Source organism: Mastomys coucha, unplaced genomic scaffold (genome assembly GCF_008632895.1).
Source record: "Mastomys coucha isolate ucsf_1 unplaced genomic scaffold, UCSF_Mcou_1 pScaffold23, whole genome shotgun sequence".
In the NCBI taxonomy this organism is placed as follows: domain Eukaryota; kingdom Metazoa; phylum Chordata; class Mammalia; order Rodentia; family Muridae; genus Mastomys; species Mastomys coucha.
Genome location: NW_022196906.1, coordinates 106288334 through 106349754, shown reverse-complemented (window position 1 = coordinate 106349754; position 61421 = coordinate 106288334). Strand labels below are relative to the sequence as shown.

The window sequence follows — 61421 nt, the reverse complement described above, 5'->3', positions numbered from 1 at the left end:
TCCATTGGTCTTTTCTCTAATTCCTTCACTGGGGACCCTGCACTCAGTTCGATGGATGGCTGTGCGCCACTGAAAAAATTGCTTTTAAGGCAGCTCTGTGAACCCCGATACGTCATAGTCCAGATAAGTTGGAGGCATTTTCTGAAAGCATAGCACTTCTGAGTGGTCGCTCAGGAGCTGTGATGCCTTGGGTAGTCATTTAATACTATATAATCTTTGTTAATCCACTCAGTAAGGAATCCAACATACGTGTGTATACTTCCCACTCTCCAGACTTGGGTCTGTACTAGAGACTCAGTTTAAAGTCTTTATGCCCACACAACTCAGAGGTTAGCGAGCAAAAGAGAAAATAAGCGGGCATACAATCAGAGGCTAAAAATTAAATCTGATAGTTCTTTATCAAAATAAGAATGCCTCGAGTCAGCTTAGTTCCAACTAAAGATGAAGAAGATTCATGAGCGCCTGTAGGAAGCCTGCTAAGTTGGCTATAGCCCACCAAGACTCTGCTAGTCTAGTTACAGAGTAGAAGAACACCAAGAGTCAAGCTTTCCTAGCAACCTGCAGAACTCAGAAGGTCATGCAGCTGGTAAGCTTTGAAATAACCAGGATGTAAAATTTAGACATGACCTGTAAGTGGCGGGGGTGGGGGGGATTAGATGCACATGATGTGAAAGATTATACCCCCTGATCACTCAGTGTTAAAAAGAAGTGCGGCCTACCCTGGGGTTGTAAGAACTATTCTTGGGTATGCCATTCTGGGCTGATGCTGCTTTTCATAAAGTTGTGAAAGAAACTGCCCTAGTTTCCTGACTCTGAGAGAGTGGATTAAACCTTGGGAAGAGTTTTTATAATGGGAAAGACCATTCTCACATGGAGTGTGATGGTTAATCTTCGTTGTTATCTTGACTGAATTTATAGTCACCTTGGAAACAAGCCTCTGGTGTGTTTATGAGAGGATTTTGCCAGAAAAGTTTAACTGAGGAAGAAAGAGCCACCCCCAGTGTGGACAGCCACCCCTTACTGGCTGGGATCCCAAGACTTGATTAAATGAGAAGCAGAGCTGTGCACCAGACACTTGTCACTCTCTGTCACTCAAATGCTGATTCATGTGACCAGCTGCCTCTTGTTCCTGCCACGAGGACTCTCCTACTATGTATCTACTACTACAGATAGAACTGAATAGAACTGTGTCAACCCATCCTCTTTAAGTTGCTTTCACAATGCATTTTGTCCCAGCAATGAGAAGAGTAACTAATGTATTGAGTCAAACAGTATTGAGAGAGGGAGATCAACCATGAAAGACTTTCTCGTTTTGAGGTATGGTAAGAGATCTGACACAATGGTTTAGTTGATGGGATAAACAGAACAGATGCATTGGAGGAGAGAGGATAGGAAGATGCAACCCTTCTGAGGTGGGAACCTGCACAATACTCTACAGAGAGCAAATACAGTGGAGGAAGATGGGAAGACCAGACAGATAAATATCAGAGAAGCTATCAGGAAAAAAAAACAGGCTGCAAGGCTGAGACCTCATGGAACAGAAAACCTACAGGAGGAAAGGTCAGAAATCATCTAGACTACAGACAAAGAATAAACTTAGAGTCAGAGCAATCGTGAAGAAATTTGGTTATAGCGCAAAATAGATGTCAGTGGTGACTCTGAGGAGGGCCACATAGGGAAGGTCACACAGAGGTATTGTGGACAAGACTCCTTCAGGAAGCTCAGCTGTGATCTCAGAGAACTACGAGAACAATCTGGCCTTGGAATAGACAAAAGTTGAGTAGATTTTCTCAGAAGTAAGTGAAAGGCCAAGTCTTGGACCTGCTGCAATTTTGAAATCTAACAAGTAATTACAGCTAAGACTAGCCATGGGACATCAGCACAAGGCCTCTTTTTTTCAAGGCCTCAGCACAAGCCATGATGTCTGTATGTCTGTCTTCTAGCCCCTGCAAAAAATTCCTCTCTGAAAAGAAGTGACTCCTTAGCTCCTAAAAGATTCTATTCCATTCTTGAACTGCCTTAGCAGTTCATCTTTCCTTTTTAATTTTTTATGAAGTAGAAATTTGAATGCCTGAAATATTTATTCACTAGTCATTATTCAATCTTAGGAAATCACATCGGAAGTCTACCTGTGAGGTGTTACACAGCCCAGAGACAGCTAGTGTTGCTTAAGGGGGCTTGTCTCTGATGCACATCAGGCTGGGTGCTCAGTTTACATTCAGCTCTCCAAATCTCATCTGCCCTACTCTTCCCTTACACGTCTTCTGATTGTTAGTGCTTGCCAAGCCAAGCCTCTGTCTCTGAATGAGGCAGCCACAGACCTTATTTGAAGGCAATCCACATGAACAAGTATTGTTTACAACTTCACAACACAGCTTTCCCCCGATGAGATCTAAAAGACAATACAAGAATCATGAACAGTATGTCTTAGGATACCATGACATTTTGTTTAACTTAAGATGATCTAGTGGGCAGTGTTTTCCATTCAAGAATGAGGACCTGAGTTTGAATTCCCAGAGCCTACATAAAGCCAGACACAGCAGTATACATCTGTAAAGCTAGTGATCCTATGGAGAGAGAGGGGCAAAGACAAGAAAATATCTGGAAAGCTCATGGACCAACTAGACCAACATAAGCAGTGGCTTAATAACTGTGCATCAAATAAGATGGAAGGTGAAAACTGATGCCCAAGATTGTGCTCTGACTTTTACACTTACGTCATTGCACCTGACACTCCCTCTGTGTGTGTCTCTGCATCTCTCTCTGACCTTATGCATACATACATATACCATGCACACACACATATACATATATACATACCCCTACATATGTCCTTTATTAAGAAGCATATTTTATTTGTAATTAGAAAGTGAATTCCTTGGATTACTGATACTGCGAAATTCCATAACATTCAATCTGTACAAATGCAGCCCATAAGTGAGCTATGTTTTTCTCAATAAGGCAAGCTGCATTTAAATCCCTGCCATGTTTTAAAATAAAGATGACTGCAGTGGAATCTACATGGTGAAAATAAGACAGTTGTGGATGCCTCTTCGTGGATTAAAATTATCTTCTGTGAGAAAGCAACCAAGGAGGACTCAGAGCGACTGTATGTAATTGTCTGAATTAAAAACAAATTGCCATTGTCCCCTTAAAAGCGCTGCTTGTGTGGAGAACAAGGAACATGGCTCACACTCTGCACTTTGGCAGCGGTAAAATGCCTGTTAAAATGTGTCATGAAATATGACCCAGAAAATTGGTTCAAATTGACTTGCAAATGGCACAGTAACATGAATTAAAAACTGGTTAAATCAAAAGAAATATCAGTGATCATCACCTGCAGTGGGCACGTTAAACTCGGGGTCTACAGCTGCAGTCAACCTTTTGATTAGGGATTATTTGCATATTGCCTGCCTGCATAGACAACTTCAGGTTCACTTGGGACCCCAGAGCCACATGCTGGATTAGTGGTGATCACAGATGCCTGGTCTCTTCCCCTTCAGGATGTAGCATCTGTGTCTACTCCTGAGGAACACTGGCAGGCTATGGGACTACTCTGAGTTAGTGGTTACAAAAGTGACCATCTTGTCACTTCCTAACCCAGAGCTAAACTCTTCTACTCCTGCCTCACCTCATGGTCCTGTTTGTTCTTTCTGGACACACAGATCTTTTGCTGTGAGAAACTCAAAAGAAAGCAAGAGGCACACAGGGGCCATGGAAGGCTGAATAGCTGTGTTTCTAGCTATGATCAGTATGACCCACAGACCTCACAATGAAACTGCCCAGTCCAAAGCTGACTTTGAAGTACACAAGGCCAGCCGCAGTCTAATGGCAAGAGCACAAATAAATCATGGGGTGACCCCAGTGTGGCCCTGAAATTCATCAAACTAAGAATTATAATATGTTGGATTGAGTTTGATACTGCACAGCACTAATAGCTCAAAACTAATTATACAACAGTTTTAGTTTCAAGCATTATATAGAACATAAAAAGCAATCCCATGAACAAAAATAAATAGCCACATTTACAGAGGAAAGTATCTGGGGTGTATAGAAGGTGTATTGAATAACTCGACACACAGATTTCATTATGAATCCTTAAAAGTCTTTCATAAGCTTAACTTAAAATGTTTTCGCCTGGATGTGGTGGTGAAAACCTGCTATCTAGGTTAAGAGATTGATCCAGGAAGATTCTGAGTTTGAAAGCAGACTGGGCAGTGTGGGGATTGTCTTGGTTTGAATGTCCAGCACAACAAATAAATGACTTTGTCATTGTTGATTTTTGTCAACTCAACACAAGCATAGGAACACATGGGGAAAAAGGAATCTCAATTGAGGAGTTTCTTCCATCAGACTGGTGTGTGGCCATGTGGGTGAAATATTTTCTTGATTACTGATGGATGACCAAAGGCCTAGTCTTCTGCAGAGGGTACCTTTCTTGGGCACATGGTCTTGGGATGGGTAAGAAATATAGCTGAGCAAGCTAAGAGAACTGAGTCAATAAGCAGACTTCGTCCATGGCCCGTGCTTCAGTTCCTGCCTCTGGGTTCCTGCCATAGCTTATAGAAGAGAACTCATAAGTCAAATATGCCCCCTTTCTCCAAGTTACTTTTGGTCAGTGTTGTATCATTGTAACAAAGAAGCAGGCTAGGACAGTTGCATTGTATATAATATGCATTTGTATATTATATATTTCTATGTGTTATATATTATGTGCTCATATGCATTTTATATAATATAGTTATGATACATATAATAAAACATGTATGTAACACACTTGCATATTACAATTATATGTTGAGGTCACTAGACAGGAAATTTTTAAAAATATATTTCATTGTGTATTTTATTTAAGAAATTTTTTTAAATGCTAGTTGAAATTTCTAAAAGGGCTTATTTTATTTTTATTATTTTTGTAAGGATGTAAGATTATAATTTTGGTTTCACCCTCAGATATATTTAAAGTATAAAAAAAAATCTGAAACAATCCCAAATTTCTTATACATATACCAAATGTCACTATTTTATGTAAAGAAGTCTGAGAAGTCAGCAGAGCATCTGGCCCAAGAATGGATCGCATTCTTAACCCCCAGCAGGAACCCACCACTACCTGCTACTTGATTGACTGGTAAACTAGTCCCTGCAGATGGCCCATGACATGAGGACAGAGCACCCGTGGCGTCTCCTGACACGCAGCACAGCCACAGAGAAGCATATTCATACAAAGCACTACCCAGAAGACCCTTTAAGCTTGCCATCATCACCCTCCAACTGATGGTGACAGCCTCAGACAGAGTTCTAAATGGCCCCATCCAATTTGGATCTGGGTTTTAGATGAGGTAATTGATTCAGGACTGAATCCAGTTCTTTAAAGAAAGAAAACAAAGGTTGAGATTTGAGTTAACTTAATTTTTTTTCTGGTACCCGTGGCGAATATTCCAGGAATGATGCTGACGCTGCAGAACTGCACAGTGCTTTAACAACAAGCTTAGCTTTACTTCTTATAAAAGTGCATGGATAAAAAAAAAGTAATCATGAAGAACAGCTGGACACTTCAAATAGCACAAACTTTGAAATTGCTTCCTCCATTAAAACAAAAAGCAAAGTACAACCAAAGCCCTTCCCCCTTTCTCCTTCATTCTGGACCTGGAACCTGCTAACATTCTTAACCGTGGACATGGGGTAGCTTGCCACCCATCAAGATTACTCAGCTCAAAAAACATTGAAAGAAGAGGAAGAACATTTGGCAATAAAACCAACCAGTAGGATAAAGAGAAAAAGGCAGGGACAAGGTCAATCAGGAATGGTGCTTCTTGGGTTTTCCTAACTCCAAGTCTCATGACATGTGGCAGCCTGCTCATGGCTGTCACCTGGGTAAACTGGACTCAAATAAAACAGAATGGAAGAAAGAATTTTTCTTCCCATGTCTCCTTTGTCCCCAAATATACATGAAATAGAAGAAAAATAAAACAGATAATTCCTGTTCTCTAATTCTCTCACTAGCTGTTATAACCATTGGGTACTCCTGCATGTGTGTGTGTGTATGTGTGTGTGTGTGTGTTTGTGTGTGCATGCGTGTATGAGTGTGTGCCTACATCAGTCTCATTGAAACAGGTATGAACCTGCCAAAATCTCCTCGATGAACCACTCAAAGAAATGTTTCTTGGGATAATTGGCTCAGTTATCGAAGGCTCCTTTGATCACAGGACGTGACAACTTGAGTCCAGTCCTTCTGGAATCCATATGGCATATGGTGAGAGGAGAGAAACCATTCCTAGAAAGTGACCTTCTCACTTCTTGATGTTTCTGGAGACATCTAGCTATAGAAGTAAAATGCCAACTTTTGACCCCCCAAAATGTGAGTGGGGTAGTTCATCAATTCCACAGTAACTAAAAGGAACTCCAGAGCAAAACAAAACAAAACAAAACAAAACAAAAACTAAAGGGGTCAGTTTACTGTCCAGGGCCACCAATTCCCATGACAGACATACTTAGCAGATAATCACAGAAACAGAAAATACAGATCCACATACCCCACTGACAGAGGTAGAATTATTTATTAATTTAAACAAAAATAGAAAATCCAGCCCAGAGATACATAGAGTATGTGGCACAACTCACTGTGGAAAAACTTTTTAATAATATTACTGCACTGAAAATTATGCTCTTCATATGCTTATATGATATTTCTCAGAATTTTAAAATATAAATATTTTCCCAATAGCATTAATAAACTGACTGCAAGTTCAGTTAAAGCACCACGCCCACCTCAGAGGAATAGGACTGATTCATCCCTACACCTACAGAAAAATGACGATGTCTAACTGACCAACAGAACCTGCAAAATAAAATAGGTTAGAGGTAGTGAGCAGAAGTTAATAACACAGTGATTAAACATTCTGCTTTATTAATAATCTTTTACACTAATCTTAATTTTAGGACAATGAATATAGAATTGAGAAATAAAGCTATATGAATTCTCTCTACACTCAATTGATGTTTGATACAGATGAACCCATTGAATAGGTCACTGATCTCTTGGAAAGTTTCTGTGTACTTCACATAATGGAAAAAATAACTTTAATCATGTCCCCTATCATCACACAGAAAGTCAACACTAGAAGGAAATTATAGTTTGAAATATAATAAAATATAAATAAAAGCAACATGCCAAAGATTCCCTAGGAATCTTCTGTTGAATAACCTAAATTTGCTTTTTAATTATCCTTTTAAAAAATCTTCTTAATCTTGAGATGAGACAAGTTCCCCCTCATGATTGTGTATAAATCACTAATATGTTAGATCCCTATTCATCAAAAGAAATAAATGATAAAAACACAAATTGAGATATCTAACATTATATAACTTTTGTCAGCACAACCCTTTTTCAACAAAACTTTTGTCAAGTGTTTTTCTTTTAACTGTATGTGGCTATGACTATGGGCACACATGTGTATGTGGGTTCAGATGCCCATGTGCAAGCATGTGGATGCAAGAAGGGGCTATCAGATGCTTGCCTCTTTCGCTCTCTACCTATCCCTTTGAGACAGGGTCTCTCTCTCTCTCTGAACCTGGAGCTCACAGAGCCACCTATGAAGGAAAAACAGTTTACTTTTATGTTCTGTCCTTGTTGAACATAGTGCCAAGCCTATAAGCCCAGACACAGAGGATGGAAATTGCTTCACATTTTCATTAGATGTGAGAGTACTCACAGCAGCACTGCTTGTGAGGCTTCCTGGGTAAAATGTTCTCCACCAGGTTGAAAGTAGAATGAAAAAATAAATTCTGGTGATGCTGAGTGAAAGTACTGATGACCCACCTACTGCTATGCGACATGGCAGATGGATTGTACGTATATAGTGCTGGGTTAGTACAGCTACATTCCCCACGATGTCCTCCCTTAGGATGGAAATGGAACACAAGTCAAGTAGCTCAGTCTAGGAGTGTCTCTGCCTGGGAGCACAGTGAAGAAAGTCAGCCTCATGGGCATTTTCTTTAGCAAGGGTGCATCTCCCAAGGACATACGAATTAGTCCCTCTTGAAAATACTAACAGCTCTGCATTTATGAGGTTTTTGTGTTTGGGAGGATATACTTCAATACAATTAGGGGAGGGAACATGGGGTAAAGTGTCAACCAAAACATTCCTGGCAGATTTATTTTGGAAGCCTATGATCTGGTCAATAGTTTTAATGGAAATGTAAATTCAAACAGACTCCAAGTTGTTCTCACAGAGCAGCAAGTCAAGAGGGTTTTTGCTTTAAAGTGCAATAGAAATACTTGGAATAGAAAAGTAATAGGTACAAAGGACCACAAGGAAAGGAAAACAGATTCACGAGCTAGAACCAAATGAGGCAGAGGCAGATCTGCGGTTTGTCTGAGCTGACTGAGTGGCCAGGGAGCTCACACTGCACAGCAGTCTTTCCAGTCAAAGCTGCTGGAGAAGCTTGAGGTGTAGGTCAGTGGGTAGCCTCCTGGTCTCGCACGACCAGTCATTGCTCTCCGTTCCTAGCACCTAAAAGCATGTCTGCAGTCCAAACAGACAGGAAGTAGAAGCAGAACAATCATAAAGTCAAGGTCATCCTCTCCTGTATAAGACTTTGAGGCTAGCCTAGGCTACGTACAAACAAACCTGGTTGAACAAATGTCTAACAGCAGCAATGATAGCAAGTGGCAAATGTCTCACATCCAGCATATAGAAGAACTCATAAGCCAAAAATGAAAAGCCAATGAGCTGGTAAAATACAAAATAGACAAGAATAGAAAGCAGAACTTTTTCTCAGAGTATATCTGAATGATGGTTAAATGATGTAAAAGGGCTTCCACTGCAGACAGCAGAGAAGTCAGAGGAAAATCACAAGGCATTATTCCATTCAGACATTGACAATCAGTCCAGCTACCAGCCTGACCTATGAGACCCTGTGGGGCAGCTAGAATGCTAAGCACTGGTCGGGGGAGATGCTTCCTAAGTCTCTTGGTGAGCTGTGTGTCTGTATTTATGAAATTTCAATATATCTGTGCCCAATGACTAGGCCCTTCTACCTCTACATACATTTGACAAACACATACATATGAAGGACATTTACGAAGTGTTTATAGACCAGGGTTTGAGAAATGGCTCAGCAGTTAAATCTTTGCCAGGTAAGCAAGGTGATTAGAGTTTGGATCCCCAGAACCTATGTAAGCTTAGAGTGGGTGTCCTGGCTCACTCAGGAGTCCAGCCTTAGGCGGTGAGGGCAGCTCTGGGTTTGAATGAGACCATGAGTTATAGAAGAAGATACAAGAGTAAGGACTGAAGTTTCTTAGCCTTAACGTTAGGCATGCATATGCACACATATATGCAGAACACATGCATACATAAGGAAAAAAGAATATTTTGAAAATTATCGCAAACAACTTAACATTAAACTAAATGTTATAGAGCTATCTATTGACAGAAAGTAATATAATTTCACTTGTATACTGTATAATAATGACCATAAATGAATGATAATTATTGACATCAATAAAATGCAAACAAAATGCTTTCTGAGAAAAGCCAGATACTAAAAAAAAATATTCTGAACTATTATGTATGCCTCAAGTTTTAAATGGGCAAAATTGAGTTTTGACCTTGAAAGTTAGAACAGGAGTGATCTTTTAGTTGCAGGAAAGAGAAGTTTGGGGCACTGGTCATTTGTACTTTGATCTAGTGTCCACTTCTGATAATTTGCAATTAGTGTCCTTTCCTGTAAATAGTGTCCCTCCTTGTAAGTGAACTTTCACTGTAAGTATGCTACAATAAATGTTTAATTAATGCTTAATGTGTATTTGAATTTAGGCTCTCCTGCTTGTGCAACATGCCTTTACCACCGAGAAGCGCTCTCCTGAGCACCCAGATTCTGGGACAAATAAAATTATCTAAAGTAGTATTCAACTCCAGAAAAAAATTAAAGGTTTAAACTTTTCTAGAAATACTACAAATTCCAAGAAAAAAAGTTCTAAAGACAACAGAAAATTTAAAAAAAAAAAGTATATATGAACCACAGGCACATACACACAACAATAGTACACACAACACACAGTCACAACCACTGATGGCACATGTTAAAATCATGTCAAACTTGTTTAATTTGGATGTTTGTAGTTGATAACTCCTACTAGTTCAAAAAATGATAAACATTGGATATGTGCAAAGGATTGATGCTATTCAATCATATAGGGTAAGACCACTGAACGGATTTTGGACTCACTGCACGTAAATACAAGGAAGTCTCTAATTAAAATCAGAATCTGGGTACAGGGGAGAGGGCTTCTCAGTGTTACACAGCTCATTGAGCAAGCAGGATGACTTGAATTCAAAGTCCCCAGAATCCACACAAATAGCAGTGATGTAGCATTCATCTGTGATCCCAGGGCTCCTGAGGACAGGTGGGAAGCAGAGGCAGGTGAATCCTGGATCCTCGAGGGTCAGCTAGCATAGGGCATATTTAGTGGTAAATGACAAAAAACAAGGAAGGCACCATTAGACCTAACCCTCATGAGGAGAGTCCTGAGGCCTGAACCTTAGACAAAAACCTACACGCAGCTGAGGGAGAAGTAGGCTTCCCTAGAAAAGAGCTCAGCAATTGGTTATCCAATGCCAGATGGTCAGCCCTGAGAACATGCATTCAAGTGGCATAGGTGCCAAACACACTGTATTTGTGTGTTTGGGAATACACACACACACACACACACACACACACACACACACACACACGCACACTAACAACTAAAGAAAAAGGAGTCACAAATTTGGGAAGGAAAAAGGACACCTGGCTGAGGAGGCGTATCTTCACATCTGTCTGTCTGGCATCAGCATTTGTTTGTTTGCATGTTTGTTTTTGTGAGAGGCTGGCTTTTCACTTGTTACTTATTTAGGGATGCCGCTGAATTTCTGATCCTCTTGCCTCTACTTCAGAATGCTGAAATGGCAGTTACATGTCACCATGCCCAGCTTCATCACATTTAGCAATGCTATTTGCATAGACAGATTACAGCTCATAAGTTCGCTTTCCTTCCTAAAGCTGAGAGAACATTTTTAGAACATTTCACCTCTTTGGGTGGAGTCACATATCTTTAAAGTTGGACAATTCCTTCAGTTTCTTTTCTTTCCACAAAGGTCTAAAAGTAAAATTTACACTAATCATTTTAAAGGCTTCAACAATATGATGTAACTCTAATAAACATTTCTATCTCTCCATTTATATATACTTTGAAAGATGACAGAGACTAAATGTTAGTAAAGGTTATTTCTGAGTGATTGAATCTGGAATGGTTTCTGTAACTTTCCTATTTGCCACCTCTGTGTTGCTTAAGTTCTTTATAAATAGCATAGTTCTTTTATACTGAGAAAAATACTGACTCAAAAAATACCTGCATCCAAGCCAAGATTTTTATGTTAACCATATCAGCTCTGTACATCATTCTAATTTCATTTCATTTGTAAGTAGTTTTGACTTTCTTTAACAATAGCTAGGCAACTAGAGACATTCCTCAGCAGTGAGGATTCTGTATTCCTCTTGCAGGTGACTGGAGTTTTGTTCCCAGCACCCATATAGGAATTACAACTGCCAATGACTCCAACTTCAGGGAATCTGAACCTCATGGGCCCTGTCCTCAAGAACACACACACACACACACACACACACACACACACACACACACACACACGAGTTGACAACTAAGATTTGTTCCTGAGAGTGTAGCTGACTGATAGAGTACTTATGTAGAATCTGTGAGAAGCTAGATTGAAAAGAGACTCAACAGAGTTTGTAGAGTTACTGTCTACCAACATGAACTCCTGAGGAGGGCCGTCCTGAGGAGGGCCCTCTCTCCGTGGGTGTTCTCGAACTGGGATAATTGCGTACCTGTGGAAATAAGCGGGTGAGGGAGGAGATAAAGAAACCACACCAAGAAGATTTATCAAGGTGTGTCTTTACTAGAGAAAAATGGGTTTATATGGCACAGGCAGGATCAAAACCGAAACAATTCTTGGTTTTTAGCATAGACGTGATAGCAGGAAAACAGCACCCCAGTCTGTATACACAACACACTTCAAACGGAGTTCTGGCAGGAACAGGCTGAGTTTCATTTAGTTTCAGTTCTTTTGATGTTCCGAGCTGCAAAGTCCGTGTTTGATCTCAGGGGCCGCCACCTGTGTTTCATGCCACAGGCGGGTGGTCTCAGCCCCGGGCCTGTCACTGCTTTCACGGCTTTCTTTCGCTTCCGGAACCCGCAACGGGGCAGAGGGGCAGGATACCACAAACTCCAAGCTGCCATGAGTGCCCAAGCCCACCAAAACTAGAAATAGATTCAAATAAGGAAATGCTGCTTTTGTTCAGTTTTCAGGGGTTGGGGAGAACATATCAGAGCCCTCAGATGGATCGCAGAGAAACTTAGGATAAACTTCCAATTAACTTAGCTCAACCATGGCTGACACTCCCTACCCTGAGCACATAGGCAGAATAACAAGCTTTCATACATACCATGGCCATAAACTTTGACTGCACACATATTTAGACCAAATTCTTGAAGTTAAAATTCGAAAACAGAACCAACAGGTCATGGAGATTTGATATGTGCTCAAGACTTAATTGTAAGGGGATATATCATCTTGCTATATCTCATCAATCTGAGGATTTTTCTCAAATGAGAAAAGTACTCAAATATCAGCCCACAGAGCCCCAGGCTGGAAGAGAACATGCCAGTTAGTCAGGATTCTTTCAGATTTATAGGACTTACTTGGCAGTCCTGTAATCATAATGCACACTTTAGTTTAGAAAGACACTGATGGAAATAGTGACTATGTGTCTCTCCATCTTTTAAGTTATATTTCTGATAATGGTCTACGTCTTGAGCATTTTGCCCTCCACAGATCTGCCTGCCTCATAGGAGACAACACACTCTAATTTTGCTTTCAATCTCTTTCTTAAAGAATAATGTGCTATGTTGGGTCCTCAAGTAATCACAAGAATGTTCTCAAATGCTAGATGAACAGCTGGCTGAGTAAGGGACTGACCAAGGAAGTCTCTGAATCCTTACTCATCTTACACATTAAATTTGATTTTCTCTCTAAAATATACTCTGGTATGTGTAGGAATTTTCTGAGTGGCAACACCTTTATGGACTGGTTGTTATATTATTGACTTCTTGTCTATCCAGACAACAAAGGACTCTTATTTTACTTAAAAAAACATACACGATTCTGTAGCTATACAGCAGAAGCTCAAAGTATTACTTCTACTGCATTGAGTTCTACATGGCAGTTACATCCATAATCTTCAGTCTCCAATAGAGTTCTGATTAAAGCATTTAATCTTTAAGTCAAGTAGAGCAGGAAGAAATGAGACCAACTCATGATTAAATATTTTAGTAGAGATTGAACCCTTAATACAATTAATCATTTTCACATAGTTCAAGTAAATTATACAGGTGGCGTCTTTGTATCTTTCAATTCCATTTGCACTGACACCCTTGCCTTTCCTGACAAGCTGTAAGAACCAGTTCATCTGTTGATATATGAAAATAGCCTAAAAGTAAAATAAAGACAGCAATCCTTAAACCTTTCCAGCATGGTAGTCATTAGCATCTTACTTTAGTAGCATCTTACTTTAGTAGCATCTTACTTTAGTAGTATATTCAGGTTTACTGAAAAGCATAATGTTGTACCAAAAACCTCATGTGATGGTAGAGATAGAATTATATTGGTTAACAAGGAAAAGGTAAATTTTAAGTAGTATTATTGTCTATTGAATATTTGAAGGCTTATTTTTGCTCATTGGTAGACCTGTTGCCTGAATGCTCAAAGCCTTGAATTTGGTCCATTGTAGTCCCTTTAGATAAATTGCATTAATGTGAGTAACCTTAATTGATGTAACTATTTCTAGTTTTCTTCACTCCTCAAATGATATTTTTAAATTGTTTCCAATTCCTTTTAATGCTCAGACTCTCTTTGTTCTTCCAAACCTTTAGCTACACTAAGACTGAAAGTTGGGTTTTCCATGAATTTCCTATTGTGTATTTTCTCACGAACTGCTTTATCTGATCAACAAGGTATTTAAGTGACTGAATACATAACTTCGATTCTGGGAGAGACTACAGACTTGAAAACTGACAGCAGTAACTTATCTACATAGGGAGGAAATAAAACACTGTTGGGACATAACTATCTATGAACAAGGAGTTGGTACATTTTGTTGGTTTCCTACAGATTCCCAGATCTTTAAAACTCATAAGTTTGAACAAATTCCCAGAAAATGGCAAGGTGAACATACCAGGAGCCTTTCAGATTGTTTCACAAATGCAAGTACACTTACATAGTTTTAAATCTCCCCTGCTATTCCAACAGTTCATTCTAAATGCTTTTTGAAATCTTCTTGGATCAAAGTACCAAAATGACAGGATCAAACTGTAGGTATATAGACTGGTAGACAAAAGATAGAGCATTAAAAAATGTTTAAAGGTTAGGTTAATTTTCATCTTATCAGAGGCCAGCTTTCAGGAGTCAATTCTCTTTCCACCATGTAGAATCCAAGGGTAAAGTCAAGCTCTCGTTCTTGGGGGCAGGTGCCATCCCTACTGATCCATCTTGCAGGCCACATTCTTAGACCTGATGCTAGTCACTCTTAGGACATGATATGCTTCTTACATCTGTGCATAAAAATGCCCAGAACATTAAAAAAAAAACCTGCCAGGATTTGAATGTCTGTGAGATTGCTTTTCTGTTTACGTAGGTCTCATTTCTACGAACGCCATTCTTGATTGTTTTTTTCTCTCTCTTTTCTACTTCAGCCTCTCTCATCATGCTGTGTATAACTTCTTAGTTTGACCCTATATCCCTGACCATATCCCCCCCACACATTTGTTTCTTCCTCTTTGTGCTATGTTTGTTCTTGTATTAGTTTTATTTCCTGATTTTGTTTAGTTTTTTAAAAATTCAAATTTAATATGTATAATGTTATTTTAATTGCCAACCTCTTCAATTTTCTCTTTTCTTTCAGTAAAGAGAACTAATCTCATTCCTTATGTTGACCCTAAAGAGGACTTTTTGAATTGTTCTATTACTTTGCAATAATTATTTAAATAATTCAAATAATATATGCTTTCTCATATCTCATTCCTCATGATTTTCATAATTGTTATGTATGGCATATGCATAAGTGTATCACACTGGTATCATTTTGATGACTATAGTAATTTAACTCAGGACATTTTTCTACATGCTGGAAAATGTTGTAGCAAATGGGTGGGGGCATAGGGACTGTGTCATCTGTCATAGAGGTTACTTCACCAATACTTTCTTACTAAATTATTTTCTTCTATCTTTCTACAGTTGATGAGACATCTGGAAGTGTCCCAGAGCCCCACTGGGCTTGGGGGTTTTATTTCTGTTCCCATCATTCACTAGAGAGCCTGTCAGTCAGTGTCCCACAGCATTCAGCTGAATTATAAATAACATGACAATGCACCTTCAGCCAGTTTCCTTCCTGCTCAATTGCCTGCCATTCTCTGTTCTCCCATCTACCCTGTCCTGAGGGGCCAGTAGGATGAATCACAAACTCAGAGAAACAAGAAAAGCCAGAGTCCAGGGAATTTGGGAGTCAGAAGAGGACAGTGAGAACTTTCAGAAACCTTCAAATTTGGGGCTTTGAGTGATATTTTGATTCCCCCAGAATGGTGTTTGTGATTTATACTGATCTCATATTATGTTAGAAATGTGGGTAGGGACTGAAATCTACAGCAAAGATGACAGGTGCACACCGAGATGGCAGATTTAAAAACCTGTACACCAGATACTAGCCAGACATTGAGAGTCAATATTATCCTGGAAGAAGGTGGACACTGGCCCTATTCCAAGTGTTCACGGGGCCAGTAGTGAACTTCTCTGGCTTCTGAGTGTTGGTCGCCCTGGAGGATTTTCAGTGCATGCCCTGGTGATGATTCTCTAGCTTCTCAGCCAGTTAAAGCAGGTCTGAGCATGGCATAGAAAAATGGATAAAGCAGGTCTGGGAATGGCACAGAAAAATGGTTACCAGTTACAGATGCTCACACAGAACTGCATAAACATGCAATACAATTCTCAGGAATACTAGGAATATTTAGTTCAGTTAATATCTCTCACAGTCTTTTGAGTGGTAGAACCTCGCAGATCCGAGTTCAGGGCCAGGCCTGATCAAGAGAGTAAGTTTCAGGACACCTAGGGCTGCACAGAAAACCCTGTCTTAAATAAAAAAACAAATAAACAAATAAACAAACAAACAACACCCAAAAAGAGAAAAAAAGGAAAGAATGAAAAAATCTTTTAGAAGTGTTGGTTTGTAGTTATAAACATTTTTCATGATAATTATATTTATAATTACATTTGGGAGATAAAAATAAATAACGTATGTCAGAAAAAAAACAAACAAGAATAATGTAAAGATGGATCCAAGCCAATTGCATTATTGGTAGAAATACACTAATTTATCACATTGGTTTTAGTCATTTCTTTTCAAAATATGGGCAAAGTGAGGAGGGCAAAGGACAAGTTTTGGGAGTTGGGTCTCTCCTTTTACCCTGTGGCTGCCAGGGATTGAACTCAGGCTCCATCGAGTGAACCCAGTGAGGAACTTTTTCCATTTCATTTTCTCACGTAGCCATGCAAAGACTCAAAGGCTCACTTGTACAAGGAGAGTTTTACAACATAAAGCTTCAGAACTTTACTATCTTAATGCATTTCTCCTATGTGACATTCACTATTACTTTAGGGACCTCCTAGTGGTCATTATTTTAAATAGTCCTTCAAAGAGGATTCTTCTCCATGACTTAATGAAGTAAGTTTAGGATTGGACCTTTTAGCTTGAAGAGCACATGAATTTTGAAGGGTGCAGTGCCACCAATTGCCTTGTGCAGAACAGGAACTGGCCTGTGATTTAACCAATGTGTGACACTTGGCATCATTTCTGTCCATAGTTGCCCCTCAGTAGTTATAAATGTACCTGGGCAAGAGCTGAATGGGGAATGAATTGATTTTTTTCAAAATTGTACTTTTAAATTTACTATAAAGGACAAATTATTATTGTGAATTTAATTGTGATTGATAGTTAATTATCTGAACACATTCTTTTACTGTTTTTCTACAAGAGTCCTATCTTTAAAAAAATACATCCATAATTATGTTGCATTATCTCCTTTTCTGAAATGGATCTCTCCTTATTTGAAATATCTATCATTTTGTCATTTGCATTTTAATTTGTTCAAAGTCATTTTATATTAAAAGAAATATATTAGTTTTTTTAAGGTAATAAAAATCTATCAGTATTTTACATTATGGTTTCTCAGTCTACTGTCAAAATATGAAATTCCTTCAACATTCTAAAATTATACTTCTGCTAAAATTATATCTCTGCTTTAATATTTGTGTAGATTTATTTCACTGAAATTACATAGTAATACATCTATACTTAATATGATGTTAGATAGGATTCTAACATAACTCCACAATTTATCCAAACACAATTTATTGAATTAATTATCTTATCCATCACTTGAAATTCCAATTATATTATATAATAAGTAGCTATAATAAGTTTTCAAGCCTATTTCTCATGTGTGTAGTCATTCTTACTCCTTGTTTGTCTTTTCCTGAGCCAAATTTTACTCTTATTCTGTTTTTGAACACTAAAGTTTTCACCTGGTCCATTCTTTTTCTTACAGGTGAACTATGGCGGCTACATTTTGTGTATTCCCAATTAAATGTTACATAGAATTAGCTTGAAATCAGTACCAATATTATATTGAATCTATGAATCAGAAGGATGAAAAAAGAATATGTTTTAAAAGAATTTATCCCTTAGCAAAATCTTCTTATATAATTAAGAGTTAAGTAAGACAGAAAAAAAAATCCAAGTGCCATCTCAACTCCAAAAGAACTTACCTTGAGATTTTTATTCAGCTGATTAATAGATCAGGTCTATCAAAGAATACACTTTTAAAGTAATTTTATAAAAGAAAAAATCTGTTGATGAAATAAATGACTATAGCTATTATATAACAATTAAAAAAATAAACCTGCAAAACAGTAGAATGAGGTTCTGTGTGAGGCCTATCCTTGAATTTCATGACTGATTTTCACAGAACAGCCCTCTCAAGTCTGGTGCCAACTTTTCTGTTCTGTATCTTGTTCTAGGACTCACTGTAAGATGTTATCAGCAAACTCAAGGTCACCTAGATTTCCTCCTGTGATTTCTTCAACATTTGTAGTTTCCTTCTCTTATAGTTAGGTATATGATCTACTTACATTGAATTCTGTGAAAGCTGTAATGTCTGTGTCTAGATTTTTCTTTGGTACGTGCAAATCAGATTGTTTGAACAACAGTCACTGAGAAGACAGCGCTGTCCCCAGCCATCTGCCTTTCTCTCTTTGTCAAAGATTAGTTGGCTATTTTCGTGTGAATCTATTTCTGGACTCTATTCTCTCCCACTGATCTATACACTCACGTTCTAACCAGCACCACACTGTCTTCCTCATTGTGGTTTTTATAGTAAGTCCTGACGTCAAGTGATATGATCTTTTGAAAATCATGATTTTGCTCTAACACAACTGCTGGCCAAGTCACAATGGTTCTGTTTATGGTATATTTTTCTCTACTTTTTGATGGTACAAAGGTGATATGAATTAAGTAGATGAGTGCTATATATTAAATTTTTATCTTTTTAGGCCTGGTAATTGCATGGCAAACACTTGTGACACAGGGAGTGACAGGGAATAGCATTTTCCTGTAAGCCATGGAACCATGGGCATGGGCAGCGACACTCTCTCTCGTGTTGTTTTCCTAAGCCTGGATGATCGGGTTGGATACATTCACTCAGTGCATTTCTCTTTTGCTCAATTGTTTTTCAATTAAAGTAAATTCACACCTAATAACTCTATTGTAAGTTGGAAAATATCTACATTGTACTCTCTGTCCTAGATTGTTAGTCTTATTAACTATACAGTCAGTGTGTCGTGAATACAAGTAACCTGATGTTATTTTGAGAGGGACTGTAAGAATCTAAAGATCAAAGGAGGAGAATTGACATCTTCATGGTATTAAAACTCTCAGTCATCAATAAATTAATTCTTTGAAGTTGTTCTCCAGTTGTGTAATTGTCAACATATAGAATCTACACATATCTTGGTAGACTTTTAACTAAGCATTTAATTTTGTGGAGTGTTTTTTAATAGTGTTGATGTTCCTTACATATTCTACTTGCTCATCACTAATACATAGGAAAGTAATTTTGTATATTTGTCTTCTATGACTTTACCCATCCCTTAATGCATTCTTGAAGTTTGTACCTTCAGAGAGAACTGAGTTCTAAAAGTTGTCCTATGACCTCCACACATCTGTGCTGGTATAAACACAACACACACACACACACACACACACACACACACACACACACAAATCAAATACTAGATAAAGTAGAATTATCTATTCTGACATTCAAGTAAATGCAAATAAGGAAATGTTTATTTATGTTATGTTATTTATTTAATTTTACTATCTTATGACCCTACCTAGAGCTAGAACTGGAGGGTTTTATAGAATGGTGAGAAAGGAATCTCTTACATACATATTTTCAATCTTAGAGGGTCAATAACCTGTATCTCAACAACAAATGAGATAGGCTTGGCATGCCTTTGTAATTTGTTATTTATCATATTGTGGAAATTCTTCTCTTCCTAGTTCACTGAGAGATTTTATCAATGAGATGGTAGATCATATCATACTCTTTTTTAAAATAATAGTTCTAAATTTACCTTCATGGTGAATTACATGGTTATACTCTTTTTAATGGTGACTCAATATCCTATACTTAAAATAGAAGTAAATCCCATTCATCCAAATATATGCTCTATGCATCACTGAGTTTGTTATGCTGATGGTTGTTAATGAATGTATCCTTGACATTCTTGCAATGGCTTTATGTGGGGTGGGATGTGCATTATAATAACATTAGTCTCAGAATAATTAGTAACTATTGCATTTGTTATTGAATGACTTGTGGCAAGTGTCTTTCAGCTTATTATTTGCTCAGTGTCCTAGTCTAGCCTGCCTACTCAGACTGTGCATTACTTTAAGTTAGCTTTGGAATTTAGTGACTCCTAAGAAATGAACTTAGTTTATATGAGTTGTCATGTTTGGGAGCAATAGATTTATGTATCACTTTGTTGTTTTTTTAAATATTAATGGAATCAATATCACTTTTGATCTTGACAATTCACTTTTTTTTTTTTTACTTAGCCCATCTGAGGATTAATTGGTTTATGTAATCTTCTTAAGAACAGGTTTTTGTTTCATAAGTTATTTTTCCATTTTTTTTCTGTTTCTGATTTGTGGAGGTTTTTTTGCTATTTATTATTTTTTATCTGCTTTATGTTTAAACTGATCTTATTTTCTTATTTTCACAAATTAGAATCCTGGGTTATTGAATTTATATCCTTTTTCCTCACTTACCTGTGTTAATTTCCCACTGGATACCTGTGTCACTTACTCCAATATTTCAATAAACAGCATTTATTTCATTTGATTCAGACAAAATTTCCCTTGAAACATGTTGTTTTGTTCATGTGTTCTGTTTTCTTTTCTTTCTTTCTTTCTTTCTTTCTTTCTTTTTTTTTTAATTTTGAGAGGCAATCTCATTCTATAGCCAAAATGTCTTGGGAAACATTATAGCCCAGGCCCCCTAGAACTTGCAGTTATTCTCCTGCCTCAGCCTCTTAAGTAGAAAAATTATAGGCACCTCTACCGGTCATCAGCATTTAGAGAAATGTAAAGCAGAAGAGAAATGTGATTTCTCTTATTTTGTATTACCTATTTACTGTGGGTGTGGTATGAGTTCATGTGTACCTCATTGTGTGTGAAGCAGTCAGAGGACTACTTGTCAAAATCAGTTCTCTCTTTCTAATTCATTGGTCCTGGGAATCAAACATAGGTCATCTGGCTTGATGGCAGTCACCTTAACCCACGAAGCCATTTTATCTGCCTCCTTTATTTATTTTAATTAATTAACTAATTAATTAATTAATTTAGTGACCATATTTCAAACCCTTACAGTGCAAACACTCAATTGGGAGGAAGGAGGGAAGAAAACATTAGAGACAAATTAGAAATAATTTGAAACTATCTCCTCCTGTGCGTTAGTGTAATGGTCATTGCATCAGTGGCTCTCGTGCATATAAAATGCCAGTAGGATGACTGAAAATGGCCTGGGTTTGGTTTGACTTTAATTAGTGATCATTTAGACTTAGTGAATAAATTTCTATAAGGTAAGTTTCCAATCAATGTCATGCTGGTGCCTTCACGGGGATACATTTCACGTTAATGAATGTGTCAAAAAGACACTGTAGCCACATTGCAATCTTCAGGTTAAGGGCACACATTATTTCTTGACTCCAGCTTAAATACTTCTCCACAGTCAGAAGCAATGCACTAATTTATTTCAGATAGTTTTTGTTGTTACTCTCTAATGTAACATGGTAATGTGATATTTAGTACTTTATATGGATCATTTAAATTGATGTGATACTTATCAAACTAATTTCAATCAAATCAAATCACTGAAATGTTATATGATTATATTGACTTTCTGATAATTCAAGTATGAACAAAATTTTAAATTTAAAGCAAAATGGGGGTGGAGAAATGGCTCAGTAGTTAAGAGTGAGTGATCCTCTTGTAGAAGAACAAAATTCAATTCCCAGAGCTCATATGGTGGCTCACAATTTCCTGTCAACCCAGCTATAGGATAGCTAATTTCATGATCTAGATTCTGTGAGCACCATACACACTACTTAAATGAGGACACACACAGAGAGAAAGCACATGTACACATATGGCCATGTTGAAGGAGGTATATCATTGGAGATAGACTTTGCTTTTCCAATCCATCATCATCATCCTCCCTCTCTCTCTCTCTCTCTCTCTCTCTCTCTCTCTCTCTTGCTCACTCTCTCTCTTTCTCTCTCCACACACATGCACAAATTAAAATCATTAAATGAATAAATTTAAATAAAAAATAACAAACAGTTCAGACTTGAGAAGACATTCAAGAAAAGAATCAAAATAAAAATTTAAAGACTGAAGGAAAAAGTCATAATTGCAATATGAGTAGAAATTGGCATCTCTCCCTACATTAGAAATGAATTAAAAGTATATGGTTTAAGAATATATATACACATATATATGTATATGTATATATACACACATATATACATACACATTATACATACTATATATGTAGTATACATATATACATGTATATATATATGTATATATGTGTTTGTATATATACATATACATATATAGAGAGGGAGAAAGAGGGAGCATTAGGGATTATACTCAGCAAACCCATGTTGTCTTTCCAACCATCACCCCCAAAGAAAAGAACTTGACAAATATTATATCCATGAGGCACAGACAGACAGGTAGGCAGGCAGGCAGGCAGGCAGACAGGCAGACAGGCGGACAGGCAGACAGGCAGACAGGCAGACAGGTAGGCAGGCAGACAGGCAGACAGGCAGACAGGCAGACAGACAGACAGGCAGACAGGCAGACAGACAGACAGGCAGACAGGCAGACAGGCAGACAGGCAGACAGGCAGACAGGCAGACAGGCAGACAGGCAGACAGGCAGAGGAAAACCAGAGTCTTAACTGTTGCCACATCTTATGACTTAGGCAGGTAGAAGATACCTAGAAGCCCACTAGCCACATGCCCCGACTGCAGCAAGAGCCACTCCAATGCACAAGTATGAGGTGGACAGTTGGAAGAGAAAGAGGACCAGGATAGGTTTTATGTTATGAAGAGAGGTGGAACTGGAAACACAGCGGTAGAAAGGAATATCCTGTTGTGAGCAGCCAGCCGGCCACCTGAGGCCAGAGTGAAGTCCAAGCCTGTGCTGCAATGCACATGGCCATGAAGAAACAGAGGTCTGGGGCAATGTCTGTGGCTCATATTACCACTAAATACAATGTGGATTTTCCTGGGCAGCCACACCTGTACATATCTAAGGGCTGTGCAGAGCTGGCCCCACCTCTCAAGTGCTACAGCACTTGGAAGACTAGGCCCTGCACCTTTCCTGCTTAACATAGCAGAGTTGACCCAGGGGGCAGGTGACACAGGTGAATTAGCCCTTAGGTCATGAGAGCAAGAGAGTTGACCCTGTCCCCTGCTGGCTGCACACTGGGTGAGCTAGCAGGTGCAGTGCTGGAGAGCTTGGCAGGGAGGGACAGATGCTGGGGAGCTGGTGGGCTGATCACCAGCTACCACCCAAGCTTAGATCAAGGACTCTGGGTTGGCCCACCCCCCAAATCTACCTCATCTATGAACTGCTGGGCCATGTGAAAAAGCCAATCCTGCAGACCCGAAGCTGCAGGGTCTCCGTGACACAGGGCAACAACAGGATAACCAAGAGGAATTCCAGTGAGGATCCAGTATTGGTAGTGTTGCAGAAGCCAAAGGCTGTGAACCAGGCCAATGACTCATTGCAACGAACATTTGCAAGGAAAGACGTGTGAACCAAAGAGTGTAGGGTGGGACATACTGTGACACACCACAGCTTCCACAATGAAACGTTTCCTATGCTTTGGTTTATTTATCTGTTTGTTACTGTTCTTAGAGAGGGGGAGTTGCAAGGGCAAAGGGCAGATATAAAGAGGTGAGATGATTGGGACTGGAGTGCATGATAGGATACAAAGAAGCAATGCAAAACTTTAAAAAAAAAAAGGAAATGGTGACTTGAAATGACAAAAATTCATATGGAAAATGTAAAATATCTTATCTTGCAAAAGTGAAAACTTTTCATGAATCCTTTGAATATTTATTGGATAGGACATCTTCTTAATAGTCAAGAGAGAGGGCTGGAGAAATGGCTCAGTGGTTAAGAGCACTGACTGCTCTTCCAGAGGTTCTTAGTTCAATTCCCAGCACCCACATGGTGGCTCACAACCATCTGTAATGGGATCTGATGCCCTCTTATGGTGTGTCTGAAGACAGCGACAGTGTATTCATATAAAAAAAAATCTTTAAAAAAAATAGTTGAGAGAGAGACAGAGACAGAGACAGAGAGAGAGGGAGAGAGAGAGAGAGAAAGAGAGGTGAGCACAAGGGTACAAGCTCTTGGCAGATGGAGGCAGGAGGAGGATACTAGATTCAACGTACAGAATAAGGCCCTTTCTAAAACAGGGGCAGGGAGGATAAGAGCAAGTGATTCAAAATGAGTATCATTAACAAAACACATAGTGCATGATGTATATACCTAAGTAGTCAAGAGAGCAGAGTACTGTGAAGGATGGAAGACTAGGTAATGGGTGCGCTCAGTAATTTGAATCAATAATTGCATAAAGCACACAGGAAGGGATCAAAACACCACATTATACTTAATAAATATGTACCATTATTAACTTGGTAACAAACAAATTAAAAACAAATGCATACACGGAAGTAAGTGATTAGAAGCTGGAGAGCCAAGCAGGTGCAAACTGGGTTCCCCTGAGTTGTGGGAATGCCAAGGTTCACAGAGCTATTGAATCTTCTTCACATATGTTGTGATTGCTTCATAATTTTAAAAGAAATCCTAAAACTTGTCTTAGAAATAAAGTGATTAAAATATTTTTTTAAAAAATATTTTTACTCAGAAATGATCATGCAATTTAAGATTCACAGCCCAGTTAAGAATTCTTTTTGTGAAACAGAATAGACATTCACAACATGCAACTCCAAATGGATCAAGGTCCTTGATATGAAACCTGGTCCCTTGAAACTGGTAGAGGAGAAAGAAGGGACCATACTTCAATATATAGGATTTCTGAAAAAGACTCTGATTGCATAAAACAGGACCATGTGCTATGTGATACCATTGTATCTCAAGAAACAAGAATCTCTGGACAGCAAAGGAAAGTGTGAAGCAAGTAACTTGTCTTCCCACATAGTGGGAGAAGGTCTTTAGGCTACTCATCCAACAGGGCGTTAGTGTCTAGAATATTCCAAAGATTGCAACAAATTAAGAACCAATTAAAATGGCCTATAGAGCTGAACAGAAAATTTTCAACACATGCAAATAGCTAAAAATCACTTCTTAAAAGTGCCCAACATCCTTATCCATCAGAAAAATGCAAATTTAAACTATTTCCACCTCAGCCCAGTCGGACAGTCCACCATAAGAAATGCAAATAACTACAAAGACTGGTATGGATGTGGTGAAAGGGAAACTTGTAACATTGTTAGTAGAATGTGAATCTGTCCAGCCACTTTGGAAATCAGTCTGAAGGTTTCTCAAAAACAACTAGAATTAGAACTAGCATATGACCTAGCTGTAGCACATCTGGGCATAAACCCCATGGACTTTTTATAGTACTGCAGAGATACCTGCATATCTATGCTCATTATTGGTTTATTAACAGTATCTGGGAATGGAACCCACTTCGATGTATATCAACAGATGACTGGATAAGATGCATGTGGTACATATGCACATATTGAGCTGAAAAACAAGATCAAAAACAAAAAACAAAAACTACAGACAAACTAATGGAACCAGAAAGCATTCTAACAAGTGAGGTAAATCAACCGTAGAAAAACAAACCTGTATATGATCTCTCTTTCATGGGTCAGCGCTTCAAATCTTTTGTATGTTTACTTTTGAATAGTGAAAGCCAGAAAACTAGAAAGGGGCCTTTTGATTGGAGATGTGTTAAGGGAGGGGGCATAGTAGACTATAGGTAAAACAAAAGTCATGTGGTAGAATATGGGGTCTTAGGCTGAGGGGTGTGTGGGAGTATGGAAGGAACATAAGAATGGAGAGGTGGAGGGGTGCCTGGAGAGATGGCTCAGTGGTTGGGAGCACATGCTGCTCTTCCAGAGGACCTATGTTCAGCTTCCAGCACCAACACGGCAGCTCACAACTGTGTGTAACTCCTGTCCCACAGATGGATGCAGGCCAAACACTAATACTCATAAAATAAAAATAAATAAATATTAAAAAAAAAGAATGAAGAGGAGGGCTGTGTTAAACCACATGTAAGCCTGTTATTTTCCACCCTAACTTTTAAAAAAGTAGGTGGAAAGATGGTAAGCACCTGTGAGAAGTAAGAAGAACAGCGAGTACTGAGAGTTCAGATCAAGTGCAATGGGTGTAGGGGGGCAGGAAAAGAGGGGTGATGGTGGTTTCACCAAAATTAAGGGAGAATGTGTGACAAACTCTATGGAAACAACTATTTAGTAAGCTAATTTCAAAATACAACTATAATAAGATAAATTTCAGAGGAAGGAAAGAAAGGAGGGAGGAAATATATATTATACTATATATCTATCTCTGTCTCTATTGCTATATCATCTATGTCTATCTCTATATCATCTATAGCTAATAGACATATAGGTAGATAGACAGACAGACAGACAGACAGACAGACAGACAGAGGAATAAGTCTGACATAGTAGAACATGCTTGTAATCTCAGTGCTGAGGAAGCAAAGGTAGGTGGTTCTGGAGTTCCCTGTCTGCTCAGTGTAACCTACTGAGTTAACTCCAGGCCAGTGAGAGACACCCTCTCACAAACAAGAGGTTCCCTGGTCTCCACACACATACATGTGAACATACATCCGTGCAAATATATGCAAAATTTGGATTCCTCTTACCAGCCTTGTTCTGCCAAGCATGTACTACATATTAAAATGATCTGTGTTCAGTTTCCTTTATGACAATGCAAGACATAATGTATATTTTTGTGAATTAAACATCCTATATCCCCAGGTTTTGTGAAATCACCACAGTTTATGGGAAGGTTGACAGTAGGAGGTGAAGGTGAGGTCACATGATTGGAGGGCGTTTGTTAGTTGAGTCAGGAAAGAAGCTCACAGGTCTAATATTGCTAATGCCAAGTCAATGTTTTCTTAAAACAAAAGCAGACTTGTTTGTTCAATATTCAATTATTTTAATTATATGAATAAGTGAAGAGTTGAATAATTCAAATATTCAAAATATCAAAGACATAAATGGCAGAATAATTTCTTCTCTCTCTTATACTGTATAAACAACTTGTAGCTCTGAAGAAACCAATTGCTTATGTATGACCAAGCAGAAGCATGTGGGTTCATGTTGAAATTAAAACTTCTTGCAAGATTAACAAATTATAGATTCCTCTAATTAATCCATAGTTAGAAGATTTTAAATACTATTAACAATGCTACATAAATTATAAGAAATTAAAATAACCATTGAAAAAAAGACTACTGATTATGGTACTCTTTGATTATGCATACTATGCTTTAACTTGATGTTCACAAAAATGAATTTTTATATGGGATTTTTCTGACTTGGGCAGTTTTGAAACTGATGTTTTAACTTGAATGGCTGGTTAAATCTTTTAAAAATCATAAACCGCCAGGCAGTAGTGGCACATGCCTTTAATCCTAGCACTTGGGAGACAGAAGCAGGTGGATTTCTGAGTTTGAAGCCAGCCTGGTCTACGAAGTTGAGTTTCAGGACAGCCAGGGCTACACAGAGAAACCCTATCTTGGAAACAAAAACAAAAACAAAACAAAAACATCATAAACCAAATTTTGTCTTAGAGAAAAATATTTCAATTTATGACTCTCTGGAAGCAAGAGCTACACCTAATAACATTCTGGAAGGCTTTGTATAGTGGAAAGTTAGAATCTCAGAGATTTGAAATTATCTTGGGCTATCTTAATAGGCACTCCTTGCTGTCCCCTCTGTCTGTCCTAATACCTCTGACTCTCAGGTAAAATGAAACCATTAGGATATATTAGCTTAACAGACCACTAGAGCTACAAAAGGTAAATTTAAGAGGGTAATCAAATGGTGTCTAAAACCAATATCGGAGACTTCCCCACTTTGCTATAAGCAGTCTACCCGATGCTCTCCTCATTACACCTAAACTGATGCCTTAGCTCATAACATCCTCCTATTCTAAAATCCATAGAAATATAAGCGTTTGCTTGATAGAGCTTCTCATTGGGGGGGCAACCCATCTCTGTGGTCCCAAGTCCTTATTGACTTAAGGAAAACTCTTATTCATGTGAGGAGGAAACTGATTGGGGTCAACACGCGCCTGACTTATTTCTTAGAGGGTGACTATTTGAAGAGAGTGGTTACAGAGGTTCCAATTGACAATGGGCATTGTCCGTGTCTGCTGAAGACAATCGAACAAGGGTAGAGATGCATCGCCAACAAGACTCACTCCACATTGACTCAGTCATACTGAATGCCCCGGGAATCCCATGTCAGAACTGGCCAGTTCACTTCCTCTGAGGAGGACCTGAACTTCATTTCTGTCCCTTCCGGTTTGTGGAAGTTGCTGGAATCCGGCTAAGAGAGTCAGCTGTGATCTGAACAGAGTCTAACACTACACTCCAAGGGTAAAGTATCGGCAGATGCCCCAACAGGGCCCTTTGATTAGAGCACTAGACTCTCAGGTTCCGTGCCCAGACTTGTCATTGGTGTATGGAAGAGCTGGAGGGACTTTCGGCTTCTCTGACGCTTAGCAACAGCAACCTCTTGGCCCACTTACATTCCCACTCCATCTCCATATCTGGTCTCTAGTTCCCAGTTCTCGCCATTTACTCTTGGCCAAGAAAGTACTGATTTCCTTGGAAGAAGATTGCTAATGTGGATGATGGGCCTTAGATTACTGAGTCTTTGGAATTCTGGAACTCCACACCTTTGGAACCTGGTACCAATTCACTGAAGCTACTAGATACTCATCTGAAAAGGCCCAGTCACGTGTAAACCACAAACTTCCTACCGTGGCTCAATATTACTCTCAACATTTTCATCTGAAGTCAGGACCTAAGTGGGAAGAAACGGAATTCTGTTTGTTATTTGTTGAGTCCATATTTTTCATTCATTTATAATGTTTTAAATTTTTCTGTATCATATTACTCTAGGAAAATCTGTTTTTAAAACATCTCATGTGTGGAGGTCAGGGGAGACCACTGTGTGTTGGTCTTTGCTTTCTATCTTGCTTTGAGACATGCTTTCTTTCTGGTTGTCTACCACTGCGGTACACCTGGCTGGTCCATGAGCTTCCCGGTATTCTGTCTCCAGCTCCTTCCCGCCCTCTTGCTTATGAGCACTGAAGTTGCAGACATATGGGACCATGCCTGACTTTACATGAGTGTAGGAATCTAAACGCAGGAGCTCATTCATGTACACCAAGCTTTTTCTCTGACCAAGTCAACTCCCCAGACCCAAATATTTGATATTTGTAAGATTTTAGTGTTTCATATTTAAATCAGTTTTGACATTCTTTGTTTATCCTCAAATTTAAATAGTGTAATAATCAATAGGCATGATATATGTGTATATATGTATACATATACATATAGTCTAATAATCAATAGTCTAATAATCAATAAGAATGATATGCATACATATATACATATATATACACATATATGGAAGTGATATAATGTTTCATAAACTTATCTCTATGACCACAGTTAATTGGTCTAGTCGGGTGAGTTAGCACACCCAGCATCTCTTTCTTCCCCTCCCCCTCCTGGTAGGAAGACCTAAAATCATTTTATTGGTACGTTACTCAGATGCAATGCATCATTATTCAATATGGCCCCTTTCCCTTTAATTATGTTATACACTTCATTCTACATAATTATAACTTTATACTTTCTGGTCTCCATCTTTTCATATCCCACCCCATCCCCTTCCATTTCCTGTCCAACCTTGGTAACAATTGTATCAACTTCTGCTGCTTCTTGTTCAGGTTTTTAGATTCTACAGTTGTGGAAGTTTGAGTGGAAAAGACCCCCTAGGTTCATGTTGCTGAACACTTGGTCTCTAGCTAGTGGCACCGTTTGGGAAGGTTGTGGAGGCTTTAAAAAGTTGAGCCTTGCTGGGGAAAGGCTTATAGCCATAGCCCAACTCTCCTCTCCTCTCCTCCCCTTCCCTCCCCCACTTCCCTCTTTCCCTCATTCCTCCCCTCCCCTCTCCTCTCCTTCCCTCTCTTCCCCTCCCTTCCCCTCTCCTCTCCTTCTCTCCCCCTCCTGCTCACTCCTTCCTCCTCTCCCCTCCCCCAGCCAGCTTCCTTCCCCTACCCACTTGCCAAGTCTTCCTTGCTAGGATAGATTCTATCCATCTGGAACCATTCGCCTTTCTCCCGTAGATTGCATTTGATCAGAGCATTTTATCAAAACAACAGAAATGTAATATGATATGTGAAGTCATATATAATTTTATTTCTGTGTTTGACTTATTTCACTAACACAATGCCCTCTGCATTTGTCCAGAATGCTTTAGATAACTGGAGCTTCCTTCTGTGAGGTTAAGCATTTCAGTGTGCCTATGTTTAGCTGTCTATCAAGTCCTTTATTGTTTTTTGATGGACAATTTGGTCGATTCTGTTTGGGCTGTTGTGAAGGAAGGAGGAAATACTAGGACTGTGCTGAGTCCCCTGATGGCATTTCTTTTTCCTGTATTCCTGGGGGTCTAATCACATTGGTTCTTTCATCAGCTTAAGAACCCACACACAGTTTTCACATTTGTTAGACAATCTTTTCTTCTACCAAATAGTGAGACAAACACTGCCTTTCTTCTCTTTTTGCTAGAAACCATCTTACCATGTGTGATGTTTTGAATGAGAATGGATCTCACAGGCTCTTATGTTTAAATACTTGGTCCCCAGTTGGGATTCTGGAAAGAGACATGTCACTGGTGGTCGACGTTGAGGTTTCAAAAGATGGGTGCAATTCCCATCTTTTTCTCTGCCTCTAGCTTGAAGTTTAAAATGTCAGCTCTTAGCTGCTACTCCAGCACCATGCCTGCCTACCACTATGGTCACAGGCTCTTTCCTTCTGGAACTATAAAACCCTAATAAACAATTCTATAAGTTACCTTGGTCACAGTTTTATCACAGCTATAGAAAAGTTACTAAACACTAGGTATTGATATTTTGATTTACACTCCCAATAATTAGTGATATCGATCACCATTGCATGTATCTGTTAATTAGTGACATTGGTCACAATTTCAGGGATCTATTAAGTTTTTGTGGCTCTTGCTGTTATTTATTTTTGATTGATCTGGACATTGAACAAAAGTCTTTGAGCATAGTAGGCAAGTGTTCTACGACAGAGCTACTGATCCAGGTATTGTCAGGTCTTTTGGGGGGATGTCTATTCAAAAATTTTGCCCCTTTAAAACTGATTTATTTGGTCATTTTTTTCTTTACTTTTTCCTTTTTATTTCTTTACTCTTTTATAGTTTTAAAATGCTATTATGTTGCGTGAGTTCTTTATGTACTTTGAATATTAATATTTTATTAGCACTTTGGTTGGAAAACTTTTCTCCCCATACATAGACTATCTTTAGATTGCCTTTGTTTGTTTGTTTTTAATTCATTCCCTTTGCTGGGCAGGAGCCTTTTTTACTTTAAGGTAGCTCCATGTGCTTCCTTTCAGCCTTGGGATTTTTCACCCCACCCCCGCCCGTGCCTCTTTGCCTTTAAATTTTCAGCATTTCCCCTATTGCTTATTACTCTTTGTCTCCATTGGCTAATAAATTATTAATTCTATTTTTATTTTAATATTATTGCCTCAATAAAAAAAAAGAAAATAACACTGCATATGTCTATGCATTTCTTGAGGTACACGGAATAAGTGATTGTGGAATATTAATTTCCACATTAGATGTCCTTATGCTAATTTGTGTTTCCTGGAGAGAATGTAGGGCTCACTGGCAGCACTCTGTTTCACTCATACACCTTCTCCTTTGAAGATTCCTTCTGGTAGGTATTTTGTCTGGAGCATAAGAAAGAAGGAGTAAGACACAAGTGTGAGTTTATAGGGCTCGTGTTTCTTCCTGTGGTCCTCCCTTCCTATGTGGTGCCTTCTTCCTGTGGTCCTCCCTTCCTATGTGGTGCCTTCTTCCTGTGGTCCTCCCTTCCTATGTGGTGCCTTCTTCAGCTGTGACACCTTTGTCCGTGTTGAAGTTTGTGGATAGCTGTAGCCTTTTTCAGGTAACACCTCCAAGAAGGAAATGCGAGGAAACCTTAGCTGGTTTCCCAGATAACAATGACCGAGTATCTCCCCCTGTGTCATAGAACAAGAATCTACTGAACACACATTCTCTTCTCTCAGAACCTTTCCTTTTTCCTAGTCATTAGTACTGCCTAAAATTCTGCTCATGATCCAGTTTGTCATTGTACACAGAAGAACAATGATCATTTTTAAGACATGTCTGAGTTTATGTATGTATTTAAGTGTGTGCATTTGAAAGAATGAGTGCATGAGTGCATGTGTGAGAGTGTGTATTACTTTATGTGTAAGTGAGAGTGTGTGTCATAGTTGTGCTTATACATGTGTATCAATGACTATAGGTGTGTTCCTATATGTGTGTGCCTGTGTGAGTATGATTGCATACATGTATGAGTATGTATATGTACCTGTAAGTATGTTAATATGTGTGAATTAAAATGTTCGTGTGTGTGAGTGAATGTGTGTGTGTGTGCCTGTGTTAGTAAATATGTGTGGGTGCAAGTGAATGTGTGTGTGTGTGTGTGTGTGTGTGTGTGTGTGTGTGTATGTGTGTGTGAGCTGTGTATGAGTGTGAGTATGTGTAAGTGTGTCTTTCTTCCTGGACACCTGGACTTGAAGTTTTCCGAATGTTCCTGCAGGAAATCCTTTTCATTGTCTCTGTACTTGGCAGTGTCTCTTCTCAGGAGTATCCAGGGTGTTGTTGTCATCATTTTTGGTAAATTTTCCTCCATCTTTCCTTTCTTCTCCTGTTTAACTATATGCTGTGAATACAACAGCTTATAACATTCTTTGCATTCAAGATCACACCCTTTACTCTCAAATTAATAAGCAGATGCACATAGGATTTTATAGCCATCCCAGGCCAACCCTGTTATGCTGCTCTCTTTTCTATGACAAAAAGAACAGAGCAGTTATCATGTTTAAATACACATACACATACGCATACCTCAACACACATTTGTGCATGCATTCACTCACACACACCCCTTTCCATTGGGAGAGTCCCCTTTTGAGGCTCTTTGTGCTAAGCAGTGTCTTGCAGCACATTGGAAGTGGGAAAGAGGGATCATGAGGCAACACTGCTGTAAATCTGATGTCACTTTTCCTCTTTTCTTACATTTAGAGATTTTCCACCCTTAGCAAACTTCAGAATGGAAGCTGATTTCAATTGTCTGGAGGGAAATATTTCAGAAGCCAGGGGACTGACTGATCTGTGCTAGACTCAAGAAGAGTCCTATGTAAATTCTTCTACAGCCACACACCAGGCAAGACTGCTTTTTCCTTTCCTTTTCTTTCTTTCTTTCCTTTTTTTTAAATAAGGAGTCCTCACTGTGGCAAAGCACCCATCAGCTTATGCAAATTCCTGTGGGTAAGGAGAAGGGGGGAGCTTTTTAAGCTGCCGATTGCTTTATTATTGCTGAAAGAAATAAAGGGAAAATCACAAAAGGAAAGGAGTGAGGAGAATTAAGGATCTAATAACAGTGCGAGCTTGCTGCCCAGGTTGTGTCTCTTGCTGTGCTGGAATCGTTTTTCTTTGTCGACAGCCTTGCACTCAGCTATTTTTAGGGTCTCTTTAATAATTGAGCTGTAGCAATTGTACTCAGCAACTGGAACAGACAAGGAAAACAGCAGCTCAAAGAAAACAGTGTGGTAGCCATGACTTAATTCAGATCGCGTCACCGAGCACACCTTTCTTTCAGGTAGGATGTTCTCTGGGGGGTTGGGGGGGGACCAGAGATAGTGAAGATGGGAAGCATCCTGTGGTCCACTGTAGGTGAGGGTGTGAAGGAAGAGGGGTGGGTCGGGCAGAATCTTTAAACTTAGGAAAAAAGTGGAGCGTGAAAAGCTAGGTGTGGTGGCTTATGCCTGTCATTCTAGCACTCCGGAGGCCAATGCAGAGGGCTTGCCTTAAGTTTGAGGCCAGCTTGGAGCTCATGGTGAGTTCATGCCTGCCGGGACTATAGAGGAAGACCTTGTCTCCAATAACCCAAGACCTGCAACCAATCAGAACACATGGGGGTGGAGCAGGAAGATGGAGAATTCAGTCAGCTTTGGCTGTAGGAGACCCTTTCATCACACCACGCCATGAGGTGATGGCTCCGTGGCAATTAGTGCTCACTATGCACATATGAAGAACTACATTCAAACCTTCAGAAGGTAAGTAAAAAGCCAAGCATTGCTACCTTTGTGTCTGTATCCACAGCACTATCAGGAGTGGAGGACTGCCAGACTAACTAACTCCAGGTTCAGTGAAAGATACTGCCTCAAGGGAATATCATGGAGAGTTGTGGAGGAAGACATCAGCTCTCTCTAGCCTCTTCCTAGGTATGTGCATATACACCCCTATGCACATGTGTGCATACACAACACACACATGCACACATATTTAAAAATGAAAATTAAAAATACAGGATCATTAGCTTTCTTGAACACTTAAAAACATCTTTTGAGGAGTAGGTACGTGTTATCTGCATGCCTGCCTGTCTGTGCACCATCTCCCTGCACAGTTCCCTTGGTGGTTAAAAAAGGGTGTGGGATCTTCCTGAAACTGGAGCAGCAGACAATTGTGAGCCCACGTGCTGGTGCTGGGGATTAAACTCTGCTCCCTTGGAAGAGGATCAAGTGCTCTCAACAACATTGATCTATCTTCCTCATCTCCTTCTTAGATGTTTGTGGAACATAGTCTTTCTCATGAGCATTGTGTTAAGCTTGGCCTTGGTTGGAGGTGAGGAAGGCAAGCACAGGGTTCTGCTTAGGAACTTGATGCTATGCCTGGCTTGGGCTGTACATGCTTGCTTGTCAATAAAGGGAACAGCACTCATTTCAGGGAGACAGGAGGGATGGATTCTTCTAGAGCCAAGTATGAGCGAGCATGGCCTCGGGACACATGTCTAAGTTACCTCAAGCCCATGATCCAGTGATGCAATCCTATGAATTCTTCATAGAAACAGAACAAAGAAGGCCCTAAATCAAGACACTTTTCAAATACGTCGGTGAAAGCAATGTATAAACGAGATTTCAGCGGAAGAGGAGACTTCTGTTACAGTCTCCATGCTGTATGATAAACTCTTAGCTTTGGTGCTGATGGAAGCTACTAGGCTGCTAAAGGAAAACGTTTCGAGATCTCACCTGACAGTTACAATGATGTTAGAAAAGACCTAGACATGGAAATAGCTAATAAAGGAGCTAACGATACCCCCAAGTAGATTGTACGTAGGCACTAGACCTGCCACATCCTAACCTCGTCACAATCTTGAAGTTAATCAGTCAGCATCTCAGCATCGTGGAAGGTTCAGGGGAAGGTGTGGCTTTCCTTCAGAAACTTCCACTCACAACTTCTAAGAATGCACTTGACCATTTAGGACTGCAAGCACTGTACCTACATACAGGCAGCATGTGTGTCTGTCTGCGCATGTGCTCATGTATGTGTGCACAAATACACATGCACACACACACACACACACACACACACACACACACACAGACACACATCCATCAATGAATCAGAAACCTGCTGGCAACTTAGAACCCACACAGGCTGTGCTATAGTTAAGGCCTGTTAAAGCTGTATCATGGGAAGAGACATGTGCAGTGAGCAAAGGCTGACATAATCTTAGCCTGTCAATCAAGATAGGACCACTCAATACCCCTTAGCAAACAAAGGCCTTTCCCTTGAACCCCATAAATGGAATTTATTATCCATAATAATAAATGTGAGCCCTTGAATGCACTTTTACCAAGTGGCTAGCTGTCACTCTTGATGTTTGGCTTCACATAGACTCAAACGACCTCACTACTTTTGAAATCTATATGAGCCTTTATTTTAACTCTTTGGATAAGCAGCCCTGAAAATAGTAGGTCTAGATATATCGGGACAGCTTGGTCTCCCTGAAGTCTCTATCTGAGGCCTTTGGTACCCCATTGTCCACCCTATAGCCCTACCTCAGTACCAATGTTGAGTCAACACTATAGGGTATTCCCTGGTCCAAGTTTGAACCTGTTATCAAATACCCAACTGAGGCTGCTCTGCATAGCTAAGGAGCTCACATCATCCTACTGGAGTATCAACTGTGCTGCTGGATCTCTTACAGCCTGAGTCTGCAGCACCTGCAGGGAACATGAGAGTTGCCAAATGGAGGCTTCCTGAAAGCTACATAGTTGATCAGCAGAGACATACAGTCTCAGTAATTCAGGCCAATGAAAAATGAATATGGTTATTTCTGATGAATTCAATGATTAGTTTAATTAGACAACTAACCATCCAAGAGCTTGTGTCAGCTGCTGGTTAGTAGACATTGGTAACTCCTGACAATTGATGGTAGTATAGATTTTGTATTTAATTTACTTTTTCTTTTTTCTTTGAATATTTCTTTCCTTTTCCCTTCTCCATTCAATAGTCTCTTTACCCTTCACATTTCTCCATATGTTTTCTTGACTCCTCTCCCTCTTCTTTCCCCTGACTTCTCTTCTGCTTTCTCCCCATAGAGTTAGGTAAGAAGGTTTCCAAGCTGAAACAGTTTAGTGTTTGACATTATATATCCAGGAGCCTTCAGCATAATAATGGGATTTTTCTGCCTATGTGTGTATGTGCCACTTGCGTGTAATATAGGCAAGAGGAATGGCTACCTAGGATTGCTTCCATGACCAAGGGTCTATGTCTGTAAATTGTCAAAATAGCCATCCATGCTGAGTGTGTTAATAAATACGCACCTGTAATCCCAGCACTTGGGTGGTAGAGGCAGGTAATGGAGAACCAGATTAAAGAAAGAAAACAGATTTTCATATCTCTTTAATGACTGGGAGACTAGCAATCAATATTTTCTTATGTAAAAGAACAGAAAAGACATCAGTGGGCACTGGTTAACCCATCAGCCCTGGCCTGTGGCTTAAACACCTGACACCTGCTGTTAGGTTGCTGGGTGGTCCAAGAGTTAAGGAACTGGAGCAATGAAGCTTGTGTTAGTAACTCTGTTGGCATAAAGCACCAGAAGAGTGGAGGGAGGACATTAAGGAGTGAACATTCATTCTAGCCCACAGTTGAAGGAGATACAGTCCAGTGTGATCTGATGTCATGTCCGTAGGAGCTTGAGGCAGCTAGCTGGTCACATCGCATCCGCAATCAGGAAGTAAAGGAAGATGAACACTGCAGCTGGTCAGAGCAGAATATATTTTTTTTCTTAGCCCTGGATTCCAGCTGATGCTGTGATGCCATCCAGCCGACAGTGGGCTTCCTATCTTAATTAACATAGGAGAACCCCTGAGATGAAAACCTAATCCTGGTAATTCCTCATAGACATAGCCAGAGGCTCAATTCTAGGTTGTTCTAGGTCCTTTCAAGTTGATGATAAATAGAAGCCACCACACTGCTGGAGCTGCTCTAAACTGGTAGATAACTAGATAGGTGAGTCTTTAGGAAGGCTTTGCTTGTGACTGGAAATGGCTATGGGATGAGTTGGTAGAAATTAGTTGGTGAACACAAAGTGCCAGGCTGTGTGAGGATCTGACTGCTGATTTTGTCTTTGATTGGTCAATGGATGATTGAGGCCTATATGCTGTTCAACATTCCCAGCCTACAGGAATCTTCTCCTAGCAACTGAAGGAGATAGATCCAGTCCAGATACCTGCGAGCATCTAGAGCGATGGCACATTTTCAGGCTAACAGCCTGTCTTCCATGTCAAGTACCAGATGGTCCAATCCCTGGAACTGAGGATGAAATGAGGTGGATGGGTTTCAAAGGTTCCAAACTCTGAAGCTGAGACTTGATCAGCTCTGTCCCCAGACTATAGTTGTATCTTGAACCACTTTTGTGGAAGTGTGGCTGTAACAAATTACCCCAAACACAGTACCTTAAAACGACAGGAATGTATTGCCTTCCCACCTCCTGTTGAGGAAGCAAATAGCCCAAGGTCAGCATCAGTTTCCCTGAATCCGGGTATCAGGGACACTGAGCACATATGGAATCCTTAGGGGGAATTCAGTTCTTCCTCTTTACTTTTGTCTTCTACTGATGGGGATTCTTGGCATGGGGAGTTTGTGAAACCATGCCCCATCTGCAGCCCAGCACCAACTTGACTGTTAAGTCTCCCTCTGCCTCATGCTTACTTACAAGCTTGCTCATCGTTCCATGTAGGGGCAACTGAGTCTGCAATAATTTCTTCATTTCGCACTCCTGGATTCATTATCTCGGTATAGATTTTTTTTCCACATAGGAGACCATTTGCAGCTTCAGGAGATAATGTAGACAGGGCATTTAGGCAGTCACTCTTCAGCCCACTGGATAAGTTCCATCCAATGCAAGACACCTGCAAGCCCTCTGGATGCCCTGCAAGAACAGCTTGTTTCTTTCTTGGTGGTAATAACGAGAGTGCCTAAGACTCCTTGAGTGACCACCACAATTACATGGAGATAGTAATTCCATTTGACTTAGTAGCATGTATTTGCCTATTTCGAACTTGTATTTGCCCTATATAAATCAGGCTGATCTTACTGCTAGTTTAGGTACAAAAGAGATGAGGTGCAGAAAAGGTAGAAAACTTGGCCAATACCTAAGAGGTAATTCTTTGTAATGTTATGCTAAAGCCAGGAGGTCAAATTCCTAACCTCTCACTTTAACCTGCCTGCTAGTATGTAAATTCTTGCTGACTTAAGTGGCTCACAGACAATGGCACCCTGTAGATACGGAGCATTTATTCTGCTTATCCACGAGGATGAGACAACAACAAGGCAGTTCTGGATGAAGATCTGATGTTGTCCCTCTTCTTCCTGCTTCCTCTTTTTCTCCTTTATTATGTCTCTTTCATATTCCTCCTTCCTTGTTTCTCATGTTTCATTACTTTCTTCTTCCTTCCTTCCTTCCTTCCTTCTTCTTTTCTTCCTTCCTTCCTTCCTTCCTTCCTTTCTTTCTTTCTTTGTTTCTTTCTTTCTTTCTTTCTTTCTTTCTTCCATCCATCCTTCCTTCCTTCCTTCCTTCCTTCTTCTTTCTCTCTCTCTTTCTTACCTTATCTTTTTGTCTTGTTTTTGAATCAGGATCTTGTTATATGGCCCAAGCTGTCATCATAGCAGCGGTCCCTTGCTCTAGCCTCCCCACTGCTAAGATTACAAGTTGATGCCATCAGGCGCAGGGCTTTGCTTCCTCCAACCTGAATGCATATTACAGTGGAGAAAAGGAGAGAGAATATATTGTGTAGACAGAGGGGAAGGGGGGGGGAATAGAAAAATAGAAAAAGAAATTGAACTCCCAACCCGGAATTAAAATCAACTGAAAAACATAAAACATGCTAAAAATGAAAGAGAAAAAGGGGGTGGTTCCATATGCTAGACTACATTTCCATCTCAAAATACCTTTCAAAGATTCTTTTTACCGCCTAGTTTCTGGATGCTCAAGAAACTCTAGCAAGGTTTTCACTGCAAACCTAAATTTAGAGCTTATAGCTTAACTTTAGTCGACTAACATATCCTAGGAACAAGATTTTCAACGAGCAAAAATAAGCAGGACAGGGAGAAAGAAGAATTTGTTCATTAGCTCATGACTTCACATTACGAAGAACCACACAAAAGGCTCAACAATCCAGGAGCATGTGCCGGTCTTCTGAAAGCAAACACTAAAACTTTTAATTCTCCTCTGAGAATCCAGGGGAGCAGGAACAGGAGATCACCACCATGGATAAGAATGAATGGAAAGGAAAAGGCACAAAATGTATATTGGGTGCTTAGGTAATGGGTGCATACTCCTCTCCACACACTTTAAATTGGGCATGTGGTAAATTATGATTACTTGATAATAAAACAAAAGTGGAGAAAATAGACTTAGAGAGAGATAGCTCTTCTGGCCAACAGCAAGCTATATAAATGTGTTCTCTTATTTCATAATAAAAATAGCAAATACCATACAACAGGAAATGGGAGGTTAGTTCTCTTAATTGTGAATGTGTGTGTGTTTGTGTGCATGTGTGTGTGTTTGCATCGGTGTGTGCTCGTATGCATGTATGTAAGCATGTGTGTATGTTCCTCAGTCTATCACATCAGCAAGAGCTGGAACTGAGTGATGAATGTTGTTTTTTTTTTTTTTTTCAATTGGATCTCTGTAAAAAGTACTCAACTTTTCTCAAAGCAAAAGTATTGGATCGCCACACACGCAGCCAAAGTGTGCTGCTTTCCATGCCAACTTTTGAAGAAAATTGTATCTCTTCTTTCCAACCAAGAGACTCGGAGGCAGCAGTTTTTCCCATAAATAAGCATCTGCGGGGAGAGCATACCTGTTTAAAAATGAGAACTGCAGTTCCTTGACAAACGCTTTGTTTTGTTCTCTCGGGAACTAAATTCCTCTCTATTTTCCTCGCAAGCAGCAAAACTCTAACCACAGTGCTTGCTTTTTTAAGCTGCTTACATTTGTTAAATAACAGCTTTTCTCTCAGATTAAGAAGTAACCTATACTCATTACATGGACTTTGGAAATCTGGAGAATTGAAAAGTAAATATAACATTTCCCAATAGTTCCGACAGCCACAAATGACCACTATTATATTAAGTGCATTCCCTTTGAGGCTCCTTGCTATTTACATGAATATACAATGTAGCACCTGATCATGAAGAGTTTTAACTCCCATTCTTTGTAGTGTATGTCAAATTGCTGGGATTTTCTGAACTCAAATATTAGTTTATGTCAAATCACTAGAGTTTTCTAAACTTAAATATTCTTTATGATTTGATTATAGCAACAATATGTCTCTCTATTAATATTGATATTATTCTGTGTTCTTCAAAGGAACCACACCATAGTGTCTATGTACATAAGTGGTTGTTTTCAACTATAAACTTGATGCAAACTAGAGTCATCTGGGAAGAAGGAGCTGCAGTCAAAGACGTCTATCCATTGGCCTATGGCATGTCTGTAGGCATTCTCTTGAGTGCTAATTCATGGAGTTTGGCTCAGCCTACTCTGGGTGATGCCACTCCTGGACATGTGGACCCAGGCTGTATAAGAAACCTATCTGAACATAAGTCAGACAGAGTAAGCCAGTTAACAACATGTTCTCTTGCTCTCTGCTTCAGTTCCTGCTTCCCGGTTCCTGTCCTCACTTCTCTTCCTGATAGACTGAGACCTGTAGGCCAAATAAACCCTTCCCTCACCAAGTAGCTCTTGGCAATGATGTTTATCACAGCAACAGAAATCAGACTAGAAGAGTACACATGTATATGTAGATATGTGTGTATATAGTATGTATTTATGCATATAGTGTGTGTATATATATATATATGTATATAAGCATAGATGGGGTAGTAGAAGATAAGAAGAAGGAAAGGAAGATATTTACTATGAAAATTTGGTCAACAAGTTATAGAGGTGGCTCCATAGGCAAAGGGTTTGCCACAGAAGTATGAGGGCCTGAGTCTATATCCCTGGTACCCACAAAATGATGGATGTAGTCACCCACATCTATTACCCCAGAGTTTCTACAGTGAGATGGGGGCAGAGAAAAATACCCAGAGGCTCACAGACCAGACCTGTGAGTTTATACGTAGGCATGAACAATAGAGAACTTCTCTTATGCTAGGTAGGTGGTAATGACTGAGGACAACCTGAGGTTGTTCTCAGACATTCACAACTCCTGTGAATCCACATGGCATGGCATATATGTACCATCACACACCCCCCCCCACACACACACACACACGCACACACGCATACACTATGAAATGGGTTTCTCTGATTATAAAAGCTACTAAATTCTATTAAGCAGAGTGAGTGTGTGCTCTAGGAGATCCGGAAAGAGTTGATGTTACAGATGAAGCCTGCAGACAGCTGGAGAAGTCCTTCTGATATAGAGAGGATTCAACAGATCATTAACTGATTGGATGAGCCACACCCACATTCTGAATATGAGCCTGTTCTACTCATGTTCACAGAGTCAATGCTAATCTCAAACAGAAACCATCTGCCAGAAGTTCCTAGGATAAACCTTGACAACTCACTGACTTGATGTTCTGAGATCCACTAAATTTGATACATCAAATTAGCCATCAGAGTAGATAAAGTTTTATTTAATCAAATTTTATGAATGGCTGGGTAGACATGCTTAAATATAAGGAAATTATTTTTTTTATTTTTAAGTTGGATTTATTAATTTCATGTGGGAGTGTTTTGCCTATATGGATGTGTACCTTGTCCATGCATGCTTGGTTCCCATCAAGTTCAGAAGATGGTACTGGACTCCCTGTAACTTCAATTATGGATGGCTATGAACCATGGGTTCTCAAAGTGAACCTGGATCCTCTGCAAGAGCAACAAATACAGATTTTTAGTAAACTCCACCTTCCTCGCCCATAGTAAAAAATATTGTATTCTGTATCTACTTCTACTGGTATAAACAAAGGTGGCTTAGGCTACCATTCAGTACTTTTCCCAACTCCATCCCATCCCTATGCCACTAGCTAACCAGAATTGATATATCTGGGGAAATGCCTTACTTCACGCGTCTCTGATTGCCCGGTATCATTATCCATTTCTACCAGTCATTTCTCTATTATTATGAAACTTCCTTGTGTCCTGCCTCTCTCTCCCCAGACCGTCTTTAATTGTAGGAGCTAGTACTTTCAGGATGAAGCACCTATCTGACCACCTCCATCTTGCTCCATAGGCTATTGCTTCCCTTTGGGTGAATTATATGAAAAATAGGACAATGGAAGGGTTGCATTTGCCATAGGAGGTGCTATGGAGGCAAAGTGGATGAAAACCCACATGTGCAGTGGGTCGAGACAGGTGGGCCATTTCCATTCTTTAACCGATCATTATTTTATCAAGGCAGATGAATGAAAATGTGCCAACTGCATTCTTTTTAATATTTATTTTTATTATCATTCTTAATTATGGGTACATGTAACTTCTGGTTTGTGGGTATGTGCACACATATGAGGGTTCCCAGATCATTGGCTCCTCCAGAGCTGGACTTGGAGGAAATTGTGAGCCACTTGACGTAGGTGCTGGGAACGAAACTCTGGTCCCCTGTAGGAGCAGTATGCCCTCTTCTCTGCTCAGCCATCTCTCCAGGCACTCAAAGGTAGCACTGTCGACTTCTCTACCAGTGCTTCTCAACCTGTGGGTTACCACAGTTATGACTCATTTGGTAAACCTCTATCTCCAAAAGTATTTACACTGCAATCCAAAACAGTAACAAAATTAAAATCCTGAAGTGGCAATGAAAATAATTTGTGTCTGGGGGTCACCACAACATGAGGAACTATATTAAAGTGTGTTAGCATTAAGAAGGTTGAGAACCACTGTTTAATACTATCCACCTACCTTCTGAGTTCTCATCTATGAAGAAAATTCTAGTTGTGTTTTCTGGTGCATTCTGGATCTGTGTTTCAATTCCTGATACAGAGGAGCCATCCTAAGGTAGGATAAGACTTTGCCTATTCAGAAACAATGTTTCCTACCAGTAATGATGAGATCTGCATCTGAGAAATACTGCTTGGAACCTTAAATCAGACACAGTTCTAACTCGTGTCATGTTTTAAGTATGATTGTGAGATGCTCTGCCAATTGTACAATCCTCAAGGATTGACCAAAGCAAAGCGCCTGGATAGGCTTAAGAGTTTCTTTGAAATGATACATTGTAGAATTTACAAGTGTAACAGTAGCTAGTTGCATAAATTCAAGATCTAATTAAGACTTCATTGTCCCACCTGTGCTCTTTGGTGAAAGGCTATGTGCTGTTAAGCATACACTGAAAGGAAAAGTACTGAGGGAGCTCTTTAAAATTCCCTCCTTCTATTGTCAAAGTTTGCATGGAGGCAGGGTGCAACACTACTCTATGTTCCATAGGCTCAAACTCTTGAGAGTCAGGGCTAATTTCCTGGATAGTTACAGCCCTGGGACCTAAATGAATCCCACAATTTCAGCAGTAGGGGAGTGGGAGGTGACACATGGCTCTGTAGCCATTTCCTCTTAACCTAAGCATTGCCACCTGTAGCTCATTAGACTCGGGGAAGCTCAGGAGCAACACCGACAAGGCTCAGGAAGCTTCTGCAACATAACAGACTCACCAGCTCCCTTCCCAAGGTTGTATTAGCAATGGCAACTGCTGTGGAAAGGAGAGATTCTGATTGGCTGAGCTTATCAGTCCATCACCTATGCCAGGATGAGCTTCACTGAGCTGCTTTCCAGTCACCTATGCCCTTGTAAGCAATCTCTTCTAATTTGCTTTGTGTGGTGGGATATACACCACGAACAAAAGTAACTTAGGGAGAAAAGGGTTTATTTCAGTTTACAGGGTACAGTTCTTCATGAGGGAAGCCAGGGCAGGGACTTGAGCCAGGAATCTAGAGGCAGGAGCCGAAACAGAGAATTTGGAATAGCACTGCTTTGTCCTTAGTTTTGAGACTCATTAAGTTACTTTTCTTAAAGAGTCTAGGTCCGTCTACCTAGGGATGGTGCTGCCCACAGTGGGCTTTGTCTCTTACATCAATTCACTCACTATTCAGAAAATGCTCCTATAGGCATGCCTTCACGCCAATCTGATGGAGGTGATTCCTCACTTAAGGTTCCCTCTTTCCAGATGTGTCAAGTTGGTGACCAAGAGTAGTCATTATTGCTCCAAATAAACTCAGTGGCTCACTAAGAGAGATTTGAATGGTATCATTTCTTTTGTGAATGAGCAGGAAGACATTTGTTCATTTTTGTTCTGTCTAAGAAATGTCATCTTAACCTCCCCAACACACACACACACACACACACACACACACACACACACAGCCACAGATGTATATGCACTCACACACACACCCATACACGGTTCTACAAAATGATGTCTAGATGGTTACCAGATTTCATACAATTGTGGTCACATAAGATGATAGTAGATCAAACAGACAAACAAATAAACATAAAACAATGTTGTAACCATCTGGAGACTTCTTGTAAGTCGTGATACTGCAATTGACTTTTTCAATTGACTGATGCATAGCTGGTGTACACCAATCAATTCATTATAATGGCAGCTGTGCAAAAATACCCACTAAGTTCACACAATTTAAAGCAGTGCATAATAATAACAATAACAACTATCTTGCTGATTTATGCTTAAAGACTGTGATTTTTATCATTATTTCAGACTGCGTTCCTAGTTTAGGGGGGCAGGGGTTGACTGTAGAGAAGCTTGCTCTGGAGTACTTACAGCAGCCTTGAATATGCTATTTTGGATGCATCTATTGATTACATGGGGAAGACTGGCCTACTTCCTCTAAGTTTGTGTGAGTCCATTCTTGGGATTCGGTAGTGATAAAATCACCTACTGAATTATCTGTTTCTAAATGGCCTGTCACTCTAGGCTGACACTGAGAAAAGAAAAAAGCAAAACCACAGAAAAGCACACACAGGGCAGTTTGCTTCGGGTGCCATATATTCTGCTGCCAACTCATTGAATGCAAATAAGTATTTTGATTGTTACACTAGAAAATTTTCGGATTGCCTCTGCTTTAAATTGAGCCTACCTTTTAGTGGTTGTTATTTCTGGGTGTTAAACATCTTTCAAAGTTAACGGGCCTGGGGCAGTCAAGAAAGGCTAAATAAAATGATTGTTATGATTTAATCTATAGTAACATGTTGTATAATTAGTTAATCCCTCCTCTCATAGTCTCCCAAATTATTCTTTTTTAAGTGTATTAATTTAAGTTGCTAACGTCCTTTGCAGCCATTTGCAGACTTTTGCAAAAAAGCTAAACGTTATGGACATTTTCCCTTCGTGGGTCCGAGAAAACACAATGCCTCCAGTAGCCTCCGGTTTATTTATACACTAGCAGCTGCAGCTGTGACATTGAGACGCCATGCTCTCCGCCAGCTTTGCACACACCTGTTCTAAAGGGAAATCTGAGACCCTCAGGCAGGGGTCATGGGGTTCTAAATGATGGCGGCTGTGAGATGGTAGATCTCTTACAGTTGGGATGCATTTAAGAGACAGCTGTGCCAGTGGTACAGGCATCTGTGGTAGTGTCCACTCCCCCGGTCCTCTGTCAGACTGATCTCTTCACACGTGGACAGCTGCCTTCATCTGGTTTTGTGTTATTCCAACAGATTTTCACAGACTGGGTAATCTCTCAAGAAATTTAATTTTCTCTGAGCTTTTGAGGCATAGAGGTCTAATATCCAGGTGCTGGCACCTGGCTAGGGCCTTTGTGCTGTGCCATCACAAGATGGAGATACCACAAGGCAAGAATGGGGCAGGGTCAACTCAAGATATGTTTTGTCTATTTGTCTATTTTTTTGTTTGTTTTACTAGTCTCATAATGATGATCCATTCTTATGACAGTATCTAGATCTAGGGGCCCAGCTCTGAATGCCAAGTATGTATGAATGTGCTGCTTAAGAATTCAGCCTATGCACTTTGGAAGGACACAAACTATAGCAGAGACTTCTAGGAATGAAACACAACAAAACTATAATGCAACAAACGCATCATCACCCTGCCTTTGAAGCTGTGGCTTCGGCAGGAAACCCATAGCATTGGGGATGTGTAGGGGAGTACCCCTGACTGACATCGGAGGGAGTGAGACCTTGAGCTGATACCGGACAATAGCTTCCCATTCTCTGAAGTCAGGTGCATCAGTAAAGAGGCACATCCATTAAGAGTCATGACACACATATATCACAGGCAAGGAAGAAATTGTATGCGATGCTAAAGGATAAAGGTCCTGGCTCTGTTTCTCATGAACGTTTGTCTCATTAAGTGGCCTATCAAGTATGGGTGCCAAAGACTCACTTGTTGGAGCTGCCAGAGCCAAGTCTGTGACCCTAACAAATATACAACTAACAAACCCCAACACCATATGGATGAAACTTCTGAAATCTCAGCTGGTACCGGACATGACGTGTGAGCTGAGGGGCTGTCCTCCACCAGCTCTGTAAGTGGGCAAGCATGCCTACCTGTGAGAGGTTTAAAGGGATGTACAGACTCCATCCTTTCTCCTAAGCCTCATCAGAGCTAAGGCAAGAAGCTTTTCACATAAAGGCAGCACAGCCATTGGGCAAAGGTCCTCAGAATTTGCTCCTTCTCATCTCCTGACCACCTCTCTCTCAGTCCCGAAGACTGCCCAGGTCTGCCAGAGCAGGGGTGAGGTGTGCTACAGCCGCTTGGGGTCATTGGCATGAAAATAATAGATTCTGCAAGGGGAATGCCACGCACTTCCAGTTTGTTATTTTCAGAGAAAGAGTATCTTGATAACGTGTGACTCTCAGGCTTAGAGAAGGCTCCAAAAAGAGAGGCACATAATGAAAGCCTTTGACTAAATACACAGAAGCACGCTCTCTGTGGTTTTTTAACAGTCTAGTTTGGGACTTGAATGAGGAGTTGAGTTCTCTTGATCATCTTTAGGCATTCGTCTGTTATTTTATTTCTCCACTCTACCAAAATAAAATTTAAAAGGAAGAGAGTATTGGCAATTCCACTTAATGTCTGATGTATTTGGAATGATGATTTTATTACAGTTCTTATATGCATTAGTAATGAACCTGTGTAAAATGCATCTATGTATATGTGTGCATGTTTGAGTGTGTATGTGTGTGTGTGTGTCTATGTCTATGTGTGTGTGTGTGTATGTGTGTGTGTGTGTGTGAGAGAGAGAGAGAGAGAGAGAGAGAGAGAAAGCAAGCACTATATTCTGAAAGAAATATTTTATAAGTAATTAGCATATGGAATTATCATACTTTGAAGGAAACTAGATGTAGAGTGTTACAAACACAGTCTGGATATTACTTTATATTTAAGGCCATGATATACTTGAAAACCACTTACCTCCCTAAGACTATTTTAGGAAATTAATAAATAAATAAAACAACCACTCACATGGACAAACACTAGTTTTCAATTTGTGTTTACTGAGTAGAGCAAAAGTACTCATGGGAAACATACTATTAAAAAAAAGACTAATCTTCCATAAGAGTCCCTAAGACCCATCCATTGTATCTATCTAAGTCAGGTGCTGGATGGAGCCTCTCAGGACAACATTCTCCTGTCCGCAAGCATAACAACATATCATTAGTAGTGTTAGGGACTGATGCTTTCCCGTGGGATTGGTCTCAAGTTGGGCTGGTTATTGGTTGGCCATTCCAAATAATGTCTCTGCACCCTTTCCCATACATGCATTACTTTTAGACAGGATAAATTTTGCATTGAAAGTTTTGTAGGTGGTTTGGTGTGTCTATCACTCCACTGGAGCCTCTGTCTAGTTACAAGAGTTGACCCCTTCAGGTTAAATATCCCAAATGTGGTGAGTCACAGCTAAGGTCACCCCATTGATTCTTGGGCATTTCCCTTATCCCAGGTCTTTGTCCCATCCTGGAGATGCTTCCCAACCCCATCAGCTGCAAATTTCCATTCATCTTCATGGTCATCTAGCCATCCCTCATGTACTTCCCCACACCTGGTCCCTAATTCCCCATTCCCTATTCCCCTCCCCATCCCTCATCCATCCCAGTCCCCTCCCTCCATCTACCTCTTATGACTATTTTACTCCCCCTTCTAAATGATATTCGAGCTTCTTTGCTTGGGACTTCCTTCTTGCTTGTTTAGCTTGTTGGTTCTGTAGAGTATAACATGGTACCTGTATTTTATGGCTAATATCCACTTATAGGTGAGTACATAGAATATATGTCGTTTTTGGGACTGGGTTAACTCACTCAGGATGAGATTTTCAAATTCCATCCATTTGCCGGCAAAATTCATGATGTCTTTGTTTTTCATAGCTGAATAACATTCCATTATGTAGATGGAATTTTCTTTATCCAGTCTTCCGTTGAGGGTCATCTAGATTGTTTCCAGGTTCTGCCTATTATAAATAAAGCTGCTATGAACATAGTTGAGCAAGTGCCTTTGTGAGATGTTGGAGCATCTTTTAGGTATATGCCCAGGAGTAGTATAGCTGGGTCTTGAGGTAGAACTATTGCCAATTTTCTGAGAAAAAGCCAGATTGATTTCCAAAGAGGTAGTACAAGTTTGCACTCCCACCAGCAATGGAGGAGTCTTCCCCTTGCTCAACATCCTTCTCAGCATGTGCTACATAAAAAAAAGAACTATCAACTAAAAGTACTATCTACCTAGGCCCAAGTCACTATTGTCACCAGTTTTTAATAGTTTTAATGATTCTTTATTATTATTATTATTACTATTATTAATATTATTATTATTGTATATGTTGTGTGTATAAGTGTATATAGGGCAGGGGATAACACTGTTGTGTGGCTTCTTTCCCTTACATGGGTTCTGGGGGTACAAATAAGGTTGTCAAGTTTATACAGCAAACATTTTAATGCCTGTCTGCCCCACCATCCCTGTTTTGGAATTTTGAGATAGAATCTCATTCACTCAGGCTGACACTGAACTTCCTATGTAGTAGAGCATAGCCTTAAACTCTTGATCCTCCTGTTCCTACCTCCCATGTGGGATTACAGATTTGTGCCACCATGCATGGCTCAAAGTCACATTTTCTTGCTGCTCTTTTCTCTTTTACTTTGTTAATTAGAACTCTCTTTTTAAAGTTAACTACCCCTAGGATATTAAAGATAACTCTCCTCCTGGTTTAATTACTTGGTTTTAATACTTAGTGAAACTCCTGATGTGAACATTAGTTTTAAGGGAATCGGTGGTAGGGGCACACATGGAAAGATCTGTATTTGTACTTCTTCTAGAAGCTTCCAAGGTCTGGCTGGAACATGGTCTCATAATCAGATAAGGTGTAGAGGACAATGGCCTAGTATTGTTCACTCTCCTCTCAAACAGTTACCAAAAAACACTTGTTTTTTCTAACAAGCACGAAAGATAAAGGTGTAGAAAATTATAGCAAACAAGTTGGTACTGAGTGCTGACTCTACATCATGCTTCTCTCAATAAAATACCCACCAAAAAGTTGTTTTCAAACTTTCAGGTAAATTAACTTAGGGTATAAGGAGTAGCAGTGGGACAGGTACCTTGGGTACACAAAGAATCAGCTTAAGTAAGATCTCAATAGTCAAGACAGGCCAGGGTATAAAATGGCCCTAGAAGCATATGAGAGACCAAAAGGACTGAAAAAGACACAGAGCTCCCACAGAATATGGTTAATTTTAACACAAATTCTACCCCTAAATAGCAAAGAAAAAACTGGAACATTTCTCAATCCAGCAATGAGTTTGTTAGTGTGAGAATTAATTATCATGGTCAATGTAACTTGATTTAGAACCGCCTAGGAGACACAGTTCTGGGTAGGTCCATGAGAGTGTTTCCAGAGATATTTAACTGAAGAGCAAAGACCCACTTTACATGTGGGTGACTCATTCTTGGGTCACAGCTCACAGACTGAAAAAGGGCAAAGGAAGCTGAATACCAACACTCATCTTTCTCTGCTTCTGACGGCAAGCCTCCGTATTCTCTCACAGCCATGCTTTTCCCACTGTGACGGACAGTCTCTGCTCAAACTAAGAGCCAAAATAATAGCATCCATCCTTAAGATACTTTTGTTACCTAGCCTGTTACATCGAGGAGAAGAGCAACACATGCAAGTGACAATACAACTGCAATTATGCTCCAGAACAATCTACTAGACTTGTGTACCATGTCTCCTGTGTAAAAGGATGCTTGGATTTTCCATGTAGAACATACTGAGTGAAGGATGTATCTTTGAGCAGAACACAGGCTAGAGCTCACACCCACTCTGACAGCACAACGGCAAGAACTGAAGTCATAGGATATGGTTTGATATAAATGGCTGGCTATGGACTTGACAAAAGGATCTAGACCAGAATTTCCATGGAAAGAAGAATTGATACTACTCCATTCACCATGCCAACGTCTCTCCATGTTTTCTTTATTTCTGGATATTTCACTTTTAATACACCTCCTCAAATTCCTCTTCTTTAAATCCTTTCTCCGTTTAATGGTGAGGCATTCTCTCACACAGCATGCATGTAAAGATCAGAAAGTAGCCTTGTATATTTGTCCTCATCTTCTACCATGTTAGAGTCAGCATCTCTTTGTTTTCCACACTGCAAATGCCAGAGTATCTCCCTCATGATTCTCCTGTATTAATCCATCATCTCAACATAGTACTATAAAAATTATAGATGTGTACTACCATGTTTAGCTTTATATGGGTCCTCAGTTCTAAACTCAGACCTTCTTGCTTGTGTGGCAAACACTTTAAAAACTGAGGCATCTATCAAGCTGTTGTGAAGCAATTTCCTCCAGAATAAAATATTCCTTTCTAGAAGGAAGAAGAGTGCCTCATGAGACTCAAGAAGAAAACAACTCACAAGTCTTAGAAAGACCCTGAAACCAAAATAATTCACAAGTCCCCTTTCCAAGGTTATTAAACCAGTAACCAATTACTAGAGAAAAAATTCTCAATTTATCAGGACTGCCCAGAGGTGACTCTCTGGCTATCCAAGTGCCTGCAGATCACATGGATACTTCTAGGCATGCAACTTCCATGAGTCATCCTTTAGACTGGGATGGGATTTTCAATGATTCAGCTTCCTTTGAGTGGGCCGTGTTCCTGGCAGTACCTAATAAACTCACTGGTTTACCAACTTGGATTTAGGTGGTTATATTATTTTGCTCTGTCATTGATTTTTCTATCTGTGGTGATTAGACATTTGTTCACAGCTCCCCATGTAGCATTTACCTTAAGACTATCTCTATGAGATATTTCTTGTGAAAATTTGCAAGGACTCTAAGATACCAGCCTGCTCCAATTCTATAAGCACAACCTTTTAATTTAAGGTACCTAACACACAAGGGCTCAGACTGTTTGGATGTCTGAATCATGTACTACAGCAAATGTTAGCAAGTATAAAATTTACCCACACGTCCTGTAAACACAGAATACTGAGTGATAGTTCCAGAACACCTGATATAGTCCACCTAAGATTGGGCTGCAGAATTTGTCTATTCTCATAAACAAGTTCTCATCTCGGACATACACATATGTCTAGTCTAGGAACTACACTTAGGTAATTGATTGAAAGTGTCTTTGCTAATTACAATATAGAAAACTGTTCTTCTTCATGCCTGCATGTGCACATGTAATTTTAGCCACTTTATTCAACAGAGTAGAAAATTAGGGAATTTTACCTATCAATTTTATATAAATATGCATTTTTGGTTTTCATGGCTTTTTAATCATTGTCTTTTTTGAGCACCTAGTAGGCATCTCTTCAGTTGGAAGATATGGAAAATTCTTGAGAGTGCTGGGGGCGGGGTAGGATGGCTCAGTCAATAAAGCACCTGCCTTGCAAGCCTAAGAACATAAGTTCCATGCCCAGAATCCACATCAAAATGCTAGGCATGGCAGCCTGAACTTGTAATCTCACTGCTAGGAAGGGTGAGATAGGAGGATCCCCATAGATTGCTAGTCAGGCAGTCTAAGGAGGCTCAGTCTCAAAGAATGAGGTAATGGTGCTGCTGAGGATGACATCAGAGGTCATCCTCTAGCCTCCAAATGAGTACACGCGTGCACACACACACACACACATACACACACATACACACACAAACATACACACACATACACACACACAAACACACACACATACACACACACATACATACACACATATACACACATACACACACACAAACATATACACACATACACACACATACACACACACAAACATATACACACACACATACATGCACACAAACATACACACACACATACACACACATACACACAAACATACACACACATATACACACACATACACACACACAAACATACACACACATACACACATACATACACACACACACATACACACACATACACACACTTAAAAATAGAAAGCAAAACATTCAAAAAATATATTGCTTTAAAAAATTATAGTTTTCCGAGCATTTTTTACAATGTGTGATATGCCTGAAGGTAGAAAAAGTAAGAGTATAACAACACTGGGAAGTATTTGTTTAAAGATAATGTTTTACTCTATTTTATAATATTTTGAAACTACACCATTTAGTCTCTTCCTTTCTTCCCTCCAGCTCCTCCTATACATCCTCCTGTTCTCTCTCAAATTCAAATTTCTTTGTTTTTTATGTATATAGTTTTTCCTAAAAACATAAATAAAACTTCTCAAATTCCTGTACCTAAGGCTCAGGGATCAGTTGGGGGAAAGGGCAAAAAGACTGTAAGAGTAAGAAGAACCAGAAAGCTTCTGTGAGATTGTGTCTCTAAGAGATGGAGGTTTTCAGTTGAATATCATAGACTTTACCAGAAGAAACAAAACAAAGTCAGTGGCTTTTGAAATTCAAGTCTTCTACTCTTTGGATTCTGAGCAAATGAGGTCAAAAAAGGTTCGAGATTGGCCAGGCAGTGGTGGTGCATGCCTTTAATCCCAGCACTTGGGAGGCAGAGGTAGGTGGATTTCTGAGTTCAAGGCCAGCCTGGTCTACAGAGTGAGTTCCAGGACAGCCAGGGCTACACAGAGAAACCCTGTCTCAAAAAAATAAAAAAAAAAGAAGGTTCGAGATTATTGGATACCAAGGTACCAAGCAACCAAAGACTAGAAGTGTTAGGTTACTGCTGCCTTCCACAGCTTCCCTCCCTGACTCTATTACTCCTGCTAGGGTCATAATAAAGATCTTCCAGTCTCTCCCCTGAAGTGACAGTGTCTGCTTAGGATGGCTGTCCTTAAGTGACTCAAGTCACCTTCAAGAAATTTGTGTAAGCCTTGGGTCAGATCTTAGTGTCCTGAGATTATGTGAATTGTAAAGAATGATGTTTATTCAGTTTTTTCGTTTTTTTGTAACTCTGAGATTACTGGAACTCATGAACATAATACAGTCCTCATAAAGGAAATGACTGCATTGATGGCAAAAGTAACAGAACAACAACAACAAAACACACACACACATACACACATACACACAAAACCAAACACCCAGGAGTCTGCTGGGTATTAAGAGCAAATTCACATGGGTTCAACAGGTAACAGATCACTACACTTGTCTGTGCATCAAGGTTTGTTCAGAGAGCAAAAGGTCACCAGTGAATGTTTGCTTGTCTCTAATTTTCCAGTTGGGTGGTCACAATGCCCCTTTGAGACATAACATAAGCCTTGGTTAAATCTGATCGTGGCACTCTGAATGAAGCCATCTGCATGTTCAGACCCACCTGACTTACAAAAGCCAGAGCAATTGTGTTTTGAAGTGGAAACTGAAGGGTTCTTTGGAGAGTCAGTTGTGTTGGATGGTGTTTTGCTGGAGCAAACACATGAAGGAACATTTTGCTGAAGCAGAACAGGTGAAAGGATGTTTTGCTAAAGCAAGCACATGAAAGGACATGAGATAAGTGATTTTATGCTAATGACACACATGCATTGATCTGCCTTATATTGTGTAGTTGAGCTCCATTTGTCTTGACTCCACAGAGAGAAAAACACCAAAAAACTTGTAGTGATATGCTGACGGCTTCTTGCCACTTCAAAGGACTCAGGCTGATTGGCAGAGTGGTGTCAGCTGAGACAGACTAAAGTGGAATGTTGCTAACACAGACTCAAATGCTGAGTGAGGCAAGACCCGTAGAGGACATGTGATGTTTGGAGGAAGTATAAATAAGACCCAATGGACAGTGACAGAGGGGGCTTGCTGACATAGCTAGCTGTACAATGCCTCTTGGTCTTGAGTCTTGACTGATCTTCCTTGAGAGAGGCACAGTGAAGGACTTCTCCTGGCAACCCTGCTGGTCCTAATCTCTTCCTGCTAGATAGTATAACTGTTGTGTCTCTCCTGACACTCCTGACCTGGGCTGCTGGTATATCCATGAAGTGATCAAGTGTGAGTGGATCAAGTTGTCACTATTGACTTGTGCATTGCACTACTGATTTTCTGACAACTCATATGGGATTGCTCTAAAGAGCCATTTCTAAACAGGTCCATTTCCCCAGTATCCTAATTATCCTTCTTTTCTACTACCTCTGGTGGGTGGTTGGCTAGAAGGGAGGTTAAAGCATTTAAGAACTCATATTACAAGTCAGCTTTTGAAAATCTAAGCCAATAGTGTTTAGTACAATTTGTATGACCCTGAACTTTCCTACTTCTGGTATAGCTTTGGTTGTTGTTTGAGATAGCATTTCAGGCAACCCAGGTTGTCCACAAACATATATAAGTCTGTCTTTGAACCTGTGATGGTTCTGTCTTCCTTTCCATAGGACTGGGATTACAGATTATATACATACATGTACACATGCCTGGATATTCCATCATTCTTGAGTTATATGGCCATGAAGTCATAGTGTGTAACTGGAGATCCTAACAGAGATTCATGGCATGTAGGGACCCTGATATTCTGTGAGTAGATATGTATTTGGTATTGCAGAGGAAATTATTCTAGGGAGTGGAATTAGCTGCTATGCCAACCTGGATCAGCAACAGTCTTAAGTTGACTTTAGGCAGCACCATATGCCACCTGCACTTTGAAAGGCTTTTCAAAAATAATACAGTAAAAGTATGTCTATATAAATAAATTACAATTAGACAAAATGTCACAACAGGGTCTGCCTTTTCTTCCTTCCTTTTTGAGGCAAGCCTTTTTTTTTTTTTAACAAGGTCTTTCCATGTAGTCCAGGCTAGCCTGAAGCTAACTACTGGTCCTCCTGCCTCAGCCTTTGAGTACTAGGATTTACATGCATACACTATTAGGCTGAGCTACACCCACACTTCATGTACATGATGACCTGACAAGTCTCCCAAGATGATGAAGGACAGGTAAGGGATGAAATACACCTGGAACTCAAAAACATAACCTCATTATCTCCTTTAGCAGTGCTCCACATACAAGGAGAAAGAATGGGAAATGCAGTTCACAGGGAGGAACTGGACCTGTGGACATGCATAGATCTGACTGACTATGGAAGCACAAGCAAGAAAATCACCTTTGACTGACCCAGGAAGACTCCAGCAGGACTCATGGAGACACAGCCAGGCAAAAGTCATCTGAGAGGCAGAGGCACACAGATCATATTGTGTGGGTTTGAGACTCCAATTTAAACAGCCTGCTCATTCTAGAACTATCTGCTTAGAGCTCGCTTCGTTTTTGTATTCGTGTGCTTTAATCACACAGTGCAGTGAGCTTCACTGAGACACATTGTAGGAGTTTAGCTCTTCCTCCGAGCCCCATGCTCCCAGAAATAAGTCTCAGACTCAAAATATATTTTCAAAGACCTTGGCTATATAGCTAGGCTCTTCTCTGACTAGATTATAACTTAAAATAACCCATGTATTCTAAATCTACATTCTGCTACGTGGCTTGTTATCTGTGCTCAGGTACCATGTGCCTGACTTGTCACATATTCCTGGTGAATCTCCTTTGCCTTGCTCTATCCCAGAATTCTTTCTGCCTCCTGGATGTCCCACTCACTATTCTACCCTCTCCTATGACCACGAATTTTTTTTAAATTGACAAGTAATATATCCATACAATACATAAAGTATTCCTGCTACAGCACATATAACCCATTCTTATATTCACACATGACTCGCTCCCTATCTCCTTCCCACCTTTTCTGACCGCCTTGCTCCTCCACAGTTTTATCTTTGATTTTCATCTCCCCTCCCATTAAACCCTGCATATGAAAGAAAAGCTGTGATGTTTGCCTCTCTGAATCTGGCCTAATTCACAAAACATCATCACAAGTTTTACCAGTTTTCCTGCCTTAATGTTCTTTATCTTCATATCTTAAAAATGTATCAAATATGAATATATGTAATATATTTATGAGCATATGCATACATAAATATTGAAAAACTTGTATACTGCAAGCTAATGTGATTTATAAGAGAATAAAATCTATAGAAATAGATTAACATAGGTGTTCATGTTATTGATTATTAATCAGTCTCTAAAGGTATAGTAATAAAGAATAAATCTTGGGACTTGAGAGATGGCTCAGGTGTTAAGAGTACCAACTGTTCTTCCTAAGGACCCAGACTTTATTTTTAGCACCCACGTGGAATGGAAGTTTCAACTGTTTGTTACTCCAGTTCTAGGGAGTCTGACACCCTCTTCTGACCTCCATGGACATGGTGCATTGACATGTACACAGGCAATACCAATGCATGTAAAAATAAGTAAACAACATTTTTACAAATTAGTTTTTAAAAGGAAAAGCATTAGGTTTAAAAGATTTTTAAAATGATTGAGATGCCATGAAAATATAATAAAGAGTAGAATAAAATGAAATTTTCCATAATTAAATCCTAGACATACACATATACATATACACACAAACACACACGTGTGCGAACACACACAGATACATGGACATTTATATGCTGTAAAATAATTTTGAAAAGTATTAAAGCTTCATTGGTATAGAAGATAAAAAATTAGGTAATTGTGTCCAAAAAAAAATCAGGATTATTTTAGAGTGAAAAACATTAAGAGAAGTGCTGAAAACGGGCAAAATATTAAGTTTTAAAGTTAATATTCACCTTCTGAGAGTCTCATGAGAAGAAACTGCAGAAATGACAAACAACAACAGGAATGCAAACAGAAAAGGGTACCAGCTGATCTAGAACCGAAGAGGGTGAAAGAGCATGGGCTGGTCTAGAACCGAGGAGGGTGAAAGAGCATGGGCTGGTCTAGAACCGAGGAGGGTGAAAGAGCATGGGGTGGTCTAGAACCGAGGAGGGTGAAAGAGCATGGGCTGGTCTAGAACCAAGGAGGGTGAGACAGCAAGGGCCAGATTAGAACTGAGGAGAGTGAGAGGGCACGGGCTGGTCTAGAGAGCGAGAAATCAGATTGGTACACAAAACAGCTCTCAAGATGATAAATGAAATAACCTCCCCTGGTAGGAAAAGTAGGAAATACTATAGAAATAATATAGAAAAATTTTGAATGGGAAAAATAAAGTTTAAAAAGTAAAATAGTGCCTTCGAAGTATGAGGAAGCATCAGCAGGCAGTCTCAGGACTCACATCAGAAAGTGCAGGAGAAAGACACTTCCCACTGAATCTCTCAGAGTCCCCAAACTCGCAGAGTTCTCATTCATTTTTCCCTTTTTTTTAATATGCCTTTCTCTAGGCATATTGAATTTGAATTTAATAATTCAAGTGAAATCCTCTTATTTCTATAATGGCAAAGTTCTTAAGTACCACATTATACAGTCAAGTACCACACTGCACCAAAATACTTAATCTTCTAAATTTAGTGTTTGTGTGACCAAGCTGCTTTTAGCCTAGGACATAAGTATAAAAAGAGTATTGTGTCACAAAGTGTTCTAAATATCTCTCTATGTGGTATAAGACTCCCTTTAATTTAAATCATATATTTTGGTCATTTTATAGATTACATATCCTACAAATCATTTAGTCTTGGTGTTTAATACACACCAATTACATTTTATATTGAAATCATGAGTATATATATATATTTATATATATATAACTATATTTAATATTATGTCTATACTTCTGTATAAGAATGTAACCACATGAACAGAGAAGAATGTGCTTTGTCTCATGATCTTGTGGGCGTGGATGTAATTTACCAGGCTTTTGGATTCAGGGTTTCAAAAAACATAGTCCATTAGCTGGGATGTGGTCATACAATTCACATCCCTGGTCATCACACTGTTGATACCTGTTCAGTCACTCATGATATTTATCTTGGAATCACCTAAAAATTGATGGTATTTCTTGGCATGATGACCTTCCGAACATGGTCAGTTTCTCTCCATGTCTGATGGACAATCTCCTGGTAACTTGATTGTAAATCTTAGTGACATTAATGACAGTAAAGTCCCTTCCATTTGTCCTTGTTTTGTTGATTCGAAGCAGGTCATGGGTATCTTCCAGTCAAGAGTGTCAGACCTTCACAAGGTACACATATCCAGGAGAAGGCTGAAATGGGACTCCTCAGCTGGTAGCTTAAAGTGCATAAAGTCCTGGGTTTGACTCAATGCCTCATAAAACTGAGCTGGGATGAATACATGTGACCATGACTTAAAAGAAAATCAAGGAGGTTGAATATGTCATGGAGACTGTGTTCATGTACTTACAATATTAGGTAGATTTGAAGATATTAGAACAAAATTTATTTATTTTCTTTCCTCTCTTTTTATCTTTTTATATTCTTTTCTTTTAAGCTAACCCTTGTCCTGCAATAGAACTAAGTCTCTGAATCCCTCCTCAGCTGAGGTAACTGTCCTGCAAGAGTAATAATACTGATCATGGCTGGTGGGACACAGTCTGGTACAGATAAATATATTGAGATCCATTGTAATTGGGCAATGCCATTAGGAACTTTGGAGTGAGTGATGCTCTTTTATAATTATGTCATTATGCAGAAAATCTTTTTTTTTTTTTTTTGGTTTTTCGAGACAGGGTTTCTCTGTGTATCCCTGGCTGTCCTGGAACTCACTCTGTAGACCAGGCTGGCCTCGAACTCAGAAATCCACCTGCCTCTGCCTCCCAAGTGCTGGGATTAAAGGCGTGCGCCACCACCGCCCGGCAGAAAATCTTTATAGAGAAAAAAATACAACCAACGGGTCTGGAGAGATACTTCAGTGGTTAAGAATCCTTCCTGCTCTTGCAGAGAACTGAAGTTCAGTCTCAAGCGTTCATGTCAGGCAATTCTCAACTGCCTATAAATCTAATTCCTGAAGATCCAAAGGTCTCTTCTGGTGTACACCAGCACCTGCATAGCAGTGGTGTACACATGCACATGTGCAAACACACACACACACACACACAGAGACAGACAGACAGACAGAGACAGACAGAGAGATAGAGAGAGAGAGAGAGGGAGAGAGAGAGAGAGAAAGAGAGAGAGAGAGAGAATAAATAAGTTAAAAATATACAATCCCAAAGAGCAGCCCTCTGGAGATGTACCACAAGCTAAACTGAAGCCTTCACTGACACAACAGAACACAGCACTAAGAGACTGAATTTACACACCCCATTGAATGCAATAAACTCAAGTTGGAGGGACTGAGAATTGACACCTTGGACGATGCTCTGGGATGTTGTTATTATACATCCACAGAATGAGCATGGTGAGACAATTCACCATTCATGTCTATTCTGTTATATCTGGGACAAGTGTCAAACAATCAGAGCTCATTAATGGAGACAACTTATTGGAACTTCCACAAAATACTCAGGAATAGCTGTGTCCCTTCAAAAGGTGGCACAGGCTCTCATTGCATCCAACCATGAGACTTTAGATACTGAAATGGCTAATGCCATAATTAATCAGATATCCATGAGAACTATTAATAACACTATATATTACGAAAACTAACTCAAGCTATGCCAAAAGGTGGGTTGCTCTCATCTTGGAATGGTTTAAACCCACTGCTTAAATGTAGTGTCTTTTCAAGTTAACATATCTTTTTTCCTATTTGAATTGAATTGGAATTGCTGATACTAAATGGAAGAAAGCTTAGATATACTTTCCAAGTTAATTTAACTTAAAAAAAATGCAGTTTTACTTCAAATCAAGTGTTCTCTAAGAAATGTGATTACAGATTCCAAGTTGTATTTGTTTGCAACAGGCAAATATCAACAGGATTTTGTATCTGACGTGAGAGGGTCTGGCTGATCCACTAGGGAGAGAGAACCGTCGAAGTCTTAGGCCTTGTTTCCTTTCCAGTATGTGTATGTACGTTGTGTGAAGACATGGTGCTTGTCCACATGTGTGTATAAGCATGTAGAGGCTAGAGATCAATGTTGGGTGTCTCTTTCCACTGTTCTCCACAACTTCCCCGTGATTCAGAGTCTCTGACTGATCCTGAAGTTCTCTGATTCAGCTAGACTGGCTGGTTAGAGAGCCTGGAAGGCTCCTGTCTCTGCCTCCTCAGTGTTGGGATCAGGAGAGCATGCTAGTACTCACAGCTTTTATCTGGGTCAGGGGTGGGGGTGGAGGGTTCAAACTCAGCTTCTCATGCTTGCTCCTTGCACAGCAAGTATTTTACATACTGGAACATCTCCCTGGCCCCATGGTATTAGCTTTTGAGTTGTGTTTCCACTCTACCAATAACTCAGAATGGTCTGTGTTACAGTTTAAGTTCGAAATATCCTCCATAGGCTCATGTACTTAAATACTTGATCCCTGCTGGTGGTCCATTTGGAAATGTTTTAGACTCCGTGGGAGGCAAAGTCAGGTTGAAGAAAGTAGGTCACTGAGGGGGTGAGCCCCGAGGCTTCAGAGCCAGGCCTTATTTCTTGTTTATCTTGTTTTTGGGTGTGTAGATACAATGTGACCAGCCAGACTCCTGCCCCTGCATCCACTCACGCCTTTAGGGCCTAAAGCCATATCTTCACCACCTGAATACACTACATATCCCTTGAATGTGGAAAGGGAAAGAAGGGAAGGGAAGGGAAGGGAAGGGAAGGGAAGG

At 39.8% G+C, this 61421-nt stretch overlaps 1 long non-coding RNA gene across 2 annotated transcripts; it reads left to right on the top strand.

Moving 5' to 3' along the window:
• The first annotated feature begins 33423 nt into the window (after positions 1-33423).
• Positions 33424-55965, top strand: LOC116072903. Of its 2 annotated transcripts, none has more exons than XR_004111589.1 (3): positions 33424-33753; positions 34257-34378; positions 55842-55965. It is a non-coding gene; the product is annotated as an uncharacterized LOC116072903 (long non-coding RNA). The 2 variants fall into 2 exon arrangements; XR_004111588.1 differs by having other exon boundaries at positions 55845-55959.
• The last annotated feature ends 5456 nt before the right edge of the window (positions 55966-61421 follow it).